Raw genomic sequence first — 64,870 nt, 5'->3', positions numbered from 1 at the left:
ATATTCATTTGTACTATGAGGATATTCCAACGACATTGGACGGTAACACTGCATAGTCTACAATGCAGTCACAGCTAACGACGTCGCCAGTTTCTAGGCTGTGTGAGATGTAGCTGAATTCATTCCTGTGTGGACCGTGACTGTGCATTTCATTTGAGCGATTGTAACCATTGTTTTCCATAAACATGGCTACCTTGTGGCAGGACGTGCAATATGAAAAATCTACTGAAGGGGTTTCACATGTCATTTTTAGTCATATCCGCCAAAAACCAAGCACACAAAATTCACTAAAGTTTCAGCTGTCACGTGTTGTGCTTTGACGAAGTTTCTCGTAGACATCTTTTCAGACATACGTCATGGACTCGAGCAAATGGCGACCATATGATAGCACATACGTATGAGACCGGGTAGTCAAGCTCACTGACTTGGTCCACACATCTCATCGCATCGATTATCATGCTGTTGATCACTGGATTGTTTGGTTCAGTAATTCATAGCCAAGGATGAATTATAGGTAACTGTTGTGCTAACATGTCGTCGGCAATGTTTGAGTGATGAATATGAAAGCCATATACAATGCACTAATATAAATCTTGCTTGGTGTACCACAATCGCTTCATAATAAGAACGAATGTTTAATTATAATGAAATCCATACTAGTAATTGTGAGTTAAAGTCAGTGCATTTTCGTAAGAAGCATACCAACACATGTGTCTTCTAGAAGACGTCATAAGGTTTCTATGTGTTTTTCAAAGAGGTCAAATGTACAATATCCGCTTTGTTCTTCACGGCAAGGGGGATTAGTTTAATACATAGACAATCACCAGTGTTGGATTGTTAATGTGTACACGGGACTAGCGTTGGAATCGAATAGCTGGGCCTTACGACGTGACAATGAAGCAGCATTCTCAAACTCATGACCCCAGTGTTCAATATGGATATAGAAGCTGATCACCTAAAGCCCGTCGGTTGCCGAATAATCACCACACTGCTCTTGGATGTACATCGGACGCGTTACATGTACAGATCTTGCAAAACACTTCAACCTTCCTCAGTGCAGGAAGATTCACGCCATGTTCTGCTTGAAGGTCTCCAAATTGTAAGTCATACTCGCGTGAAATTATTCAGTAATAAAGCCAAACAGACCTACATCGCTGTGTTATGGTAATGATATAGCATTCAAACAGCCCTTTGGGCACTCAAATGGAAGCAAGAGGATTAGGAATAGAATAAAGGATCAATCCACTAACAACACATAGTTGATGCAAGGTCAACGTGTTATGGTCAAAGTCACCTTCAGACTGATACGTCGACTGATTGATGAAATCTGAAGCGAGGAATCCAGGTGTGCTTCATGACTCAGCCAAAAAACCGAGGGAGTCACGGTGCTCACGTACCAAACACTGCCTGGACAAAGCAATAGTGTACGTATAGGGCTAAAGGCGTGTTTTCATAAACACAAGATGGGGTTGAAGTGATGAGTCAGCAGGCCTATACCAGTACACTGAACGACAATACGGGTGGCGTGAATATCGGGTTACAACATGAAGAGGGGAATTGTGCTGTACTGTCTACACACACATCAGACTTCTGGGTGAACTTGAAACCAGGGGGTCATACTCATACTGTTAGATTTCATTGTGCATTCTGCAGTTAGATCTCTATCACATGCACAGCACCTGGCACAAAAAGCCCCGTCGTCCTGTCCACGGCAATGCCCTCAACGCATTGTCAAATGATGATGGGGGAGTCAGATGATGAACTCACGGGAACTATCAAATGATAGATTCAAGGGGGATTCAGAGGGTGGATTTAATGGAAGGAGCGGTTCAAAGGGTGAACTCATGGGGGATTCAAATGATTGACTCACGGGAGATTCAAGTGATCTACTAAGGGTTCGGATGGTTTATTCAAGGGGGATTCATATGGTTGACTCACGAGGGATTCAGAGGATGGACTCACGGGCTCACGGATTAACTATGGTTCATATGATGGATTCATGGAGGATTCACATAACGGACTTACGACAGTACCACAAATTATAGTAACAAGAAGGCCAATGTTCACACGAAATAAAAGTACCAAAAACAAGCATCCTATTAAGTACATTGTAGTACTGGCTGATACAAGTTCCTGATGGACACACAGAGACCGGGAGACTGCAGTTTGGTGCCCTCGTTTCGATACACTGTTGTCGTTCAGATGTCCGGCAACATTCCGCATGCTCTTATCCCGTCCACTGGCATATGATTTTGGAATCGGATAAACTCCACACTTAATACCCATTTGCTGATACTTTCTGTCAGAATGATCGGGGGTGGAGCCAATCCTTGAAACGTGGCCTTTACGCCGCACCTTTACATCTTGTGTCAAAACATTGTCGTGAACACTGGCTTTATTGTCAAACGCTCAGTCAGCAATTCCATCTGTTACGCGGCTCCTACGTAATGTCTTGTTTCTTTAGGGTTTTATCTAAATTTCGCAACCGGCGATACCCCAGCAATCTCACAGTGCCATGTAAATAATCTGGAGCAGTTTTGCCAGGGACTTTTGAGCAGGTACATGAGCAACGAACACGCCATACATTCGGAGTACACACATTTATCTATTTAGTAATCTTGTCCGACAAGAATGGATGTGAGTCTCTACTGGTGATCAGTTGATCTGGTTTGAGAAAGAGAGAGTTAATATAGTAATGAACATATCTTCTCAAGGAAAGAGTGCCCACAAGTCTATATAAAGTATATGTCATATGTAGTATTTTAACCTCTAACTGTTGTGTTTCGCTCAGCGACAAAATCAAGTCTTCGGTTGAAACTTATTAGGCTGCTTGCCCATACATCAAAATTAGTATCGACCTGTCAGTTATAATATATAGGGCTAAAATATTAATAATTACGTTATAATGCGATAACAACTCCTAAGAAGCAACCCTTGTCAACATTGCAGGGTATCACTGGGACTTTAACGACTTCTCTGTGTTATCAAGCCATATTTGTTTTTACTCAGATATACCTATTTTTAAAATTCTGTCAGCTCAGCCTGCATGCGGTCCACTTTATGTAAATTACGGTTCCTTTTCTGAAGTCATGTCACAAAACACACGATGTTTGTGCTCATGGTTTCGTTTTTCTCAAATACCGAACTGCCACAAAGGCGGACGTCATGTAACAGTGCATTTCAAAGGAGTGACAGAAACGTGTAGCATTACTGTGTGTTGGAATTTGCGTGTTGTCGCATTGATGGTTATATTATGAGCGTCTACCCACTCCTGTCACCACCCAGTCTTCGAGCATCCACTGATGCGACGTATTATTTTCGTCTTCAGTTTTAGAGTCGGCTCTTGATACCTTGGGGATCGTGCATTGTGTAACAGGGGATCCACGCAGGTGATATTTTCCAAGAAAACGAGATGAGATGTTCTCAACACTGTTGGTACTCAAGATGACACTCAGTGTAAAACATCTCCACGCGATGAACGCGGACCACTCTTTCCGTGCACGATGGAAGGGAGATAACTCTTATTTTCTCTACATGATTCAAATTATCTGTCATGACTAATCTTATAAAAAAGAATCAGTGATCATACATGCATTTATACACCATAATGAACAAGCTTTTATTTCGAATTAACTGTACACATACATTACAAATGGCGCATCAAGATTGTCAGGGTGAAAGAAAGATGCTCTTGAAAATGTTTGTGCCACTGACACTTGTTGTAAACATGTTGGGCCTGCATTTGATTAACTGCTGGAAAAATGTGTAATATCATTACAATAAACACTGCACCTAGAAACTTATGATGGAAATGCGTAATGTATAGCACATTCGTTCTTGTGTCTTTCGATTTCATCACTATTTCATCACTTTCATGTCACTACAAACATGAATGTGGTTTTGAGTTTCACCATCAGACAAGTCAGCCTTCGAAATAACCGTCGGTCCTTCCGCTTGACGCCGACTGAAAAACACACGGACCCACAACGTTTGTTTTCAGTGACTCCTTACGCCGATACCACGTCCATTCCCAATAACTAGGTGTATCATATCCACATCGAAATACAGGGCCTACACATCCTAATCAAACACTAGACACTGTGATTTTAATAATTTACATTCAGTGATTTAACAGAGTATATTCTAGAGCCATGCAGTCGGCTGAATGGGACATTTCCAAACACTGTGTCCGGTCTGAGATGTTGGTGTTCAGGTGGCGTTTGTGGGATGGCGGCGACAAACACCTATATTTACCAGTCTGTCAATCCTGATCACGTACTTTGGCACCTGATCTAAGGCACACCAATGATCTTCACTACCATTTGTCAGACTACCATTCTGTACGGATGCCGCAGCACCTGAGTGAGTTTGTTTGATCACAACCTGCAGGTGTGCGCTAGAGATTTGCTGTCTCAATTACTGTCGGTTCGAATGGACTTAACTATAGAAAAGGTATCAGAATCTGAAATTGACTGTGTAATGACAAACATAACATATTTCAAGCTACCACATTCTTTATAGCACTGTATATTCAAAGCTTTCGGCCACGGGAACCGGAGGGGTACACAATAATTATTCATGTACATGATAGTGTCTGCCAGTTGTCAGACTTCCATTTTGTGGAAGCCTCTGGGGCTGAGTATGTTCGGTGATAACTGGGCGCCTAATTCTGAGAGTGTGAATTTAAATACCAGATGGAACTCAACTACAGATTAGTAGTAAAATTTGTTATCTCAAATACAATATATGATAGAAAATAAGTGGCCCCTGCGAAAATGTTTAGTGGTATATGAATTACTTGACTGCATTATTATCTCCCTTGGCGTGTAAAGCAAAAATTTGTCACATGTCTATTAGGCACTGTAGTATCTTTCTAATACAAATACTGGCAGTTTTAGACATTACCTTCAGTTTATGAGTAAATGGTTCAATATATTAATGTTACAATACGGTTTCAAATGTATTTCACAATAACTTCCAAGACGTAAGATGGACATTTCCTATTTACTTCGTTTCGCATTCTCACTCGTCCTTTAGTAAATATGTCTAACTGGTTCGCCGGTGATATGCCGCATCGCACTAAAAATGAGTTCTTCACATTTTGGTTTAGACAATATCCCAGTCTTAGACTCAGTCGCTCTTGCATCAGGCACATGTAGGTATGCTTAGCAGAAATCTGTTAGACGTTTAGTAGGTTTGTTTCTGGGCTGTTCCCCTGCTTCTTGTGTGTTTTATAATATTTACGAAGAATCGCATAAACTGGAATCGTTAAGATGTGCTCCTGAGTGAAAGCTTGTATCTTTGATCTCATTCCCGTATTGGACATTTTCAAGTAGTGTTGATCACAATATAGAACATCCAGAAGACCAGTCCTTTCAACGTATAATCATCTTCAAGTAATAAAATTAGTGATTACCATATAGAAATTGACATATGAAGCCCAGTTTCTCTCTCAAATCACCCTCATCTGTCTAGATGTCATAAAGATAACAATCGTCATTAAATGAACAATGACTGACATGCTGAATGTGTAGGTTTGTATTTCACTCAACGTAGGTTTATTTTGAGTGTTAGATCTATATCCATTCTTGCGTCAGAAATATTGAGATCAAACTGAAATGTCTAATCATGAGACATTGCACAAATCTAAACAGTCTGTCATCATGGCCATAAGCATACAAAGGTTTGCTTCCATGTAATGATTCTTCAGAATACTTTGAGGCGTGTTAGGTGTAGACTCGAGAAAAATCTGAATATATGCCTTCTTTTCACTATATTATGATTTGGTGTCTTCTTTCAGAGTTTGATAAACAGGCAAGATGGTACTGTCATGTCGATTTTACAAGAACAGATTCCCAGAAGTGGAGGATGTTGTCATGGTGAACGTCCGCTCCATTGCTGAGATGGGAGCCTATGTACATCTGCTAGAGTACAACAATATTGAGGGCATGATTCTGCTCAGTGAGCTGTCCAGGAGACGTATCCGATCTATCAACAAACTCATTCGAGTGGGGCGCAGTGAATGTGTTGTAGTTATAAGAGTCGACAAAGATAAAGGTTTGACATTACTACTTGTGTTAGTATTTTAGTATTTATTCTGTTGGGGAATTATCCAGTACAATCTCACCTTATTGTTACATTTTCTTGTAAACTGACACATTCAAGAATCAACTCGGACATTGGTAGAATATCTTTATGCTTCATGCGAATACATTATAGGATTTTTTGTGTTGGATACATAAAAATTATTTTCGATATGTGTTCAAGGGTTCCCTTGCTGTGGTGACACAAGAGTTTATGTGTTTTTAGTATGTGCCAAGATATTCATTACCTGCACCCTGTGCAGAAAAGTAAGTTCACCCAGAAAAATATATAGAAAAAAAGGGGTGTTAAGATGGTTAAGAATAATTATTATGTCCCCAAGTGAAAGCTGTAACCATAGTAATACAAATGGAACACAAAAATTTGAAACGTTTGTGGTCTTCCTCTGTTGACTGGAGCATGTTTGAACTCATGAACCAGTTGTCCAGGAGTATACCTTTGTGGTGTAGTGGTTAGAGTGTCCGCCCGGAGTGTGGAATGTCACATTTTCAATCCCCGGTTGCATCATACCAAAAAATGTTAAAGTATTGTTCTTGTTGATACCTGCCTTGAACTTGACATTAATGGGTAGATCAAGGACTGGTCGGCTCAGGGTTAGTATAATGTGTCTCTGAGTAGGGTACTCATGCTAAACTTTGGCATGGTATCTCACTTTAAAACCAACTTTTTGGACTAGTATGCATGGTATAGGCAGCCACACACACACATACATTTCCATGTTCATGTGAGTGAGATAATCTGAAGTGCGACCATTAACATGTTAAACCTGCTTGCACCTCACCTTCTACATGAACGGCTTGTTAATTGTTAACTATTCAAAATAGTAAATGTTAGATTTTTACCTTGGCTTACACTAATAGTTCTATTTTCGTCTGCACTCAATCACACATCAGCAGCTGTTTATTCATTTTATCTCATGAAATTTTGCCAGGCTTGTGACAATGCTTCACATATTAACACTGATTGATATGATTATTATTCTGAAGAAAGCTGTAATCATGATGACTGTGAAAATGTCATAAGTAGTCATTCTTAAGATGTGTTTTGTGTGACTATAGGCACTCTTCCTTTTCAAGATGTGTTTTGTGTGAATAAAGGCACTTCTACTTTCAACGATGTGCTTTGTGTGAATACAATCACTGGGACTCAAATGTTGTACTATATGCCTTTTTAACCAACAGGATATATCGACTTATCAAAGAGACGAGTTTCCCCAGAGGAGGTGGTGAAGTGTGAGGAGAAGTTTGCCAAAGCCAAGGCTGTAAGTCAATCCACCTTCCATCTGTATGCAACTCCTGTGTGAAGACATACCCAAGATATACTGGCTGATACGATTACTCCCCCATTGATGATATCATTGTAGTATAAATATTATACAGATATAGACTAGTGAAAAGGTCAATACCTGTTTTTATGGACCTGCGAAAAGCAGTATTGACCGAGGAAGAAGTATAGTGCTGGGTTGCTTTTGCTTCAGGTAAACAGCATACTGCGACATGTGGCCGAGATACTTGGCTACACATCTGATGAACAGTTTGAGGAGCTGTACACAAAAACTGCGTGGGCCTTTGATGACAAGTATAAGAAGCCTGGCACTTCATATGAAATCTTCAAACATGCCGTTACGTAAGTTGTTTTGTTTTATGTGGAATAAAGTCACCCAATGTCTGTTATCAAAGCTACTCATTTCAGCTGCAGTTACTAATAGTTAAGACTATTTTGCAACATCATTGTCTGCATGCTTCTGTGTGGTTAATTTAAGTTATGGGAAAATAACAATATCAGACTTGAAAAAATAGCCACTTACCAAACACAGTTTAGTGTGAATTTAGAGCTTTAATTGGAGGCTTTGAAATTACTGGACTATATTCATTGTTTCTGGTATATGCCATCTTTCATGACATGACACATTTTAACATCATATATGAGTCATTTTGATAGAATATGTGGAGGGATAAGTGTGTTGTTCACCAAAGCTCCACTTCCTTCATGTACAAGGGTCCTTCATGTACAAGGGGAAATAACTCTTTCCTTATTTACTGACAATGCATACACACTGTAACCACCAGCACATCACATTGTAATATGTAGATTAATCAACCAATGATTATCGTTATGAACGCCACAGACAGTGGGGTAGCCTAGTGGTTAAAGTGATCACTTATGCCACCGAAGACCTGGGTTTGAATTGCCATTTGGGTACAGTGTGTGCTCATTTCCAGTGTCCCCAGTTGCGATATTACTGGAATCTTGCTATGAGCAGCTAAAAAGTAAAATCACTGACTGGCTTATTCACTCATTTGATTTCTACTGATGACATTGTCACAGCAAGTACTGAGTATAAAGTGTGTTTGATGGGAATCACTCAACTGGATATCTTGCAATCTTTTGCCTGTTTTTTATTAGAATTATCTTTTGTTTTGTTTGTTGAAAGAATGAAATTATTGTGGTCTGCCTTTGACCACAGACATCTGACCATATGTTGTGAACAAATAGACTTCTGCTGCGAATAGCAACCAAACTTCCAGCTTGCTATAAAATATTTATGCTGTTCTTGACAGCTTTCATTGACATTGTGTTGATTTTATTTATCATGTTTATTGGTTTCACTGAGCACAGTGAACAAGACAGTGGTATGGTTAAATGTAAGGCCACATAGGGAATATGTGAACTCTGCATAACTTAAAGCAGTACTGTAGGTATGTGTAGTTGCATGAGGTGGGAGTCAAAACTGGCCAGTGCAGATCGTGAATGTTCTTATTGCACATGGGCACCTTTGTTGTTCATGTTGAGCCATTGTTTGTAATAATATGTGAAATAACGTCAGGTTATGTTATTCCAACTATAAATCTCCCATCTCCCAATTAGACATGCAGTTTTTTGCGGGAGCAATTGTTGATTACATTGACATAACATACACAGGTGTTTGCCATGTTGATAAAGTGTGTATGTGGTCCCAGGAACCCTGAGGTCCTTGATGAGTGTGACATTGATGATGAAACGAAGGAAGTGCTGCTCCAGAACATCAAACGTCGACTGACACCTCAGGCAGTGAAGATCAGAGCAGGTAACTAGTACACCTACATTGTCTTTAATACTCAACCCGTGAAGGTCCCGGGGTAGAATAGGCCTTCAGCAAGCCATGCTTGCCATAAAAGGTGACTATGCTTGTTATAAGAGGTGACTAACGGGATCGGGTGGTCAGACTATCTGACTTGGTTAACACATGTCATCGGTTCCCCATTACGCAGATCGATGCTCATGTTGTTGATCACTGGATTGTCTGGTCCAGACTCAATTATTTACAGACTGTCGCCACATAGCTGAAATATTGCTAAGTGCGACGTAAGCCTAATCTCACTCACTCACTCACCCCCCCCCACACCCACCCACCCCCACACACACACCCCACCCCACCCACCCCACCCCACTCACCCCACCCACCCCATGGTGACCCAGTGTGATGGGAAATGGGAGACACTGAAGACAGTGGTTACTTTCAATCTCTTGGATGATCAGTCAGGCACCAACCATTTGTGGCAACAAGCCAAGTTTCTGTTTTGACAAGTTGGATTATATATATGATGAGATCTCCATGGTTTTGTGGCTGTAGATAATCTTATGTACTTAACTTGCTCAACTTGGTTATGCTAGACCATTAATCCTGTTATCTGAAGGACGTATTAATTGCAACCATTCTGCACTGTACTGTTTTCAGATATTGAGGTTGCCTGTACAAATTATGAAGGTGTTGATGCAGTGAAACGAGCACTAAAGAAAGGATTAGAGTTGTCCACAGAAAACCTGCCAATCAAGGTACAGTATTCCATTCTCCTTGTGTATCCTAGTGTGTCAGACCTAATGCCCTGTCCTCTGTTATATCCTAGTGTGGCAGACCTAATGTCCTGTCCTCTGTTATATCTTAGTGTGGCAGACCTAATGTCCTGTCCTTTGCTATGTATTATTGTGTCAGACCTAATGCCCTGTCCTCTGTTATATCCTAGTGTGTCAGACCTAATGCCCTGTCCTCTGTTATATCCTAGTGTGGCAGACCTAATGTCCTGTCCTCTGTTATATCCAAGTGTGGCAGACCTAATGCCCTGTCCTCTGTTATATCCTAGTGTGGCAGACCTAATGTCCTGTCCTCTGCTATGTATTATTGTGTCAGACCCACTGCCCTGTCCTCTGTTATATCCTAGTGTGGCAGACCTAATGTCCTGTCCTCTGTTATATCCTAATGTGTCAGACCTAGTGCCCTGTCCTCTGTTATATCCTAGTGTGGCAGACCTAATGCCCTGTCCTCTGTTATATCCTAGTGTGGCAGACCTAAGGTCCTGTCCTCTGCTATGTCCTAGTGGATCAGATTTAATTTCCGGTAATGTCCTGTCCTCTGTTACATCCTAGTTGATGAGATTTAATGTCCTGTCCTCTGTTATATCCTAGTTGATGAGATTTAATGTCCTGTCCTCTGTTATATCCTAGTTGATGAGATTTAATGTCCTGCCCTCTGTTATATCCTAGTATATCAGGTCTAATTTCCTGTCCTGTTATATGCTAGCTTATCCAACCTAATGTCCTGTCCTCTGTTATATCTTAGCATATCAAACCAAGTGTTCTGTTCTCTGTTATATCCACGTTGATCTGACCCGATGCGATGTCAACTGTTATATCCTAGTATACCAGACCAAGTGTTCTGTCCTCTGTTACAGATCAACCTGATTGCCCCTCCACTGTATGTGATAACAACTCAGACCCTGGAGCGTACAGAGGGTCTAGCCAAGCTCAACCAGGCAGTGGCTATGATCAAGGAAAGCATAGAGGAGGCTGGAGGGGCCTTCAACATCCAGCAGCAGGTGTGTGGTGTATTCCATACAGTTAGACACATAGTAGTAGGGTGACCAGCTGGGCTGGCTGTGTAGGACATCCTCCTAAGGAGATAGTCTTTCATCATCTGGTAACTTTGCTGACCTTTCTCACAGATGAACACTGAAATATAGATCTTCTAATATTTGATTTATTTGTTATCAATGTTATCTTGTTGAGTAAAATCTCAAAGACCATGCCTCCTTTATATAATTTTTTATAAGGAAAGGGACGTAACTCCATGCACACGCTTTATCACTGTTCTGATGATTCCTGCCTCTTGTACTGTTTTGATAAAATGATATGAACCTTGTGCTTCAGGCCCGTGTGGTGTCTGACATCGATGAGATTGAACTCGCCAAACAGTTGGAGCGTTTGGAGGAAGAGAACCGCGAGGTTGATGGTGATGCTGATGATGATGACGAGGAAGAGTATGGGATGGTGATGCCTGATGACAAACTAGCCGATGTTGACATTGTTAAAGAAGATTAAGAGACGTATGGAGGGGAGTGCTTTATCTTCAGGTTTATGCTGGACTCATCAATCGTCTACTGATCATTGACTGGACTCCATTGTTGACATCACTACTGTCTGATGCAAACATATGTGTTTCCTTTACATTGAATCATTACTTGAATTGATTTTGGCAGATCTGATGCAGGATCTGTGACTGTTACCATCAACTCTGTATACTGAGATTGTTGGGATATCAGGAACTAGGCACACAATCCTGATGTGGAGCCATTCATCATCTGCATACAGCCACATGTATATTGTATTCTATGACAGGTCATTAAATTTCAAAGTGTATAAATCAAGTCTTTTGTTCATATGTGTTATTTTGTGTTCTTCTGGTCCAGTGGATAGACGTCCTATCCTGAAATCAGTTTTATGGTAGTATGAGCAATCACTTTCCAGCAAAGTCCTGTAATCTTGACAATGAAATTATGACTGATTTTACTTCACATCAGTAGTGTTAAATGTGGCAATCACTGGACAGGTTTCTGTGGCATACCTGAAGTGAATACAATGCTCACTGAGATCATGAAACCATTACATGATGGTGTGGTAAAGAAGAAGCTTCATGATCTGACTGAATGTGGTACTCACAACAGTTTGATGCTTGATGGCCATTTGGAAGGTAACATAACTACATGTGGTATGGATTTCATAATCATATTCTGTCGTTCCCTGATGAAGGGGCTAGAAGTAGCCCAGAAATGTTGTGTTGTAAGTAGTAATGAAGTTATAAATCCAAAAAGACATATTTTTTTTTCAGTAATGTAGGCCCTTAGCCCATAATACAACATAATCCAAATATGAGGAATACATACGTGTTGGGTGTGCATTATGATTGAAATACAGGGTCACTTAGTTCTTGTAGTCTGTTTGCTTCTTAGTTTTAATACAGTGGAGAAGAATTTAGTTAAAATTCTTCAGATAATTTATGTTGTAATAGGTAATTAAGTGCACGAAAGTTTCAATTGTTGGATGGTGGGTCTGCTGTGTTGGGAAGCACTTATTTCTAATTTCAGAATATTTTCCACAGATAAGTAGGACATCTTCAACATAGTTCAGACCAACAGAGTGACAGTGAAGGCAGATGTTGATCATATGGTGTATTTGTGTGGTGGCCATTTTCCACCACAAATCTAAAGTTGATACAGTGGAACATGGCTAGAACATTCCGTGGGTATGATAGCTCACCGGACAAGTAGTGTTCAACATTAAGTAAAAATTTATCTTGTGAATAGTATTTACATTTGGATGAAGAGTCAAGTGCAGAGTGCCAGTATTGAAGGAAGCAGTTATAAAATCGTTGTTTAAAGCTAGATATAATGATTTAATGCAGTCAGTTTCTTGTGAAATCCATACAAACCCAAAACCATACTGAAAAAGTATTTGTCTTATGTGTTTATCCAGATAGATTTATTGTTATCATCAAGAGATTTGAGAATTTGGTAGACTTTATAAGGAAGTCTATGGTGCTCTAGCTGCACTGGTCTGCCCCAGTACCTTATTAATTGATAGGTACAGTGGTATTGCACTGACACCTTGCCACACTCTCCAAACACAACTGCTATTGTTTGTATACTTGGTGACTTTGAGCAAAGTCTTACAAATTTAAAATGTAAAGTTTAGGTGCAATGGTGGAGTCAGATATCATAAATATGTCCTGATTAATACATCCAAAACGTTTTTGGTAATTTTTTATGGTAAATATAGCTTTACTTGCTTGAGGCGCTATACAGGATTGTGTTTTAGTCCATGACACTTTTGGAAAGAACACAATCCCAAGATATATGTATATATTCACAACTTCTATTAGTTCACCATTTAAAAACAATTTCTCATAAGAATGGAGAGTACCAGCAATAATTTTCAACAATAATTTTCATTTTGTCCAGATTGACTTTCATGCCTGTATCTGCACAGAAGTTTTCAACAATATTAGTTTTGTTTTGGAGCTGTAAAACAGCTGATACATCATCAGCAAATAATAGAGAAAATAATCAGGAATATGAGTTGATATCAAAACAGCTCTTCCACCTTCCTTCAGCATTTGAGCAAGTTTGTTTATGAATATATTGAAAAGCTGTGGACTCACAGTGCATCCATTGTAGGTACCAATATTACATTTGAAGCAAGGTAATAACCCTGAATCAGTTTTTACTCAAGCACACAGCGTAAGAATACATGTTGAAAATTAATTAAAGAAATTTTCCCTTTACTCCCATTTCTGTCAAACTCTCATAAAGTATTTTTTGATAAACACAGTCAAATGCCTTGGAAAAATCAATAAAAAGTTGTTAGAACCTTCCACTTTTCTTTGGCAGATATTTAGTGACCATGGCTTGAAGGGTGAACATATGGTCTGTTGTTGAATAATCATGTCTGTATCCAGCTTTTGCCTCTGTAATTGTATCATTATTATCATGCCATTGTTTCAGTCTGTTATCAGCTATTGAGATTAGAATCTTGCATAAGGGGTTAATCAGTTAAATTCCTCTGTAGTTATTTGGATCTGTTTTATCACCAGATTTATGCAAAGGGCATATGATGCTTTCCTCCCAACATTTTGGAAAAAAACTAAGTATCCTAGAAGTTGTTCAGCAGCATAGTGAGAATAGGTGACATATAGTTCTTAGTAGCTCTTAAGATTTCCCCAACTAATCCTTCTGGTCCTGGTGATTTAGTTTTTGAAATCTTTTTTAAGCTTAGAAGTACCTCCTCTTCTGAAAAGGATATAATTTAGTGCAGCTAAACTTTCATCCGCTATATCAGTGTCAGTATCCACTTTATTCCACACAACCTCAACATTGCCATCAATGGAAACACAGTTTAAAAGTTCATTATAATGCTTAAACCATTCATCTACAGATATGCCCTTAGATGCTGAAAGATTCACCTTACATGTTTTTATCACTTTCCAAAACTGTTTAGGATCATTACTTGATTCATTGAGTTTTTTCTTTGAGTTGGAAACTAATGTTCTTTCTTTAAGTGGAATGTGTGTTTAAATGCTTTTGTAATATATGAGATCTCATGGCTGAGTATTTTTTGTGTTTGATCTCATCTAAATCATAATCCCACCAAGGTGGCTGATGTATATTCACAGAAGTAGTACCCGGGTTTCTATACGTTGTCTTGAACTGATCTGCTGCACTTTGATAAAGATATGTTATAGATTCCACAGTCTGTCAAACATTTTCCTCTATCTGCTGAAAAATAGTATCTCAATTTTCTAGAAATAACTCATACAAATGAAGGATGAATACTTTACTTGTATTCTGAGGCCTGTAGTATTTGTTTCTCCCCTGGTCCACGTGCTTTGGATCTCAGTTGACTGATTATCTGATGGAACTGGTTGATCTGGCACCAGAGGAAAGACAATGGCACAATGTAAGGGGAAATGTCAGTGCTTGAAATGAAATGGCCAACCACACTGGCACCCTTATGGTGCAAACATATGCAAAATGTATGTAGCAATTCTATTTCCTTTGATAATTCAACTGTTAAATGATGATAAACATTCTAAAAAAGATCCTTTGCAGTTTTTACAATGAAATATTTATCCCTTGTGATGGCAAAATCAATACAGCATATATTGGAGAATTTTCAGGTGAGATATAAACAAACATCACATCACTGTGTCTTTATCATGTCTCAAACTATATGACTACACAATGCTCAAAATGAGGAAGTGTTCTAACATAGTCTTGTTTAATGAACAGCCGCCATGTAGCCTGAATATTGCTGGGTGCGGCGTAAAACTAAACTCATTTAATGAACACAGAGACACGACCACTGTATCGGCCCATTAACTTAGGCTACTTCTACAATCCATACCATACGATGTTATATCACAATAATTAACATATCAGTCCCAATATATCTGAGGTGATGTTACCATTTCGCTTAGGGTTTAGGTAATGCGTAAATTAGCACATATTGAAAATAGATAACGTCTTGAGTCAAGTTAGCAACAACACCGGTGAACATGTTTGAAAACCTTCTTTATGTGCTGGCACAGAAAATCTTATGTGTTTCCGAACGAAGCGCAACGACAGTTTACCAATTTCTGAACTGATTCTTGAATGGGTCCGTTCACAGGAATCCTTTTATGAGATAACATTTTGTGGAGTTTTGTAAACCTGAAAATCACCTCAAAGTACTTGTTATTTTGAGAGACCGTGTCATTGCCAAGACCTTAGTTTGTGATGATGCCATACATTCACATCGACTCTGCTTCCGACATGCTGTTTATCATCTGTGAAAGCTCATAGCCAAACGACGCCTTTCAGAGAACAAGATCGACATTCTGAACTGAAGAGCACCACTCAAAAATAATGGTTACGGCATGTCCTGTGATTTTACCATGAGACAACGTGAACACATTAAAGATGTGAAGGACGGGAGACTGAACCCATGCCGTTTGAATGGTGAGGTGTTGACAACCACAAAATGATGACGGACATCCTTATGACACAAGGAGATCTGAGAGAACCAACCGACGAGAAAGGAGTAACAGACAGCGTGACCGTAGGAAACAGCAATCCAGCAACGCCCAGGATCTTTACACAGGATGGAAATAACTCGCAAGCCAGTAACAACAGACTGCCTGTATTATCACTGACATTAATCGCTTGTGTAAAAAGTTTAGTGAGTTTGTTTTATTGCCATTTGCCAACAGTCATGACAGGAAGATGTTCTGGCGGTGTGTGTGTGTGACAAGATGCATCCACTTGGCACACTAAAAATCAATGTGATCTGTTTAAGACTTCCCCAAGTTGAATTTACTTTAACAAATGATTCCTTATGATCATACAGATATATCTAATATATATTAAAGCGGGAATACTGATGCATGTTCACTTCTTGATGAAATTTCGACTTTTTTGGACACACCAGAAATAGTATATTTTGAAGTATCTAAAGGTCATTACATACACAATATACACTGATGTACAATGTTTATATTCACTCCAACTCCGGCAAATGTCCAACAGCATTTGACAATGGGTCTTCAGCCTAATGTTCATCAGTGTTCATCTGTGCAGAGGACGAGTCTGCCCTGTCTGGTTGTAATCCACTGCCCCACAAGGTCAACACCAGGTCATGTCTGAGGTAGGACAGGGATTGGGGAAGGAAGGAAGATGGGGCACGATCAGCACTGAGGATAGGCTGCAGTGCAGGTTGGCCTGGGCAGGTACTGCGTCTATTCTGGCCTGTTTCCTCAAAGTACTGATAAACTTGACTGGATTCAAATCTGAAGATGGACGGCAGTGGTTCGAGACACCTCTCAGGAAGTCCTCAACAGTGAAACATGTCCCTCAGTAGGTGTTGATGATATACCCCCAGTGTGTGATCTGAAATGTGGTTTTATTCCTAGAGTAGATGAACCCATTTGTGGCGTTCCTCTTTGAGACTCTATGTACTCAAAGCTGCGTGCACGACCCATGGCGGTAACACCTTACCGGCTTAGACTTAATATCGTACATGTAAGATCACACTGGGGTTACGTGACAACGGATAAGTGTAATGAGTCCTTGTTCGACTTAACACAGTGTTTTCGGGAAATAATGAGAGAAAAAACGGCAATCGTTCGCTCGTCACGCCGAGGATGCGAGTTCGATTCCCCACATAGGTACAATGTGTGACGCCCATTTGTGGTGTCACCCGTCGTGATATTACTGGAGTAAAACGGTGGCGTAAAACTAAACTCATTCATCTATATTTTATACCTCAGGAAATACTACCGCGTAAATCTTGATTAAACGCATGCCACGAAACAGATGACTAGACGCAACTGATAAACACGATAATAACCTGGTTAATCTGCATCACTTAACGAGCTGGAGTGGCTCAATCCGTCTGTTTCACACAGTTGGGAGCACCTTGTTATCTAGTGAGTCAGACCAAGCAGTTACACTGGTCACACGTGATTGGTCTGTGCGATGACTGGATCGTTTGACAAATGGAGTGTTCGGCAGTGAACCGGCAATATAGATAGCTACGTTAGGTGTCGAAGGTATACAGTTCCAGCATTCTTGGTTACTTTCTTGCATCTTGATTGCTTTCCTGGTCTGTTTATGTTTTTAGCAATAGTAAATGTTAGTGCCAGGTTAGATTCTTTCCATGCCCCAGTGTACGTATCTTGTGGGTGATTTTCCCCTGTATCTGGACTATTCTTTCTGAAGATGATCGTGATCGTATCTCTGCCGCATGGCTCGTTACTTACAAATCAGTTTCTGATTTACCTGGTCACGTCTCGATCAGATAACAACCTAGCTGTTAGATAACAAAGAAAATCTTTAATAGTCGAATCACGATCACTTTTATCCCCTTCAGATGAAAAGGAACAAATGGAAGAATCAGAAATAAATGATGATGAGCATACTGTGTCAGCCCTAGTTGTATATTGAAATCTGATTATATTATAACAGTTGTAAAATGTGTATATTTTACCTAAATTATTCAGATATTTCTCAACGAAGTAAATGTTATATTTCGTACATTTAGTTAAAGTATTCACGCTGTAGCAGACTTGTTATTGGCAACTTGCGTAAATGACAGGTATCTATGCTCCTGGCATTGCCGATGTCTAAAAGCCTGATTGAGTATACACTCCAGTGTTTGTAGTGACGGCTCCAGCCACAACTTAAGTGTCAAATATTCACGCCTGTACACGCTGTAAAATTAGATGTAGATGTGGAGGCTTAAACACGTATATTACTGGTTATTACTCAACGTTTCCTACAATATAGGACCAAAGCAGTTATAATCTCTAAAGCTATCAGTCAAAATTGAGTAATGTGTCGATGGCACAAGTTTTCAAAAGACAGAGCGGCGTCTCCATTTTAGGGAAACTGGTTATGCCATACAAGCAGAGGGTTCAGCTATATAAACACCAGGGTCTGAAACGTACATCAGTCTGACCCTGGAACTCTTCTGTTCGTATTAAGGTAAGCCATAGTTACTTAATGTTTTGCTGTGTTCATATTTTTACTTAAAATGCGCCTTACTTGAACAATGAACCTAGTTCTGCGCGTTATCAAAGTCATGTTCTAATCTTGTACCTTGGCCGCGTGGTTATGATTAATGTAACTTGGTATCATTACTACGGTAGTGCTGTATGCCGTCACTTTGTAAGACTAACATAGTTATAACTGAAACACACAATTCGCTGGATGACAGGCATGGTTACAAGTTAGGCTTCTACTATTTCTAAACTATCGCAATATGTGTCCTGGACGTTTTCCGTTAACAATGTATATACGTGTATTCTGTCATTTAGAATATGTACAGGTGACACGCTGTGAGAATGTGTTTTAAGTCGCCACTGTGGCACTGACTGTAATATTCATATGTGTAGAATTCGTCTTTTCTAATATAATGGAAAATGAACATGAAGCAGTGACTCTACCCATACTTTCCGGTGTCCGTTTACTGTTCAGTTTCATGTACAATTCCTGCCTGACAGACAGAGTTACTAGTTCACTTCAATTCAGATGTTTTACCATCGCATATTGTCGAAACCCAAAACCAAGTCAGTGCAAGTATATGTTTTATATTGTGACTAGTTGCTTTCGTAAATGCCTACAGCATTAGCAACGCCTAAGTGAATATATATTTTCCATTTGATATAATCTACTATCGTTCACTATCGTGAGTTATTAATTCGGAAAATATCCGGTAAATAGCAATCATTTGGAAGCTACGAAATTTAGTGTATGTGTATTGTGGGTCAGTTCGGAAAGAACCGGGGTTTTTCAGATTTCCAAGCTTACAGACATAACTTTCTATATGGAGTCCCTTAACGGCTTAATTGTTATAAAACGTTTTAGTGAGTTTGTTTACATTGTCCGTTTTAAGCACTCCAGTGGGTTTAACGAATACGGTCACGGTTCATTAACGTGCCACCACACTGGTCTGCACAGCTAGTATGCTGATAGATTGCTTACTTGTGACATAACGGACCATAGTCAGTCTCAGTGCGTTCTAATGATGGTCACATAGTCCTTCATTTATATAACTTTGTCAGCCAATAGTTTGAACTGCTCCAAAGATATTTTTGTCAAATATATCACGGCTCAGCTGTACCTGTTAGGTTAAATTTACCGTACATCGGATAATATGTTCAAGAACACTGTACGGGCGTACCGTATTTGAGGTAAAGGACGATCCTATATTGAAACATAGTCGTTGTTCAAGAATGGTGCGATGTTTATGAGTAATGTACATGATAAATGAATGCAGATCATGTTAAGTCCGATATTGTTAGTACCCACATGCAGTTGTTAATTATAACTTCGAATGTGCTTGTATTACACTGTCGTAACGGTAAAGGCACTTTGCATTTGCCGAGTTTAGCTTAAATTGATAATGATTTATTATATAAAGTAAGGTTTATATGTTTATCCTACCATCCCTGAAGTGCATCGATGACATTTTATATCATTGTGGTTGGTTAAACCTAACCAGTTTTTGCTCGAGACTCAGAGGCCCAACTCCCCACCACTGACGATCCCTACAGCAACATCAAGAACTGCAGCTGCATCTCAGCCAAGTTCCACCCGAGTAGTTACCTCAACCGCCACATCATCAACTGCATCCAGCTGTAACTCATCTGCCTAACGGCAAGGTACCATGACAACGCCTTACGTTAAACTGCAGCCATATAACGGCTCAGAAGATGCTGATTCTTGATGGCAGGATTTTCAAAACTTTGTCATGTTATTCAAATTTGATGCACAGAAACAGGTTCGCCTGATTGGAGGGAGCTGCAAAACTATGGCTCCAAGATGGCTCCACCCACCATCATACCACCACCAGCAGTCCTCAAGACAGATGGTTCAGTCTCAGCAGTACCAGTCTCAAGTAAGTACTGCTCAACTCGTTCTTCATGCCCAAATTTGTGGATACATGTGCCTGTATCTCCTGTGTCAACATGACCTTTTTGCAGAAATTAGGCTACACACATGAACACATACAACCAACAGATTTATGAGAAATCATAGGTGTAGGCAGTGAACACCACTCTGTTTTAGGTACCAATTCTTTAGACCTTACCTTATGACACCTTACCCTATCACAATCTTACGATGTATTTGAAAAACTTCATCATTCCTTCATACTTGGTATAGGTTTTCTTGAAGTCAACAAAGCAATTGTGTTGTTACTTGATAGAACTTTGGTGACTCAAGGTGGTCTAATCTCAACCCCATTAACTAAAACCACTGCTGGGTATGCCAGATGCAAAAAAACAACAGTCATTCCTCCCCATTGCCAAGTTGATATCCCTGTACATATTTCCCACAGCAGAACAGCCTCCATTATCCTTTTAGAAGCAGTCCCAGCTCTTTCAAAAATTAAACTTCAAGGTGGTAGGTGTTTGGTAACAAATTCAAAAAGGCAGTTTACATGCGTCTTCCAAATGGCAGTTTACATGCGTCGTTTGAATTCCAAAAGAGTGCTAACAATTGCATCTGAGGTAGATTCTTCTGGCGTCTTTACCCTCCCAGACACTTCTGACACAGAACCCAATTCCCCTCCTGTCAGTACTCGTCAAGGCAGCCCTAACAGACCCCACTCTCTCAGGTCATCTCAAGTAAACTCTGTGTCACACAGCAGGACAGGCTCAGGTCATAATACACATTGGTCACATCAGGACACCAGTAGGTCAACTCCAAACACATAGGTCACATCAGGACACCAGTAGGTCAACCCCGACACATAGGTCATATCAGGACACAAGTAGGACACACCTAACATATAGGTGACATCAGCAGGTCAACCAAAACACATAGGTCAAATCAGGACACCAGTAGGTCAACCCCAACACATAGGTCATATCAGGACACAAGTAGGACACACCTAACACATAGGTCACATCAGGACAACCTACATTCACAACCACCATCACTTGAAAAATATCCAACCCAATCAGAACTTACATTCGATATTTCTGACTCAGACCTCACACTTGCCCCAAAACAGGAACTTCTATCTTTTCTTACCACCCAAAACTCTGTCTTTGCTCAAAACTGGTCTGAGTTAGGCAAAACACACCCTCACCAAGATGAAATAGAGACAGGTGACGCCCGGACTATAAGGCTTTCTCCCCTATAGACAAAATGTAGAAGTTAGAAAAGAGTGCTCACGTCAAATTAAGGAAATGTTAGAAGCCACAATCATTAGACCAGGTTCATCTGAGTGGCACTCACCTATTTTGATGGTCAAAAAGAAGGACAACACCTACCGCTTTGTTGTAGATTATCGCCGCCTCAATGCTGTCACAAAGCCAATATTTTTTTCCGTTCCCCCGTTTTGAAGATGTCATTGATGCCGCTGGAGACAGCCATGCTAAAATCTTTAGTGTTTTAGATTGTGCGAGTGGCTTTTGGCAAATTCAGCTACACCCAGAAACAAGACACAAATCAGCCTTTATTATGCCAGACGGTGTCTTTGAATGGAACCGCCTACCTTTTGGTCTTAAAAATACTCCAATGGCATTCCCAAATACCATTTCTGAGGCACTGAAAGAAATGAATTGGCGATACATTCTGATCTATGTGGACTATATTATCATCTTTTCCAAATCATTCCCTGAACATTTAAACCATCTAAAATGTGTCTTTTAAAAGATTATACAAGTGAGTCTGACCCTCAAGCCTAGTAAATGTAAGTTCACTGCCAAACAGATACAATACTTACGTCACAACTTCAGCAAAAATGGCATTGAGGTAGATAAATCCAAAACCGATGCCGTCACCAAAATTCAACAGCCCAAGAATGTTCATGATGTCCGCCATTTTACTGGTTTGGCACGTTATTATAGAAAGTTTGTTCCAAATTTCTCAGGAATAGCATCACCTCTCTATGACACGCTGAAGAAAGATAACAAATTTTCCTGGACTAACAAGTGCCAGCAAGCATTTACCAAATTAAAACAAGCATTTACATCATCACCGAAACTTGCTTACCCAGACCCAACCAAACCATTCATTTTGACAACCGATGCATCACAAACATCACTCAGCTACATTCTGGGACAAAAGGGCGCAGATGGTAAAGAGCATGTTATCTGTTATGGTGGGTTGTCATTGCATTCATCAGAGAAAAACTAGGGTGTAACACAATTAGAATGTTTGGCTGTACTTGAAGGCATCAGAACTTACTTTTTCCCCATTTGATATACGCTACTATCGTTTACTATCGTGAGTTATTGATTTGTAAAAAAAGTCCGGTAAATAGCAATCATTTGGAAGCTACGAAATTTAGTGTATGTGTATTGTAGGTCAATTCTTAAAGGTCACATACAACCAAAACATAAGACATAATTAAAACACATTTATCACTTATTCGTGACATATAATATACATTGCTGCTTGTAGAAAAACAAAATTATAAGCGTACAAAGTGCAATATTTCCCCTGAAACGAAGCGCTCGGGAGAACGAACCCAGTCATAGCGGGTGAATATGCGCTCAAGTGTAACGACAGCTTCCGATTGGCTGTTTCATTTGCTGATATGCTGAGGGTTCATTGTATGTACAGAAAGATCATCTGTTTGATGGGCATTTTAGAAGTATAGCCAGTCACCAGAAAGTAACATTCTTTATGGATAACAACTTCTTTTTGTGTACTTGATGCGTCGTTTTACGTATTCACTGCGCATGCGTTATGGACGCAGCGCAGCACAGCTGTTGAAACCAGTTTTCCCCCCAGCGCTAGGGGGGATTTAGTGAAACGGGTTTTTTTTCGTTGCGTTTTTTTCAACTTTATAGTTTGAATTGGCATTTTTTATGATTTGTTTCGGTAAGTGCATACCGAAAGGTACCAGAATCTGCAAAGTTGTGTTTTACGTTGCATGTGACCTTTAAAGAACCAGGGGTTTTCAGATTTCCAAGCTTACAGACATAACTTTCTATATGGAGTCCCTTAACGGCTTAATTGTTATAATACTTTTTAGTGAGTTTGTTTACATTGTCCGTTTAAAGCACTCCAGTGGGTTTAACGAATAAATGCTAACGCTGTAGAATCTGTGCAGCAACGCAACGGTCACGGTTCATTAACGTGCCACCACACTGGTCTGCACAGCTAGTATGCTGATAGATTGCTTACTTGTGGCATAACGGACCATAGTCAGTCTCAGTGCGTTCTAATGATGGTCACATAGTCCTTCATTTATATAACTTTGTCAGCCAATATTTTGAACTGCTCCAAAGATATATATTTGTCAAATATGTCACGGCTCAGCTGTACCTGTTATGTTAAATTTACCGTACATCGGATAATAACAGTATATGTTCAAGAACACTGTACGGGCGTACCGTATTTGAGGTAAAGGACGATCCTATATTGAAACATAGTCGTTGTTCAAGAATGGTGCAATATTTATGAGTAATGTACTTGATAAATGTGCCATAGACTAAATAATTTCAATTAGCTTTCTTTAAAACTTCATTTATTAACGCGATCTATTTGTTTCAATATATGTATAAAGTGCTCCGAAATTCTATCCCCTTTTTCTATGTAATGTATTCAGCAAACATTCGGAGTATCCCCTCTGATCATAAACCCCCCTCCGGGCAGGATTCTTAGTTCTCAAACGCTAGCAATACATGTCAATTAACACCTGTCTAAGTCGCCGAATATTACGCATGTACATGTGCATGGGACAGTGACCTTGCACAATGTGGCGTATTGACTCTGTGTATAAAAACCTGACTGATATGGTCAGTCGGGAGACCAACCAGCGAGACCATCCAGCAAGACCAAGGAGACCGGTAAGGGAAATGACAAGTGGACGGATTGTGCGGCTAGTCGGGGTGTCGGCCAAAGCCGTCGCCCAAGGCCGTAGCCCCACCTACGACTACGTCCACGATGAAGAATTGCCGTCGGACTTCTGAATGTGTGTAAGTGACAGAGCGGTTCTCCACATCGGGATCATTGGTCACTCAGTCCCGACGTGCGTTCTGTCACATGTTTACCACTGTGCATACCATTTCGACCATGAGTCAACCAAACAATAACAATCCATGGCTGTTGCTGTCTTGACCTCTACCGTCGACTCTTGTCTTCCATTACTCTTGTCCACCATCCTAAACTACTACCCGAGAGCGACCACAATGGACGCTCTTGGACAAATGAATGAAGATCATGTTAAGTCAGATATTGTTAGTACCGACATGCAGTTGTTAATTGTAAATTTGAATGTGTTTGTTATAACTTTGAATGTGTTTGTATTACACCGTCGTAACGGTAAAGGAACTTTGTATTGAGTTTAACCTAAACTTATAATGATTTATTATATAAAGTAAGGTTTATATGTTTATTCTACCATTCCTCAAGTGCATCGATGAGATTTTATATCATTGTGGTTGAATGATTTTGTATGATATCTAATCCATGTATTGAATACACAGTCGGACCCTGGAACGCTTCTGTTTGTATTAAGGTGTGGAGATCCCCACCCCACCATCAAAATGTGTAGCAAAGGTGTTGATAACATGATTTTGCACACGCAAAAAATCGATTTTATCGTGATTTCTTACAAGTATTAGAAAGGCATTGCCAAAACGCCAGAAATCACATTCCAGTTGAAATGTGTAGCAAAGAGCATTCAGTGTCTGGCAATAAAAATCCACAATAGAAATTGGCATTCGTTTTAAAGAAGTTTCAATGTCAGATCACTACGTCACGTCTTGACTCTGCGACACGGAACGTCGCCATTGAAAGAATGCATGCTGGAGATTACAAGTCTTCTGTTGCCAGGCGTCTGAATGTTAGTCTTAGCAAGTTATCATGGCTTGCAGTTCGTTGCAACCAAACAGATATAACAAATGACCGTCTCCGCAGAGGCAGATCTCGAGTTAACCACTGCAGATCAAGATCGGTACACCCGTTTACTACAGTTGCGTGATCGTACTGCCACGGGTGAGGGCTCAGCAGCCAGGATGTCCGGTCAAACTGTTGAAAGAGATTGGTCCGAGAGCCAGGAAACCCTAAGTCGGATCTTGCTACGTCGTTACCATCGCGCTCAACGTCTCCATTATCTAAACGTATCCACTTGGTTGTACAGACATTACCGTCTACTAAACTGGTGTAAAATTTGATGCGCTATTGTTTATTTGTGCACGAGTTATACATGTTTGAATATACATTTTCGCAACAGAGTTCTCGTCTATGCGTTTCTTGAGTTTTGGATAGTATATATCGTACGCACTCATTATGTTTATGTGAGAAACATCTGTCATCATAGATTCCACTCAGTCTGAATCGTCTAAGACACATCGTATTGTCTGGGATCATGTTTTAGTATGCAGCACCATGACTTCAGGTACAACGTGGTCTACCAAACCACGAGGAAGACATGGCTTGAATGTAGGACTGGCTTCATCTGTTACTGAGAGCAAGCTACTGCGTGACAAGCATTAGATGAGCCAGAGTAGTAAACCCGTTTAGGACAAACAATCAGGGCAAGTAGTCTGGACGAATACACTTGGTTTGTACGGGTAGATTGCTGATTAAGTTGATTAACGTTTAACGCGTGTCCCGTAGATCACAACACCATTCGCAAGAGGAAATTGAACTTTTCAATATTTACACGAAAACCTGTTTCCCTCTTGTTTCAAATAGAATGTTCGGGGTGGGGGTGAGGGGGGGGCGGAGGTCGTTCCCATATATGCAAATTGGGGGCATTTGCCAGGTCGTGTCTTATCTGATATTTCTCAAGCAGTAATGTCCCATTGTGCGAGCTGAATCGGTACAGGAATATTTTGTTTTGAAAACTGCATTAGTTAATTACTGTACACAACTGTACAATACTCGACAATGGTTCGTGTATCGATCATCGATTGCACTCAACTTGGAACACTGTGTGTGATGTCAACAAATTGTGTTGGTTCTAATTTAGAAGGGGTGTTTGTGATAATATGGAGAACATTAATGTTCTAATAATGTATTATTCAAGTTCATCTGTCTCATCAATACAGAAGATCTCAGAGGACAATACTCGTTGTTACCCCGCCTGTAAAACAAGGATATGCTCGACTCGGAGTGCACAGACTGCCAGTGTAACCCTGCGGCAAAATTCCGATTGAGTACAAACAGCTACACAACACGGGTTTACACGTCCGTATGTATGCGCAACGATGATGAAGAAGGGGCTAAAGCAGCTTCACTGTACATCATGGCTCAGTGGTGCAGACAACTGTTTCTGTCATATTACTTGTAACTCAGGGAAGATCCTAGTCTGTCGTACAGACACTGAAGTATATATATCCAAGAAAGCCCACGAAAGTCTAGAAAATGTGGCAAGTCTAGATTTCCTTAGCTTCTGAAAATGAAGAAAGTCTAAGGGCTCCATTTCATTATATTATTTTTTTCACTATGAACGTTTTTTCAGTAAAATATGTTCATTTCAGAGACTAGCTGTTAGTCTAGGAAGATCCGGAAGGTGATCTTCTGCAGATCATGCTTGTCGGAAGAGACGAGATGACATCATATTTGTTTCGACTCATGCATTTCTTCGTTTTCCAGTTGCATGGATCGATATTCAAATAGTTTGTTTCCGTGCGAGGATAAACGAAAACAACATACAAATTATGCCCGTGTGTAATACAATCACGTTTGTTTTGTAGGGATATACAAGATTCATCTTTGTGATTACAAGATTAATCTTTGTGATATGATGTTTGTCGACTATGCTGCCACTGCGGACAGTCAAGATATTTACCGCCATTTTGGTTTGGGATTTCGAAGGAGACATTTTCCAAGGACAGAGGCGTGTCATGTGCTGTCGTGACAGGGTAGTAAACGTATGACTAATGATCTAGGATCGCATGACAAATGTTCAGCTGTAGCACGAATCATGTCGTGGTGACATGTTTACATGGGTCACGAAATTGATGGGTTATTGATCTATTGCTGTGCAACATTAAAATCGTCATCCTGAACCGAGTAAGACCTGACAAAGAATATACCTAAGTATACGTATCGAGATCTGAATTTATAGTGTGCAAATTGCTGTTTCAAGTCAAATACATATTGCTATAGATATCATTTTAGTCCTTCAGGTCTAAATACACACTGACATTTATGCCATGGTGCTATTTAAAGTCAGACATACTGCCAGCTATAGATGTCCTTTTGCTCCATGGGCCGTGGAGTAGCCCTGTAGTTCAAGTCTTCGCTCTTCACATGGCACATTGTGTGAAGCCTATTTCTGGTGTCTGCCGCAGCTATATTGCTAAAAGTGGTGTAAAATCATGGCCATATTGCTCCCGCGGGTGCCCAGTACCCCAAACAAGTGTTTGCCACTAACATGGCAATGTCCCCTGCCGCTAAGGAAGAATGAAATATTTATAACATATTCACTACTCTTTACTTTTTGCTGACACACAAGATGCCTGAAATGACTGGTGTCTTGATAATCCCCCAATGTTGGCTGTCACCAAAGTTGAGGTCATTGATTGCAATGTTTTATGGATATGCAAATAAGGTTAACATCAACCAAATCGACTGGTGTCTGCGTAATCCCCCAATTTATGATGTCACCAAATTTGAAGGCATTGGGTACAACAGTACATGAAATATCGCGTTAACAAGAAACTGGACAACAGACGCTGCTGAATACCTATTCCTCAGTTCCGCGTTCAGCGGGGGACAAATACATGTGGCGGTTTCAAATCTGAGTAAACTACTATATATCATTAATTTTAAAAAACACGATGTCTTTTCTTTTGGAGCTTTGTAAGTACACATGTGTAAAGACATTTTTGAATAGGCAAGCCGAAATTTTCATCGCACTGGCTAGTAATGCTCGTTATACTTCCTTGAAGAAAACGTTTCATGCGTTATTTTACGCGAGAAACTGACATTTTATTGGGTTATATACTGTAATGATACTTCAGGCCAATCAGCGGCTTACCTGGTTCTCAGGGAACAAATAAAACAAGTGAATCAACAAATGAATAGGTTGCAATTCAGAATACTTTATTCAGGCATATTGTGTTTCAATTGGCGATCACATAAACGTGCAAAAGCATCATTGTTCACGTCCGATTATGAAAATAATACGTCATGGAAAGAAAGGCATTCACAGCTGTTTGATACATGACAGATAAAGGCGGAGGACAGAGGCGATGTAACAGACATCAGACATCCCAAAGCACGGACCGTATTTCCGCTGTACAACTAACATCAGTTAACATGGAATGTGAACATATCCAACACAAGATATGCAAAGACCGAGAGAGATGTAGTTTTGGAATATAACCAAGATTCTTTACTCTGGTTCTTGTTCCTCCTCATCCTCGTAATCGCCCTCTTCCTCGGCGGTGGCGTCCTGGTACTGCTGGTACTCAGACACCAGGTCGTTCATGTTGGACTCGGCCTCAGTGAACTCCATCTCGTCCATGCCCTCGCCAGTGTACCAATGGAGGAAAGCCTTACGACGGAACATAGCAGTGAACTGCTCGGAGATGCGCTTGAACAGCTCCTGGATGGCAGTGCTGTTGCCGATGAAGGTGGCAGACATCTTCAGACCACGTGGTGGGATGTCACAGACGGCGGTCTTGACGTTACTGGGTATCCATTCAACGAAGTAACTACTGTTCTTGTTCTGAACGTTGAGCATCTGTTCATCTACCTCCTTCATGGACATGCGGCCTCTGAAAATAGCGGCAACTGTCAGGTAGCGGCCATGACGGGGATCACAGGCAGCCATCATGTTCTTGGCATCGAACATCTGCTGGGTGAGCTCGGGTACGGTGAGTGCACGGTACTGCTGGCTTCCTCTGGAGGTGAGTGGGGCGAAGCCGGGCATGAAGAAGTGGAGACGGGGGAAGGGCACCATGTTGACAGCCAGTTTACGGAGATCAGCGTTCAGCTGACCGGGGAACCTGAGGCAGGTGGTCACACCGGACATGGTGGCTGAGACCAGATGGTTGAGGTCACCGTAGGTTGGTGTGGTCAGCTTCAGGGTTCTGAAGCAGATGTCGTAAAGAGCCTCGTTGTCTATACAGAAGGTCTCGTCTGTGTTCTCCACCAGCTGATGGACGGAGAGGGTGGCATTGTAGGGCTCTACCACAGTGTCAGACACCTGGAAGAGAGGAACATTCGTTTCAGCTATGGTCAGTTGCGACATTTGATCGTAAAGAGCTAAGACAGCTACATGGAGCGTATTAATTGCTTAGTTATCTGCTAAAGGTGATTAAAACATAGGGTGATTGAACTGGATCTGAATTCGTTTGTGTTTATATTTAACGCTAAACGTTCATACGGGATCAGCAACATATGTATCAAATAAAGGAATCTTTATCTTTCTGTGCAACTGTAACGCAAACGTTGTTTTGAATGATTTTCAAGAAGACCTCTCGGTCGTTTTGGTAAATGTCAAATGGTTGAGTGGGAATGAGAGAACTGTCACCTTGGGTGATGGTACAACGGAGAAGGTGTTCATGATCCTGTCGGGGTACTCCTCCCTGATCTTGCTGATGAGTAGGGTGCCCATACCGGACCCAGTGCCGCCACCCAGAGAGTGGGTCAGCTGGAAACCCTGAAGACAGTCACTACTCTCGGCTTCTTTTCGGACAACATCGAGCACTGAGTCTACGAGCTCGGCGCCCTCTGTGTAGTGACCCTTGGCCCAGTTGTTTCCGGCGCCGCTCTGACCGAAGACGAAGTTGTCTGGGCGGAAGATCTGACCAAAAGGTCCAGATCGGACCGAGTCCATTGTTCCGGGCTCCAGATCCACCAAGACGGCACGGGGAACATACTTTCCACCTGGAAAAATAGTCAACAATACACTGAAAGATAGTTGATGTAACACGAAAAACATTTTAGGATGACATACTTCTTTAAAAGAAAACTGAATTAAATTTCGTTTATATCAATTTACAGGAAAGCCCGACAATACCGCATAATGTTGAGAGGTGACATGCTGCCTGGGAGCTCTAATAAATAATGTTTACATATGCGAACAGAATTATACTGATGACGCGATTCGTTGGCCTGAATATCATTTGGAAGATTCTACCAAAAATGGCATCACAGATGCACAGGACTGCCATGTTAGGTAACCATTCTGCCCTGCGAAAACTCACATGTCTATAATGCCCTTTTTCAGATATGAAACTGTTTAATTTAACAAATTTGTGCTATGAACTGGTATCACACCACTAGGACCATAAACTGGAAAGATGTGTGTACACTATGTCTCGGATCTAGCTGGATTTTCATCGCATTGGCTTAATGGTCTAACTCGTAACAGACCCTTTGCAGTAGCATTTACATAAACATTGTTTTACCTGTGGCTTCGTTGTAGTAGACATTGATTCTCTCCAACTGGAGGTCGGAGTCTCCGTGGTAGGTGCCGGTGGGGTCGATGCCGTGCTCGTCAGAGATCACCTCCCAGAACTGTTTAAGAAAGATTATCGTTTAGCTCGAGAATGACGATTTCCTATGAACAGCTATGCCTGCAGCTGTGTCTGTCCAGGCTATTACATAATTGACAGGTCTGCGTTTATCTGATTCCCTTCACCGTGTGACTCAGAGATCAGCTGGAGTCAGTCCCAGCTGCATCATGCAACACAAGTACATGTAAGCCGGCAACGGTACCCCAGACACAACAGGAGCGAGACGCCTTGTACGCCTTGTACGCCCTGTACGCCCTGTGCCGAGTGAATGATTGACCGCACCTCCGACACAATATCAGACAATATCAGTGATTAGCTGAACCTCCCGTATAACGTGCATCATGAATGATTAACCGCACCTCTGATACAACAGTACAAGTCAGTAATCAGCAAGACCTCCTGTACAACTTGCACCGTCAGTGAATGATTAACCGCATCCCCGACATAACAGCATGACTCAGTGCTAGGCTAGACCTTCTGTACAACTTGCAGCGTAAATTAATGATTAACCGCATCCAAGACATAGCGGTAATTAGCCGTGTCCTCGACGCAACAGCATGAGGCAGTAATGAGCTGCATCCCCGACGCAACAGCATGAGTCAGTAATGAGCTGTATCCCCGACGCAACAGCATGAGTCAGTAATGAGCTGCATCCCCGACACAACAGCATGAGTCAGTAATGAGCTGCATCCCCGACGCAACAGCATGAGTCAGTAATGAGCTGCATCCCCGACACAACAGCATGAGTCAGTAATGAGCTGCATCCCCGACGCAACAGCATGAGTCAGTAATGAGCTGCATCCCCGACACAACAGCATGAGTCAGTAATGAGCTGCATCCCCGACGCAACAGCATGAGTCAGTAATGAGCTGCACCCCCGACATAACAGCATGAGTCAGTAATGAGCTGCATCCCCGACGCAACAGCATGTGTCAGTAATGAGCTGCATCCCCGACACAACAGCATGAGTCAGTAATGAGCTGCATCCCCGACGCAATAGCATGAGTCAGTAATGAGCTGCATCCCCGACGCAACAGCATGAGTCAGTAATGAGCTGCATCCCCGTTACATCGCATTAAGTGGGTACAAGCACGAGCAAAGCACTCGCTCCCTATATCACTGCAATTCACTGATCCGCTGGAACCCCTATCCAATATGTATTAGGAGTAAGTGAATTACGGCACCCCAATATTTTAGTCTGGAACCCCGCGCCCTTGTACATCGCGTGGATTGGGTCAGTGATATGGACAAATTGAGTGTATGCCAAGGCACAGCTTTGTCGGTCCCTTGCGTTGATGTGGACCCAATCCCAGGTAACTGTTCAATACTTTTGTCGGAGGTGAAATTGTACCACAAATACATGTGACCACATACCACATACAACTGGAAAATCAGTACAAGGCAGCCAAGCTGTGGAATACGTCTAACTTTAAATACGCAAATTACACACAGGCCAATCCCAGTGTCTCCACGATATTGATTAATACACGCCACATTCTCAACATAGCCAAACAAGGAAAATCACGCCTACAATCAGTCTGATGCTGTCTCCTCTAAACCTGCCGGGATCTCATCATTTATACAACATGTATAGTGGTTGAGCCAACATCACATGTTTTCACAAGTCAACTGTGTTTTTTGGACACACTAGACGCTATTGACGCTGAAACATCAGCGATAGATCGTGACGCAGTTACAACCCCTAAATATTCTACATCACTTGTCATGGATTATCTACAACCCTAGTATACCACGCACCATAGATACGCGATTGCCTGTAACCCCTATAGATCACATCACCTGTCAGAAACATCACCATATATCATACATCGCCTACAATGTTTCCTGCAATAATTGTGCCTTGATCCAATGTCACTGGCGACAACCCCGTAATGCACACTGTGTAGCCTAGCCCATCCCCATACCGGTAGCCTGTGGTGAGCAGTTAGGGTCAGCATCGCGTTTTTTCGACAGGCTGCACAAAGCCCTACTTTAAAGGGACACGTCCTAATGTTTTTGGATGGTATTCTTGACAGCTGTAGTTCACAATTCTGTGCTGAAGAGCAGTTAATGTAATGAGATATTTTTGCCCATGAGTTGTTTGTCACGACCACTATGCACAAGTCTCATCAAATGAAAGTACTTATCACATAGAAGCCAAGTCGTAGAGCTGGATGTAAAAACATTGGCAAGACGGAATATTTTCGCCCTCTGTGTCTGTTCATCGATATGAGGCAGGTTCAGCTCAGCAGTATTTATGGCGGGAGGTCCCAAAAGGCACTGCCACTTGCTTCCGTGGGCTTATGCATCACACGTTACTCATGCATGGTGTGTAATTTCATTAGGCTTTGGCTTAATACTCCTGTATACTACACATGGCAGCGGTGAACAGCTACAACCTAACTCATTTACTTGACTAATTAGTGACAACCCTCGTATACCACACACAACTTGACCCTCATCAGCTACAACCACCGTATACCACCCATCACTTGACAGCTGCAACCCCTGTATATCACACATCACTTGACAGCAGTGATCAGCTACAACCTCCACATACCACAAATCACTTGACTGTGATCAGTTACAACGCCCGTATACTACACAACTTCACCGTCATCAGCTACAACCACCGTATACCACACATCACAGGTCAGTGTTAAGTTACAACCTCTGTATACCACTCATCACTTGACATTGATCAGCTACAGCCAGGGTATGTCACGTATCACTTAACAGTGATACACCATAACCATATATCATCCGACTGATCAGATACAGCCGCCGTATATGGCATCTCACTTGACAGTGAAGACTGCAAACCTGTCTGTATCCTTTATCCCAGTGTCGGATGCGATCAGCCCCCATATTCATTATATTACCCTCATAAGATACTATCTTCCTGATCGCTTGCCCCTTCTTTGTAAAGGCACCACTTCCTCTTCCTGTCGGCCTTGTTTCCCATTCGTTATGCTATGCCCTTTCTTATCAAATGCCGTATTTCTTACTTTAAGTTCCCCTTCTCTGACTACCGCTCCACACCACATAATTATGTCTTCTCACTGTTAAGATACCCCATGTAGAGCGGGCGGGCGGGAGGGGTGAGGGAGGGATTGGTTGAATTGAATTGGGTTTTAAGTTTTAAGCCGCATCAGCATTATTTCAGATACATGTGTACATAGTGATGAGTGGGGAAAATGGCGACAGGAAGAGGAAGTGGTGTATCATTTACAAAGGAGAGACAAGGGGTCAGAAAGAACATTATCTTATCCAAGATGCAATATCTTGAATATGAGGATTTGCTGAATAGGCTAAAGGATAAGACAGGGTTGTAGTGAAATGGAGTGTTGGTGTGTTTGTACAATATTTGATGTCACCATTTTTTCACGAAGCAGAGAAGCATTTTCCACAAAAGACGTTTTTTCACCACTGCCAACGAACTACTCATTTTAGGGCACCGCAACCACTCCTGCCAAAACAAATAGATGAACCATATGGCGTTTCGCAATATGCACTCACTCACCCTCTCTCACATCGTTCACTGCATCAAATATGAACGTAAAACCTGACTGCCATACCTCCAACTATGGGATAAGTAGTATAAAACTAGCCATGAATTGCGCGTTCAATATCTTGCACTTTGGTATACATTAATATAGCAAGCAATATGTTAAACAATGCCGCTATTCAAATGCAGCCTCATACCAGTCCACACAAATGGCACTGTACCGTTTAGCACATACATGTACATGCTCACTGAAAAACAACGTGAATGTCCCTTGGAGTTATAGATTTGTCCCCAGGCGGCTGAGTCTTTATCATGCCTGTATGTGATTCATCATCAGCGTCCATGGCTCAACGACTCGCGGGAGGACAGTCACGCCACATGGAGCTCTAATCTAGGGCCGTTTGCAGAGGGATACAGCTGTGTATATCATCATGGCGGATCAGGCGGAGCACACAGAATTCGCCCCATCCCTCCCATCATGCCGCTTCGGAAACAGGGCGGAAATGCGACACGTAAGCTACTGGTCTATACCGCCATAGTCTACAGTCCAGCGACATCTCTAATCCAGCTTACAGGACATTAGCCCCATGTTGGCATCTTCACACACACACTGACCCATTCTATACTGTATCAGTGCATGTATGTAGATGTTTAAAATATTCATTCAATATGGAGGAAGTGGATGACACATCAGCATGCTACAGCAGCACCATTTCCCGTTTTATCCCTCATAATTATGAAAATGATTCCCACATAAATAGTTGGCACTTAAATACACTAATAAATAGCTATAATAATGAAATTTAAATACGTGTGTCGAAAATAAGGATTATCAATGTTAATTTGGTAGACAGTATACAATGGTAATAGTCGTCAGCGTGTACTGGTATCAGACGATGGGTAATTATGGACACATAATGGTGCTGTTTTAGTACTTACCTTAGCTCCGATCTGGTTTCCACACTGACCAGTTTGAAGATGGACAATTTCCCTCATGATTACAGAAGATGTTGAAAAGACAACTGGGTGGTAAGTAAACAACCTGACGGGGCACCTGCAGCAGTTGACGCGAGGCCGGTCTCACGAGCTAGAATGACGTCACGAATGGGAAACGAGGCAAGCTGTCTCCGCCTGACTCATAGTGAGTTGTCTGGGCCCGGGGCATCAGCGAAGCTGGCATGCTCCAGTGCAGGTCTTCCAGACTTGCAACAGTCTCCTCCATCAGTCTATTTATAGCTTGTTCGGGGTCAGCAGAACGCGTACTGCAGCTCACGAACAAATGTGGTTATAGTCCAAATTGATTTTGAAAAGTTGCCAGCTTGGTTTACGGTTTCCGGAGAGTGAACTCTACTTGACAGTTCGACGTTAACACGTACATGATGCTTCACGGGTACTGGAACAGATGGCTGTTAGACTTGATGAAGGTTTCGCAGAAAAAGACATGAGTACATGTTGTGTCACAACAAGTGCAGCTGCACTCAGAGAAGCATTCAAACTGTTACTGTGAACACGTAGGTGCGAAAAAGAGCTGCCAAAGTAAATGCGTGCAACCAGCATCTATCACACAAACTGAATATGAACATATGTAACGAATGAAAACAGGTACGTCTGCAGTAAATCCAATACTTTTGGTGTTGTCACATGTCATGGTGTGGGCCCGCCCGGCGCCAGACTAAGTTTGCACGTGCAACACGAAAATTTATCGCAATGCGCAGCTCTCTTTCAATAATGTTGAAGATGATGCAGTTTTAAAACAAATCTGGACTTCATTTCATTAATATTTTCAAAAGATGAAAACGTGTATGTTGTTTTATGTTCCTCATAGTAATGTATACATTTATAAATCCTGATATGAATGTGTTTTTTCAAACACTGCATATTGGTCTAGGGTTCCAGGTTGTGAGCACGGGCGTCCCGAAACCCCGGAATGGGGCTCAGAAGAGATAGCGCATGTCTGTCATATCAAGATAACGACCGCAGCGGTTTTTAAAACAACAGGCTTAGAGAATGTACGCACAGAGTGCTTATAGGTTTAATGTCTTTACCTCCATACATCAACACATTTATCTATCGTTTCTACACGCAAAACCTAATGGCTTCACAAACTGCTTATTTAGGACAAGATACACAAGAGAGAAATATGGCAAGGAATTACTCAAGTTTCGTTATTTGATCAACCAGTGTATTTTATCCCGATTGGCAGCTGACTAGAGAGTGAGTGAGTTTTGCTTTACGTCGCTTTGAAAAGACGTTTCTGTTATACAATGTAGTATTGGTTCATCGTGAAAGGGAAAAGGAAAGTTGCAGGCCATAAATGCGTTCCTCTTCGGTGGCACCAGAAACATGTTCAGGGTGAAGCGGGATTCGAACAGATTGTGTTGGATTTACCCAACCATCAGAAGTGATAACTCACTGACTTTGATTTTTGCATGAGAAGATGATATTATGAAGACCAGCGAATATGTTCTCATTCAACCAGTGTATCGGAAAACTGAAAGTCTCCGCTGTACGGTGCCAGGCGGATATACTCGCCAAGTGGCAGATATAGGTCGAGTGGCTGAACCCTTGTACAGCGTATGTGCGAGCGTCCTGTTAATGTCTGGTTCCGGGAAGTGGGACGTTCCAGCATCACGAGTGGTTTTAGGGGGTTTATGCGTAACGCGCGAGGTTACATACCGCGAGTCAGAACTGGCCCTTCAAACACTGTGCTCACATTAATAATAAATGATTGTTCAGTTTGCTAGGAAACCTTAAAACACGCTTATATTCGCACCCAACTGGACGCTGGGATAAATATTATATTATCAACTTGCTAATAGGCATCTATATATCTACAAACATCGATCCAAATTCTTCATGAGCATACAGCAATCAACGTACCAGCAGGCATCTAAACATATTCGTATCCATCGTTCTATCAACGACGGCATAAATACTCAATCATCAACTTGCTATCCGCTATTTAAAACATAGTCACAACTACATATGCACCATGTGATGACATAAATACTCAATCATCAACTTGCTAGCCGGTATTTAAAACATAGTCACAACTACATATGCACCATGTGATGACATAAGCAACTTGCTAGCCAGTATTAAAATCATAATCACATCTATGCGTCAGGCGGGGACATAAATACCCAATCACGAACTTGGTAGCAGGTATATAAAACACATTGTCAACTATGCATCAGAACAACGGCATATATGTAAACTCAACAGTCAGTTTTCTAGCTGCTATTTGAAAATACATGCATGTCTCTCAATCAAAATACTTGCACGCATATTCAATAGTCAACTTTCTAGCCGATGTCTAAATACACTGAGATCCGATACATTAACAGGCCTCAATCAAAATGCGTGCATGAAATATTCATTAGTCAAATGTCTAGTGAGCATCTGAATGCATATTCACATGCAGACACTAGAATGCAGGCATACCTATTTTATCGTCAGCTATCTGTACACAAAGGGCTTAATTAATCACACCCTGACATTTCTCACGATTGATTGAGCCCCGATCTTAACCCATATATGGAGCATATCTGGGACACGATTGGTCGTCGTGTGCAACAAAGGGATCCCTCCTGTACAGAACCTGGTCCAGTTGGAAGCTGCTTTACATGAGGAATGGCGTCAAGCGCCCCTTCAGAGGATCAGGAGGCTGATAGGGTTATGAGAAGGAAATTGCTGGCTGTCATACAGTCACACGGAAGTATAACTTGGTATTCACTTTGAATCGGTGTAAGATATGCCAAACGACATTTTGAGTGTTTACATTTACCAATGAATTCAACATCAAACGCCCCTGAGCCATACTTGTACAGACTTGGTTTTGTATGAAAATCAGTGTGTGTGTCTTCGAAATAAGCAACCATCATCATAAAGGCTGTCGTTTTTTATAAGTCAAAGGAACACACGGGTCAGAAAAACGCATGGTTTTTCCATCATGGTCACCACGAGAAGTTATATGTACGTGTTGGAAACCATTCTAAAAAGACAGGGAGTGCTTCATTAAATTCTTTGCGTATAGTTGCTATTTAACCACACTTACACCCATCCTTCCCTGATGACAGTTAAGATGCAGTTAATAAAAGGCTTAGTTGAATTACTGTCAGTTTGGAGTTGTCAATTAGTTATGTATCTGTACCGATACAGACGAAGAGGTATGTATTTGAACCGGTATCACTTCAGCATTTCCTCCCACATGGTAAGCCGTGGTGTCCCAGGCTCTCTGTTAGGGGCGACGTTACGCTCAACTCACTCTGACAGTGCTAAGCGCATATGAGGTATTTAATAGACGTACTCAAAGAAGAGTGTATTTGTGAGATAAAAGAACTGGTGACGTTCATAGTATATGAATCTCTCATCTATGGATGTTTCTGGCATACACAGACAGAGAGCGTACCTCTTTCATTTCCTGCTCGTAGTATTAATATACATGTACTTCAGTCATTGGAAACACAGAACGTTGTGAACTGCCATTAACTTTGCTTGTGCTGAGTGAAAGATTACAAGCGATTTTCAGCATCCCTTTATAAAGTTTGCTCACCCCGCTTCAGTTGCTATTACAAACATTTACAAAGACCCTTTGCGTCGTATAGGTGAGAATGTATGGATGCTTCAACTTCTTTATCTGACATCCATAAATCCTCACCTTTATGTGTACCACTTCTAAATGCCTTTTGCGTCGGAATATAGAGATCGACAGTGAACGCTTCTTATTGCGTCTTTAACAATTTCAAATGAGACCATGTACTAACGGAATTTGCACTAAAAATATTATATTTTATGTGTTTCTTTTATCATTTTGACGAATATTTGTTATTTGATTTCATGTTAATGTGAACTGATACCAAGTGGCACCAGGAACAAACCCATGTCAAGGCAAGAAAAGTCTTCCCGGGAAAGAGAATAGGCATATGTGTGTCACAATTGCGCCAAAGGTGGAAACGTCCTTCAGATGTACATGTTTTGTTGATAGCATACCCCCATTCGAAACGATATTCAAGTCTTATTTTGTTTCGTTGTCGATACAGACAATATTCAGCTTAGGGAATCATCAACTGTAAAAGTTTAATTTGGTTTGCAGGATAATGATGCTTGTATTGGACACAAGCGATTTTCTCATTTTGTACTCGTTCGTGTTTAACACCGCATTCAGTTATATTCCAGGTATATGCCTCATATAAGCGTGATTTTTGTGATGTATATAATGTATGTCAGCCACTCCTAACCCCTAGTGAATCATTTAGACGAACATAGAGACAGCAATGAAAAGAGATGTCATGTGTGCGTTGGAATATTATATATAAAGACAACACCAGACCTGCATCCATTCAGCTTTATTGACAAAATGTGGTTTTGAGGATGGCTCCAACGAAAGAGTCCATACCGTAACAAATATCATTTGGTAAATCGATAACAAAGGTAAATACTGACAGTTTCAAATATTGATAGTGATCAAAGATTCCTGTTCTGAAGTACTGTTGAAAACATGCAGAAAACTACCAGATGGAATTATTTGTCTGTGATATCACCATCCATTTAAGCCTGTTCATTTTCCTCTCCCTCTTCCTCCTCGAACTCGCCCTCTTCCTCGGCGGTGGCGTCCTGGTACTGCTGGTACTCAGACACCAAGTCGTTCATGTTGGACTCGGCCTCAGTGAACTCCATCTCATCCATGCCCTCGCCAGTGTACCAATGGAGGAAAGCCTTACGACGGAACATAGCAGTGAACTGCTCGGAGACTCTCTTGAACAGCTCCTGGATGGCAGTGCTGTTGCCGATGAAGGTAGCAGACATCTTCAGACCACGTGGTGGGATGTCACAGACGGCGGTCTTGACGTTGTTGGGGATCCATTCAACGAAGTAGCTGCTGTTCTTGTTCTGAACGTTGAGCATCTGTTCATCTACCTCCTTCATGGACATACGGCCTCGGAACATGGCGGCAACTGTCAGGTAGCGGCCGTGACGGGGATCACAGGCAGCCATCATGTTCTTGGCATCGAACATCTGCTGGGTGAGCTCGGGTACGGTGAGTGCACGGTACTGCTGGCTTCCTCTGGAGGTGAGTGGGGCGAAGCCGGGCATGAAGAAGTGGAGACGGGGGAAGGGCACCATGTTGACAGCCAGTTTACGGAGATCAGCGTTCAGCTGACCGGGGAACCTGAGGCAGGTGGTCACACCGGACATGGTGGCTGAGACCAGATGGTTGAGGTCACCGTAGGTTGGTGTGGTCAGCTTCAAGGTTCTGAAGCAGATGTCGTAAAGAGCCTCGTTGTCGATGCAGTAGGTCTCGTCTGTGTTCTCCACCAGCTGATGGACGGAGAGGGTGGCATTGTAGGGCTCCACCACAGTGTCAGACACCTGGAAGTATTTAAACATGGGTATAAGTAAATCGTCATATGGTAAATGATTAATCTGTGATGTATACCATATTATGTTTGAACTCGAAAAAGGTCAAATTTGATACTGGGTCTTTATATAATTATTCATATTTAGTTTCCATGGATGCACAGTTGTTTTATTCTTTTTCCACAAGTACGGGTCTAAATCTGATGTCCTGAGATTAGAACATCGTTTTGCATTAAGATGAATAACTATTATTGAGTTAAGTTGTGCATACGACGTATTAGGAACGTGGTACCTTTGGTGATGGTACAACGGAGAAGGTGTTCATGATCCTGTCGGGGTACTCCTCCCTGATCTTGCTGATGAGGAGGGTGCCCATGCCAGACCCGGTGCCACCACCCAGAGAGTGGGTCAGCTGGAAGCCCTGAAGACAGTCACAGCTCTCGGCTTCTTTTCGGACAACATCGAGCACTGAGTCCACGAGCTCGGCGCCCTCTGTGTAGTGACCCTTGGCCCAGTTGTTTCCGGCGCCGCTCTGGCCGAAGACGAAGTTGTCTGGGCGGAAGATCTGACCAAAAGGTCCAGATCGGACGGAGTCCATTGTTCCGGGCTCCAGGTCGACCAAGACGGCACGGGGAACATACTTTCCACCTGGAAAACGGCCAACATTATTATCATAATGCTTATGTTGTTATTATTATCACAGAAGATGGAATGACAGAAAGCATATTTTCCCGATACCGCTCATAGAAAGGGAGATAACCGAGTCAGCTTTAGGAGGACAACGAGAAGCAGTCATAAAATACTTTTCAATGTGAACGCCAGTGCTGCCTGTCAAGAACGAACAACGCATAGCAGAAGTGACGTTGTTTATCTACAGTGGTACCACTTATGAATTACAAACAATAACCATGATTCTAGGTTAATTAAAGAAATATTCTGTGGACATCATGTAGAATAGCTGTGATGCAATAGCACTTTAAGTAGCTCTGACTTGAAACCACTTGAATAGTCCTGACCTTAAACCACTTCAGATAGCCCTGACTGAAAACCACCTCAGATATATCTATGTCTCAATAGCTGTTACAATTGCTGACTCGAGAACACGTTACGTAGCTCTGACTAAATCACGACTACTAGCACGGACTCGAGACGCCTTACTCTATATTGAGTTGATGGCCACTTAGCCCAGACAAGTGCCGTTTCGTAACAGTCATAAAGCAAAGTATACCTGTGGCCTCGTTGTAGTAGACATTGATTCTCTCCAACTGGAGGTCGGAGTCACCGTGGTAGGTGCCGGTGGGGTCGATGCCGTGCTCGTCAGAGATCACCTCCCAGAACTGGATAAAGATTTATGATAGTTAATATGAATGGATACATGCGTACATGGAAGTCAATATCGATCACAACATCAAGTGTTGCACAAATAATTTCTTGACTTTGGATATGATATGGAAATTGGAAATTAACATGTTAATCCGATCATTGTGACAAAAAGCACGGACCGACCAGAAACCAATATCGGATAACAGCGGTCGATGTCCAGCAAGGTGGTAATTGATACCTGTAATCTTACAAGTACCTGTGTGCATAGGGGGTTGTTGTGTATCCCCACCGCTGATTGTAAGTCAGGACAATGTTCACAATAAAAGACCGGTATTATTTACGCGTTACCACAGGCAACCCCACACAGAGCGCCCCCAGTCAAGCCCACCAGATACCTGCGCGCATAAACTGATTCTCCAACCCAACAAATCCCCCTCTCGTCCAAACAAGTACTCCTCCCCTCCTACAAATCCCCTCCTCTCCTACAAATCCCCCTCCCCTTCTACAAGTAGCCACTCTAGTCTGTATCTGACTAATATAATCTAATATAATATAATCTATGTAAGTGTATAATCTGTCAAAAAATCATGATCACAGTGTTCGTCCAGGTAGAGCATTGCAATTACCGTCTTCGCTGTTACTAGGCAGTGGCGAATTCAGCCATTCTAAGTGTAAATACCCACCCTACAACGCCTGTACATTTGTGTTCTGCCTAACTTGACTTGAACACACACAGACACTATAAAGTACTACAAACTTAGAGATTAAATCAGTAAATCCTAAAGTATCTAAGAGTTAATGTTAACCCACGTACTCAGAAACTGAATGAAGGCATAACAGGTCTCCTCCACACCAGTGAGAGATGAGCTATTTCAATAAGCCTCCACTAAACTGTATCTATAACCAGTAAATCCACAGGTTTTAGTCCACCAACAAGAAAACCTAGATTTACGACGTTTGACACTGTGTAATATTATGTGATATATCAATGTCTCACCTTGGCACCGATCTGGTTGCCGCACTGGCCGGCCTGAAGATGGACGATTTCCCTCATGATGATTTGGTTGGTGGCTGGATGGTTCACGAGCTTAGAAAAATGACTGTGCCGCTCAGTTTCGTGCTTGGCCTTAAATATGCCTGGCGCGGTTGCTAGAACACAGACACGCCGTTACCAACAACAAACACTTTCTAGCTCTTCTCGAGGCTTTATTAGAGGAACGGAGCTAATAAATACGGTCCTTTTGTGCGAAGCGATCATTTGGCTACACGCTCCAGTAGAGCACAATACTAGGGTGTAATTTACATTGTATGTTTACTGTGTAGGACCGAGAGATGAATGCAAACTGCCTCATTTACCGCCCCCCACCTCCCGCAAGCCCCTCCCCTGTTTAATGCTGACACCGTATCACCAACACCACAACACAGTACTGACGATTGAGAATTTTAGCTTGCGTATGATTTACCCTATCTTTCTCTCCTTAATATGTCCTCTCATGTGTGTTCTTTCTCTCGTCAATATACTTTTAAAAGAAGGCATTGACTTACGTTTGTTTCTGTTAATACACCGCATACACTTACATGACATATGAAACTAATGAGCGAACGACCTTGATGTCGGAATAACACGTATCAGGGAAATAGAGTATGTTTCCAAGAGACGCTCATGCAAATGACGAGCTTGCCACAGTAATCTTACCTGAATCGTTGCTAGTGAAATAGCGAAACCATCTGAATTATCAAATGTATGAGGACTGAATCGCGCGGTAGTGTATAGTGACGTAGTTTCCAGGATGTCCATAGAGGAGTCGGGTTTCCTTGTTTATAGACATGTTGTTATTTCATTCTGTCTAATGTCATACCAATACATTCAGTCTAAGGCCATACAAATACATCCAGTCTAAGGCCACACGGATACAGTGACTTCAATATCATACAAATATATCAAGTTTTACTCTGACAAATACATGCTACGCTTTCATGTCATTCGCATAATTTAAGTTAAAGCTCCACAAATACAATCATTGAAATCTTATTTGAACACATGAAGTATTTTTGTAATACAAATACTTAAGACATACAGTTAATCCACATATACATTGCTTGAAGCCACACAAATCCATAACGTTTAATATCATATAAATTCATTCAGTGTATACCACACAGTTATAGTCAGGTTTAGGCTATATACATACAGTCTGTGGTATAGAAATAGATTCCGGCTTAATCACTTGTATTGTTCCTATGCACCACTTTGTTAGGAAAACCCTTTGTAAAACATAAACACACGATACTAGTTGTCATATCGTAGGCACCTACACCTTTCCAGATAAATCTACGTTGACATTTTGACTTTGTTGTTCAAGATCATTACATGTACATAAGACAGTATTACAATCAAGAAAGGCCATTCAGAGATTTCTAAAATTCATTTTGATTCCTGGAATGTGTTTTGAAACTACAGCATGGTCTTTTTTACTTCATCTCTTTATCTCACTGAATCAAAAGTTGTTGAATGTGTTTTTCAAGGTACCAGAAAAGTAAACACATTATTGTGCAGTCTGTGAATAATGATATTCATATCTTCTCTTCTGGTGCAAAGTGGTTACTAGTAAACGTTGTCTGTTTTCTCAGTCGCCAACCCCGAAGACGTGCAGTCCGGCCGGTTGTACTGGGTTTGTGAAGCCTCCACATTCTTCCAGCAAGGATATGTGGCGGTTACCAATAAACATAATGTGGGTAATGAAAGCATGGTGTAGTCATTGCAAGTTAAGGAAATGTGCTCAGTGAACACTAGTACGGATTGCCTGAAACTGTGAATAATAGTACGGGATAGGCAGGGTATAATATAGCAATTCATGGACACGCTTCTACACGATACAATTCTTCCATAAACACACGGTGTTGAAGGTATGGTGTCTGTCACTACTACAGGTAATATTCAGATCAATATATCCAACTGTCAAGTCAGGAATGCCACGGTCTACCTAAATACCACGCCACATGAAGCAATTATTTCGACAAACGTTGACTCACGATGAAACGATTTAGCGCCCTTTCTGAAGCAGGACGAGACAAGACAACTAGGAATAACCGCCGTTACGGCGCTTGGCTTGACCTCTGACACTATGTTGAGACTTGTAAGTCTTCAATCGGTATTGATCAAACACTAATAAACGTCATTCTGTGTCGATGTACAAACAGCTGTATGGCCCCGACGTGACCGGATCACGTGATTTAATCACATCTTATCTCTGTTCACACAGTCAAGAGCCCCCTCGAAACAATGTGAATACTTGTCTGAACCCACGTGATATCAACGTTCACTATTTCATATCGCTAACGCCAGGTTTACCGTTACCTGATAGACATACGCTTCATGCAAACATATAGAGTAGAGCATGTCATAAGACTATGTCTGTGAGAGTACACTGAGATGGCACATACAACACGTGCCCTAGAGGCACCAGTTACTCAATGTAGGCTAAGGCATACTTTATTAAAATGATGATCACTAGATCCTCTTGTACGCTGGGCGTTATTGAAGTTAAACGGTAACTGTTGCATGTCATGGAGTATATCCCGGATGACCAGCGTTACGAGAGTGTATTTTCTGTAATTAGCATTCTTATTCATTGAGTGATAGTTGTTGGGTCACAATGTTTAGAGTATTGAGTGATATATGATGATTATGAGTCACATTTCGGATCGTCGGTAATAGTGTTTTAGCGGCACGCCTTTGAGGTAGCGCTATAGAATTGTAATACTATCCATTTGGTGTGTTTTGACTATTGGTAAACGACGCCGTTACACTTTTTGTCACTGCACCGTAACATCAGTCGTCATCTATGATCAAGAGGGGTCACTTCGTTTGAATCTTGTATTTTTTCATTAACAGTAGTCTTGGATTAAATACATGTTCTAAATAAATAAGCGAACATATTGTTACAAGAAATATAACAAAAATGTTATGTTCCTAGCAGCATGTATAAGCACGCACTCCATTGTGTACTGCTGAAGTGAAAATATATCAATATCACATTAGTGTCTCGTATGTCAATATAACATATGGGTTGCAGTTACTGCGATGCTAAGACATTAGGTCGTTTGCAGCACTACTTAATTCGTAAGTCTATGCTAACGTACTAACGAGTTACAATGGGATGTGGATGTGGACCCAGGAGTCAACTCTAATATGAAGGTCCTGCCCATCAAAGAAGTCAGTTTGTGACTACATCACGCATATTCCGCACGTCAAACACAACATTGACCATGATTCCAGATTCATGATTGGTCTGGTTGTTTAATTAAACACACATGACGAAATAATAATGCAGATGTCCTGGACGTGAAACACAACAGTGCAGGCAACTAATGTCACATGTATGAATAGAACAGCACATAGCTATGCAGCAATATCACTTTGATCTCCAACAAAATCCATGTAGGATCACACATGGCTTCAGCCACAAATGTAAACAAACATGAATCCAGTTCATCTAATACAATATAGGGGTAACGCTATTACAATTGTGTTCAGTACGTCAAATACAACAAAGAGGAAACGTTATTTCTAATAACACAGAAAGACAGCAATATCACTCTGGTGTTCTGTTTGTTAACACCAACATGTACGTACAAAATACACAGGTATGTCAAATACAATTATATCTATTAGCAATATCGTTTTGATGTCTAGTAAGTCAAATAAAAGATACATGTAGCATGTGGAATACTGCTAGCTAACGAATCATTGATATCCTTCCTGTAAGAATATAAGACGAGATGAGATGACTCAAATTCATCAGATTCGTGTGAATGCCACACAGAAGGCTTATGTGTCACATACAATATATAGATAGGAACATCACGTCAACGTCAAATAGAACAAAAGACTACGAATGTGTCACTGATAGCGTGCACGTCAAATACAATGTATACACGGAGATAAAAGCCACTTTTATGACGTGCACATTAAATGTAATATATAAATATGAGTGGCAAAATGTTGGCGCATCCCGTCAAATTAAACATATGCATGTGTCACAAATAGCTAATATGTCAAACAACATATTGAAATGAATGTGTCACAAACAGCTTACAGATCGAATATAAATTTGAACATTGATATATCACAGATAGCTTAGACGTCGAATACAAGACATAGAAATTAATGTTTCACAAATATCTTGCACGTCGCATACAACATATGGAAATAAACGTGTCACAAATACGTGTCGAATACAAATTAATAAAACTTAATGTGTCAGACACACGTTACACGTCAAATGCAACAAGTAGCTTTCACGTCGAATATAACATATGGAAATAAACGAGTCACAAATAGTTTATACGACAAATATAACATATGAAAATGAATGTGTCACAAAGAGCTCACACGACAAGTGCAACATATGAACGCGTCTCAAATAACTTACAGGTGGAATAAAACATATGGAAATGAATGTGTAACACGTAGCTTACACAACGAATACACCATATGGACATACATGTACCACAAGTAGCTTATAGTCAAATACAACATATTAACATGTCACAAAGAGCTTACACAACGAATACAACATATGGACATACATGTACCACAAGTAGCTTATAGTCAAATACAACATATTAACATGTCACAAAGAGCTTACACAACGAATACAACATATGGACATACATGTACCACAAGTAGCTTATAGTCAAATACAACATATTAACATGTCACAAAGAGCTTACACACCGAATACACCATATGGACATACATGTGCCACAAGTAGCTTATAGTCAAATACAACATATTAACATGTCACAAAGAGCTTACACACCGAATACAACATATTAACATGTCACAAAGAGCTTACACACCGAATACAACATATTAACATGTCACAAAGAGCTTACACACCGAATACAACATATTGACATGTCACAAAGAGCTTACACACCGAATACAACACATGAACGTGAATGTGTCACAAATCGTTTACACGTCGAATACACCATATACAGGAAAGTGTCACAAAGAGCTTACTTGTCAACATACAACATATAAAAGTCACTGTGCCAAGAGAGAAGTAACACTCCAAATACAACATTTGGGCATACATGTGTCACGGGTAGATGACACGTCAAATACAACATATGGAAATGAATGTGTTATAAATATGAATACAACATATGGACATGGATGTGTCACAAACAGCCTACTTGTCGAATACATCGTATACGAATGGGTATCTGAGAGCTTACACGCCGAATACACCTTATATATAGCGAGTGAGTGAGTTAATGTTTAGCCTCACATCGGCAATATTGCAACCATATTGTGACAAGAACCATTAATAATATACATAATAGAGACTGATAAAAAAAAACTGTCAACGAAGGACAGTAAAACATCTAGACTATCGCAGACAGACATGTAAAACTAGTAATTAAATCTAAAACAATTTAACTCTAGAGTACGATACAATATAAAAACGGGCTATAGACCGCCAACAACTGAAGGTAGATCACCATACCAGCGTCCATGGAGACTTACAGTACCTTTGCTACCTGCATGAACACACCTTATATATAGATATGAATGAGCTTACACGCCGAATATACCTTATGGAGATGGGTGTGTCACATTAAAGATCTACACGCCAGATTAATACATTGATATGAACGTACCACATTAATGGGTTAGGCGTCGCGTACACACCATGAATGTCATAAACCAATTATTAGTAACAACCATAATTCTGTTGGCCTTCATGTCAAATGCAACTCAAATTGTAAGACCATCACCGTCATATACAACATATTGATGACAATGGGACATCAGTACCTACGATATGAAATAACCATCCGCTCGTCAAATATGGCGTATTGGAATCGGTCCAAATTGGGCGGTCCGCTGTCCATTACGTCAAAGGCAATATATAGGTACTGACGTCACGTAAAATACAACAGGTAAGTTGCAATTTCACTTGATGTTCTGCTCACCAAATATATGAACGGAATGGATATAAATGTCACTCTCTGATGGCTTACACGTAAAAAAAACAAGAGGTGTCCAGTTGTCAGTTTGTATCAACAAAATATGTATCAACATCTCATTTACGTCAAAAATATAAGTGAAGTTCTTCATCCCATTTTCTGTGAAATACCATATATACTGTAATACATGCCAAATGCAACGTTGAAGTAGCGATAGCAATTATCCGTCTCGTATCATATGCGGCATATGGGCGACAATATCGCTCTAATGCCCGTCAAATACATGTTTTGTAAGACCTTTCTGTCACTCTGATGACACTCCGATCAAAGACAACATGCAGGTACAATGGCACGTATTATGTTATTCCATGTGAAGGTTCTGTAAGTAGAATGTACCAACAGGTAGCACTCTCACACTGCCGGCAGGTACAAATATAGCCTATACATATCAATATCAGTCAATTACAACATATTGATTGCAACAACTTAATTATCTATCCGTCAATACCACATGCCGATGAAACTATGTCATAGCATTCTCTCTCCACGACGTAGCTCGCTGTATTTTTTTTTATTTGGGAAGGAGGACGGGTGGGCGGGTTTCAAACGGGTGGTAGTGCCACACCGTTGTCCCTCATGTCAGATGGTTCACATTTGTAGCCATGGCGTCATGTTCTCCCTGCCAAAGAAATACAAAACAATATCTGGTGCCAACAGTGTATTCTCATCTGCAAATATTGAGTGAGTGAGTTAATATGTAACGTCACATCGGCAATATTTCAGTCATATCGTGACGACAACAATTTGTAATAAAAAATGAAAACATTTTGAAGAGTAGAACTTGTCAATGATGGACAGTAAAAATACTAGAGTATAAAACTAGCACGGAAACCTAAAATATTTTTGATTAAAGCAGACAATACAATATAAAACACGGGCCAACAACAGAAAGCAGATCACCATACTAGGAAGCATTGGGACTCCATCTTTTGCTAACAAAATGGACCCTAGTTGGATTTACACCATCCCTTCAGCCGCTGGCGAATGTAGGTTGAATGTAGATTGAGCCGAAATTTAAAATAACAAAGATACTGCGATTATAAAGTATGGTCGATCATTGGACATTGAAAGTTTTGGGAACTAGCCAATCCTCTCAGAAGGACAGTAATTTTACGCAACTTTAACCCCCTTTGGGGATTCAGTCACAAACAATCAAAGTTGATATAATCTAAAATACCAATTATAAAAATAAAAAAAACCTCAAAAATTACAAAATATATTATAAATTATCCATATTCATTGAACTAATCATCCTCTTTAGAAAATGAAAGATAAAATGATAATTTACATTATTGAATTCAAGTCCAGCAGGGTTCTCTCATCACAAGGGATACAAAATGGAGGATCCTCACCTTTCAACAGGTATGCATGAGTATATCGTGTGTGACCATAACGACATCGTAGTATGATGACCTCTTCAAATCTGACCTGACAACCCAAGTAAGTGTAAGCATACAGGGTTTTATTTCATGTAATTTATTGGTACCTACTTGGGTGTCCTACTTCTGCAACAGATCACGGCTGTAAATATTCATGCAAAATCTAACACATGGAGTTTAAAAAGAACTGTGAGCTGACATATTTAGGCGTCAATATATATCCAGATGGATACAATATAGGTTTTCATTGGTCACTAGGGCACATGGGTTGTTGTTCCTTTGATGTTTGTCTATGTTCCCCGAGCCTGAAGCATGTAAGATTACGACCTGCTTATGCGATAAGCATGAATAGCCTATGAATCACTTTCAAATTGTGGATATAGCATGTGTTCGCCTTGTTAACACAGACAGTGAAGTCGCATTTGCACAAAAGCTGTCTCGTCAGACACATTAACATGGCTGATTGCTTGCAACCGTGAGTCATCCCGCTTTTGTAATCCAGGAGCTTAACTCACATTCTCTAACAATGCACTAAGATTACCTTTGTGACTTACGATCACCATAGTGGTTTGTGAAAGGAGGCCCTGGCCTCAATAGATGACGTCAACATGGTTTACCTGACCGGGCAGTGAAACGACATCCATTCTTGTTGAATACATCCCACTGACTTTCATTCATTCCAAATGACATTGCGAAGGCGGGGAGATTGTCGGGCGCTTCGTCTATGTAGCTTACAAGGTGACGAAAGTATAGACAGAAGCTGCTGAAAGGAAACACAAGACTTTGAGTAACTTTAAAACACACACGTTATCTTTAATACGAAAAAAGAAACAACGTTCAGTCTATTTCAACTAAGGAACCATATGTTCAGCAAAAGCAGATCCGTACATATATTGAGTAGAGTACATGAAATTACATGTAATTATCTTTATGGTCTAAACTAAAACCTATACACTTCCATTCACAACAAATGTTTCCTTCCTTATTCAGTTACAAAACGGCATATTGTAATGCAAAATATTGTTTGAAAAGAAACTAGAATGTGTGACGATGAAACCCAGTTTTGACGCTGCTGTTATCACAACCATAACACGTATTGTTTGGGGATTCATAACGCACAAAACATGAACGACAAGTACAATTAGTGTCACTTGTTTTGAAACACGTACGTTCCCAATACATCGTAAGATGGGTACCTGAATCGGAAATACTGCAATGCAGTTTATTTGTCAATATATGATCCTACTGTATATACCTTAGAGCTGTGTTTTCTGTAAACCCGCGCGTATTGTAATGTAGTCTTTATAATGATATTGTTTGTTTGTTGTTTAACGTAACACTCCCAGTATGCCATCCATGTGCCAATAAGTAACTACACAGTTATTGAAACAAAAACAGTGATTGATATTGTGAACACGAGTCCATGTCATCGGGTAAGGTGAAAAGCAACGTGACCGAATGTGACTTCAACATTCTATTGTTAATATTACAATACTGTTTCAAAATCAACGCTGTCGCATTATTATTATCATCATAGACCTTACGTCACATCACAACATGTACGTTTTATCTGCAGGGACAGCAAAACCACTGACACGTGGTATATAGCATTGACAAATCTTAAATTAATACAAAGCTGTATACAGGCATATAAGTGTATGAGTGTTGAATATAGGCCTCTGCTATGTTAAATCAGCATATCGCTCTTTGTGGAAGCAGCGCTGCCATTGTGATAATGAAAGTGACAAACACATCCACATCTCCTTTAACAATAAACAGTACGGTACAACACCGAGCCCGACACGACGATGTGTACATGAATTAAATAAATGGCAATTCTGCTTCCATTAAGTGCTGGTGCACATTTAAACAGGAACTCTCTTGATTTTATAACCATTGACAATTAAGGAATAAATGCAGAAAAATCGTTCAACAACATCAGTAACTTCATGTATGTGTCAAATGCTGAAACTGTGATAAGGTGAGTAGAGTTTTATTGACAGGTTTCCTTTAACTTCAACAGGCAGAATACGAATATGAATGAAGAACACATATATCGAATATGACTTCAAGTGATTGATATGGTTGATGAAGGCGATCATATAGGTCGGTTTAGATGTGACTGAATATTCATCCATGAAACTGACAGATGACTGGCTAATAATACGAGATTTAACTTCTTACTGTGTGACAACATCTGATTTCAGGGCCACCTCTTTAAACATTGGAATCATGTGTGTGCGATGACTGTGGGATATGTGAACATCGATGTCTCTTTATTTGTTTGGATATTCGGTTAGGACATTAATGACGTCGGGAGTCTTTGGTGATGTTCCAATTTCGTTCAGTTTCGTTTTTGTGTGGTCCCGTTTAAGCTACAACACCAGATGAAAAGGGATTATAAATTCTTGATTTGGAAATCACGAGTGAGTCTGTAACGCTGCCTAGCACAGTATTCCAGGTATATCATGCTGAGATAGTTGGATGAAGAAGGAAAGTGCAAAGTGTTGCCAACGTTCTGAATCCCTTGAGCAGCACATGATGTTCACAAATCTAGAAAAAACGGTCGGGTTGAAAGAGATTCGAACCGAGGTTCTGGCGTGGCGAAAGGGAGGCCACTCTGCTCAGCAAATTGCAGTGCCACAGACGTCAGTCCTAAAATCTCAAGATTTCAAATGTCAAAGCACACGCAATGAAGCATGTTGTATCTCGAACTTCACTGAACCTAGAACTACTAGGAAGTAAATAATGAAAATATGAAAAAGTAAGCACTCTTATCCTTCAGATATGCGGCAAGACTTTTGATTAGTTTATACCCTATGCATATAAAACTGCAGTGAAGTTGCAAGGGTGGTATAAATCCATCTTATTCTCTTCCAACGCGTAGTATTGACAACACTGACAGCATGTCTTCGACGGTGAATCACTCCTCACTAGGAGAATTCAAGTATTATTATCATGGAAATTATTTTATCAGTTTATTTGGGAAATATGCAAAATGTTACCTCCGAAATGGAAATAGACTGGCCCTAAAGATATTTCCTAAACGGTGACATTATTTGTAGTAGCAAGTCTAAATGAGTTGTGTCACTAAGAACATGAATTTTTATAAATGTTTTTATTCATTTCAGACAGGTATACACGCTGGTTACACAACTGGCAAGAGAGGGTAATCAATTTTGAAAGCATAAAACTATAGGCATACAAAGGCAAGTACTGCACCACTAGCAACAGACTCTGGGGGTTACATGCAACGCTTATACACGGTAGTTCCATTGGCATAAAGATGTCAAAATGGATCACTCCAGCAGATTCCGTTAAGACGAAAACACTGAATACATCGCCATCTGATCGTGTCATATGTTGTGTACATACAAGCCCGCATACACGCCTGCGCACACACGCTCAGCTCAGCTGACACTAAAGGAACATTCTTATGAAGATTTTCATATCGTTTACTTGTCTTTCAGCACCTAGACAGGCGCTTTCACTCAGATCTCTGCAAATCCCTGACACATGTACTGTGCTATCTAAGATATGTTAGCAGAATAACTATTGAATCTTGAACACATGTACTTAGTTACGTAACTTCTTGATTAGTGTCATTGTCTTTGTCATTATTGAGCAAAAATTATGAAACGCCTCCATTTATTTAAAGAGCTAAGATTACTCCTCTGTCAGGTCTAGTTTGTAACTGCCAATATTTCTGAAGCAGTTGTATTCTATTATTGTTGTTGCTATAGCCCCAGTAGGTGAGCGGTGGGGTAGCCTAGTGGTTAATCTGTTCGAGATGGTTAAAGCGCCACCCTAGTGATCCAGCGAGGTTGAGGTGTCGGGATCAAACCCACCTGTGACCGGGTGCAAAAACCTTAGGATCAACTTGCAGACTCTTTCCTTGCTGTCACAACCCCAAGCGTACAGTACACAACTCTGTGCACATAAAAGAACCTACGAACCCGTTGATATATGACTAGATGGTGGCCACATGATTACGAGCAAATATACCTAGTTGGGGGTACAGCAAAGTGCATGCAGAGCATTTGGACAAAACACTCAACTGTGAATGGGTACCTCGTCAGGATGGTAATTCCACAATAAACCTGTGCGCCCATGGATTTGAGATTAATAATACGATGTGCCGCTGAGAGATCGACATCCAATGATAAAGGGAAGAAATACAAGCGCCTTGAGCAAGCACTCGTTGCGTTGATATGTGTGCTATTATATTACATTATATATTATATTACATTATTATTCGATTCCTTACATAGGTACAGTGTGTGGAGCCAATTTCTGATGTTCACTGCTGTGGTATTGTTAAAATATTGCTATACGCGGCGTAACTCTAAACTCACTTGCCCAATCAGTGAGTGTGCTGCTATGTCGGATAGGAATCGCCCTCCAGGCAGGTATGTACATATTAAGAAACATGTATTAGGGCATATACATGTATTAGAGCAGCATCTATATTGTCTGTGTTTCTCATCGCCCGACCGACCAACCATACTCAATAAAAGAAAACAAACATTTTGTTTTCATTCCAACACCGTCGACTCGAATCTTGAACGTACCGAGTCGTCATGTAAAAAGTTACCACACAACAGAGTTATCAAAGTCTTTGAAGGGCATTTAGAAATTAAATACATAAGAATGAAGATTTTTATGGATATCAACTTCTTTATAATGAGAACACAACGTTTCACCTGATGAAGGAGTAAGCATTAACTCCGAAACGTTGTGTTCTCATAATAAAGAAGTTGATATCCATGAAAATCAGAGTTATGTCCCTGGACAATAGCCCGGTCATGATGTCTGCCGCTGGCATAATAGGCGATAACGAGAACAGACATGCGGTCTATTCTGAAGTGTCACATTCATAAAGTGGGAGCTGTGCCCTATCCAGTTGATAAACTTTTAAACTTTATGAGCTCTATAAACTCATTCCACCACGAAATTATGTCAGTGCAACTATGTTAGCTTCCCACGTATGTGATCCCTTTCTGTCGACCTCTTGTCTAACTTCAAACTTTCACTTCATACATGGTAATTAAAAGAAACTGAAAACAATAGATCTTGAATTGAACTGGAAAACTCTCTATTGACATCGATTGATCTATTGAATGTCAGTATTTGATATATTATTAATAGCAGGTATCTGAGATAATTAGGGTGACTGTTAATTAAAAACTATTATGTGATTACCTTGTTCTCAGTTGAAGACAAAGCTTGACATTCGGAGAATATTGTAGTAAGAAATACAATAAAAGAACACTATTCAGATAATTTTGTCTTGTCAATATTATCTTTTTCATTATTAAATTCCCGCCAATATACCTGGTGAATATGTGAGCGTATGGTGTTCATGTCGCAGTAAGGACCACAAGTTTTGCACAGTGCGGTGTAAACATACTGACGCACTCATTGTTTCAGCAATATCTGTACGTGGAAATGTAGAGGGTTTATCTTCACAAGATTCTTTCATGTATCGTTTTCGTTCATTATACATACACAAAGCGGAACAATTAAGCGCAGTCGGTTAGTGTATTTGCTTTTAATGTGAAAAAAGTAATGACAATATCGCAGTATGACAATCTAAACTTTACGAGATGTAGGGAAACATGAAAATTGATATAAATGGTGACTGCAAATAACAGAGCGAGTGAATGTACGGAAAACAACCATCCAGTACAAGGGCGCTTATGTATGTAAAACTAATAATAATGATATTGGACACAGGTGATGTTCCTCCATGGGTCTGCAGAGGTCGCGCGATACTCCTTCCGAAAAAAGGAGACTTGAGTGATCCCAAAAACTTCCGCCCTATCACATGTCTAAATACTCAATACAAATTATTCACAGGGTGTTTGACAAACCTCGTGTCATCTTACTGCTCTTCCAATGAGGTAATTTACAGAGAGCAGAAAGGGACGAGAAACGATGTTGGGAAAGGATCAACTTATTGTACAGAAAATGATTTTGGAAGAGGCTAAAACGTATCACCGCAACCTCTTCGTGTGCTGGATTGACTACAAAAAGCTGTCCCTCACGAATGGATTTTGAAGTCTCTTCAGTGTATTGACCTTCCTGAGCAACTATTTGATTTACTCAAGTCTTTAATGAGTTGCTGGTCGACTCAACTTGAGATGTATTCGCAAGGACAGGTGCAGACTTCAGAATCTATTCCAGTCAGAAGGGAAATATTTCAGGGGGACTCCTTCAGTCCTTTGCTTTTTTGTCCGTCTCTAAATCCTTTGAGTTTTTTGCTCAATAGGGAGGAGGGTTACCATCCCGGCTCTCCTCAGCACAGGGCCCCAATACCTCTTACTCATCTCCTCTACATGGATGACATCGAGCTCCTTGCCAAAGGAGAGACCAATTTGAAAGAACAGGTTCTCCTTGTTGAGTCCTTCTCTCTTGGACTCGACAAATGTAATACTCTTCATTTGAAACGTGGCAAGGTAACTAATGATGGATCGGTCACGTTACAACGGGGAGGAGTTATTGAGCATCTTGTGGAAGATCAGGCATACCTTGGAATGCAAGTTCGAGACAAGCTCCAGAATGCCCAGATTCAAGATAAACTTCGGGCCAAGTATAAATCTCGTTTAAAGACCAAACAAGACATCCAGAGTCTTGAGCGCCTGACCAGAAGGATCATGTCTGATAACAGAGCACACCACCCTCGGTCCTGTCTTAATCGTTCATACATGCCAATCAATTCTGGAGGTCGGGGTTTGATTATTGTGGAAACTCTTCATTACAGAATTTTATTGTGTACTTTTGCACGTCAAGACTCACGGTGAAAGCAAGGAATTCCACAGCTATTTTAAGCGTGCCAAGGTTGTTGGACACAATCTGAAATTTGAAGTTGATTTTGTTGATGGCGATGTACTGCGGGACGGTACAGAGATGGGAGCAAACCAGGTGAAGTCCTTTACCAAATCTGCTCAGAGTCGGTCCTTTGTGGAGAGGCTTTCTGAGAAGCCATTGCATCGTGTGTACGCGCAGTGTGTGGAACAGAACAGCAGTCCGACCGACTCCTTTGCCTGGATGAAGTTGGCTGGTTTCAAATGTGAAACTGAGGGCTACCTTTTTGCTACTCAGGACCAGTCACTTCCCACTCGCAAGCGTCAAAATGTGATTCTTCATCAAAATGTAAACATGAAATGTCATCCTGGCAATGAATTTACAGCGACTCTCCAACACCTTGTCAGTGGATGCCCTTCCTTGGCACAAACAGCATATCTTAAAGGACATGATGGCATGGTTCGCTGCTTTTACTATTGTCTCCGCCATGCACGTGGCTTTGACCCCGAGGTCCATCCATGGTATGACCCTGAACATGTCCAGGGCGTCCAGGAAAATGATGCTTTCAAACTTCTCTGGAATAGGCCAATATACAGCCTGAGACAAATTCCAGCCAACAAAGCTGATCTTGTCCTTTTTGATAAAGCCAATGAAATTATTTATATCATTGAATTTTCTGTCCCTTTTGACAGCAATGTGATTGGCAAGATTCAGGAAACGCATGATAAATATGAGGACCTGTCCTTTGAAATGTCTCTTTGCATCCCAAGTACACTGTCGTCAGGCTCCCCATTGTTCTCGGTGCCCTTGGTTTGGTGGCTCCTGATCTTTCGGCGCAGAACACGAGACTGCCCGGGTTCTCCAATGGGAGCATAGCTCTTCTGACATTCTGGGTAATGCAGAAGGCTGCAGTGTTGGGGAGCCTTCATATTCTCCGGAAAGTTCTTGGTGAGAAGTCCCATTCGCCGTCTCAGCTACATGTAGGGTGGGGGCCCTGAGCTGATGATGAGCCTTACCGGCCTGACTGTGCCAGGATCACCCAAACACTCTCTGCTGCATATCAATCTTAATCTGTAAAACATAATAGTAAATGCAGGTTCGAGGTTGTCGAGTCCATGTCCTATGATATTGGCATGACATTTGGCCTTGACAAATGTAATACTATTCATGTGTAGCATGACAAGGTAACTTATGATGGATCGGTCACGTTACAAGGGGGAGGAGTCAATGAGCATCTTGTGGAAGATCAGGCATACGCCTGTCTTGAAATGCAAGTTCGAGACAAGCTCCAGAATGTCCAGATTCAAGATAAACTTCGGACTCAGTATAAATCTCGTATTAAAAAATGGATAAATGCTCGAAACAAGGTCAAAGCCGAGATTCTATTATTCACGTATTATTCTTGAGTAATGAGTGAAAAAAAATAACCTTAAAATTCTCAATAATTTCTCATCATACTACATATTGTCAGTGTGTTACGAGTGTGTATTTTCTGTATATTTTGTTATAAAGTAATAATTATTATTGGGTCACAACGTTTAGTGTTTTGAATAATAATTATGATGGGTCACATTTCGTATAATTGATGGTCAGCATTTATAAGATCTTGGTAGCAGGCTCTCTGGAAAGTATCTGCCCTTGGTTTTCTATTTCTTACTTACGGGAGACTGCTAGAGATTTCTACAGTGTTGGCGATGGTCGTATGTGGCCGAACTTTCGGGAAATGACTGAATATATATATACACAGGCTAGTTGCCGTGGTGAGACTGGGACACATCACTGGAGTAGCATCATAAATCACTGCCAGTGTTTGATCTGCATTAGCTGCTGTCAGACCGATCGCTGTGTTGCATTCTGCATGACTGTTTATCACTCGCACTAAGACTTTGGTGAGTTTGCTACATTATATTTTGTGACCCATTGCCTTAGATTGTGTCTCACTTGTACTGTACTTGAAATCAGTATTGTGAAATTGATTTGTGACCTTGTATAACTTGCTCTCTTGCTTAGATCTAATAATACAGTGTTTGAATGTTTTAGACTGTTTTGCTGGTTCACAGGGGGTTTCTTATATCGTTTGTCACGGTAAATTCTTAACCGTAACAAGTGGAATAACTAAAATAAGGTGCATATACCGGAAGATGTTTTTAATTGTAATTGAATAATGCCATCAAATGTGGCATATGCTCATCATATTTTTGGTTGAGGAACTCTGCAAATTAACTTGTCTGCACCTGCAGATTTCTTACTTTAAAACCATTTACTGCATCCTTAATTGCCTCTTCAGTGATCGGAGAATCGATGATAGACTGGGTCATGTAATCAAAAGCCTCTATCAGTATCGTCTAAATCCATACCTTCATCAACTAGATCCTCTGTGTTAATTAAATTCATAAAACGATTATGCCATTGTGCTGTGAATATATTGGGTCGACGTGAAAACAGCGAAGATTACTTATGTCTTACTTCTGTGTATTTAGGCCACTGGATATTAATGAAACTTGTAGATGGACTTCTTTCTTTCACATACTCACCTCCCTTATTACACCAAGTTTGCGAAGTTCTCTCAGATATTTTACACAACAGACAAACTGTAGCGCAAATGGGTTGCGCAGCAAAGAGAAAATTACCAGTCTTCTTACATGCGAGCGAAGCGAGCAAAGGTTGGCACCATACTATCCTCGCTTCGGTTCGAAAAAATATTTTTCATGTCAAAAGAAAATATCGCCACCACCAAAAGAATACACCCATTTCTTCACTGGGTTGTACTTTTCACTTGGGTTGTACTTTCACATTTCAAGCCCCATTTGCGCTACAGCTTGCCTGTGGTTACACGCCCCAGTACAGTTTCCAGCCTTACAAATAGCACAAGTAAACACGTTTTATGCTTCAATAACAGTAAAATTAACAATTTTAAAAAGGATGTCCAAACACTCAGCAGAAAGTAAATTGTCTCTGATTCCACCATGACTACGTGGAATACTCTTAGTTGACTTAACAATCAATACAATTAGATACTATCAACTTGAATTGAACAATGTGTCTGAATATATGACTGTGTCACTGCGTACATGGTCAAAAGCAAGAATGTCATTGTTGGTGATCCACTTTTATATCCAAGTCTTGGCAACAATCCTCTGCCCCAATGAAGAAACCAAATTCCAAGGAATGCCAAGGTAATCGCATTAACAGAAAATTTAATCATTGCCTTTAGGGCTACCACTGTTAGTTCCTTTCGTCGTCGTGACAGGGTAGATGCACAAGAGATCGTTGGTCATAAAGGTCAACACTCCGTGGTGAGAAACTATTCTTCAATTTTGCAGGTTTCAAATTCGACAATGAGTCCACTATCTACCTCCAATGTCGATTTCGACTTTCGACGCGAATTTTAAAACAATTCGCTTCTTTCCAAATTTTACATTATTGCGTAAGTGTCAACAACTACTTCCCCCAAACAATAAAGTAGGTCAAACACACGCTACAAAGTAACAGGGGTTACAGCACACTGAATAATAGTTTTGTTAGTTTTGGTCGACTTTAAAAAACGAGCTGTTGGGTTTGGAATTATTGAAGGGAATAAACAGTTATTCATTTTTTTATATCAAAGGTACAATGGATGGAATCCCAATAAGAAATGCACATACCACAACTTTCACAGACGAGTTCATTCAGTTCGCCCTATAAGAAAGGTAATATAACTTTCAGGAATAAAACAATATTTACACTAAAAACCACAGCTTTCCACATGCATGATATTCCCATGCAGGATTGGAATGTAGACACGTCTTTTAGAACTGAAAAGACAAAACTTTATGGGTGATCAACTTTTATTATTTTCACAAGAACGACGTTTCAGGTAATTCATATACTGTTTACAAGTATATGGCTGTGTAGGAATCTCTACCGAAAATCTGTACCGAAAATCCCCTATTGCGAAAATAGAGGAGTTGATAAGCCATATTTTTGTCATCTCTATACCACCAACTTCTAGAATGCCCTTCAAACAAATCTGTTTTGAATTATTACGTCATACACCTAAGACGACACTCATGAATCCAATACCATTCCCATCTGCTGCATGGTCATTCGGCTGATTCTGCTTTGTCGTTTCATTCTGACAGGCATGCGTTGAGACTGGCAATCCCGGAACGTTACCATCGTTCCCTGCAGGTGCACATGACTATGCCGTGATTGAAAACCATAGATACTGGGAGATAGATGAATCCCAGTTAGCGTCTGAACACAGAATGTCGGGTGCCGAGACGCGAAGAGATGAATCTGCTGCTACACCTGACTATGCGAGACGACGCCATCAATCCGTTATGCAGAACCACTTGATGGATGGTAATTCTGCCCACACGCTTCACAAGGGTATTCCTCTTCAAAGTGCACACGAATACAAAACTGTTGCGCTATTGGACAATGTCGTAAGCGACTCCAATGGCATATTATATCTGACATCAGTGTTACATATATTTCAGCAGAGACGACAGTTTAGAATTTCAGCTTGAATTTAGGATGACATTATGCTTAGTCTTTGGCAATATTTTAGCTTCCTAGTTAGCCTTGTGTTGTTATTTTACCCTTTAATACCTCTACGCCATTGCTATTAGGGGAAAATTGTATTCGTATACAAGAAACGAATTACACATCCATTAGTGAGATTTGCGGTTAGTTCGTCATAGCACCAATGCTATTACTACTGGGTAATATATTAAGGGATGGAAAATGGGAATAACCGTCAAGCAACTGAACAGAATAGATTCGTCAAGTAGCAATTAAAGCCGATTCACTGATTAGAGTTAATGGAAATTTCCAATCACGCGGTCCAGGGAATCATGTAACTTCTAACGAATCAGAGAGATTGTAGAGGGTCATGTGACAAGGGTGGCGCAAGCTCGAACATCTTAAAAAGATACCGTCAGCACTAAAACGTGTGCGAGGTGCGGTGCGGGTTGAAGAGTCAGCAGAACGTTCGCATCCCGAAAGAGCTTGCCCTACCCTGTCCAGGCCAAGTCGGATTGTTATGAAGACAAGGATCGAGTAAACCGATGTGAGTATAGAACCTTGTGTTGAGATATTCATTGTATGCTAGAGTGCCAGTACATGGATGCTATTTGTTAGTTAGGAATCCTGGGCCCGCTTGCACAGAGCTTTCTTAGTTACAATCAATCTTAGGCCCCTACAATCAACTTTACAGTCACCATACAATTGCTCTAATCCACTTGCACAAACACGATCTTAAGACAGCATGGATTTAAGATCGCAATCTTAACTAAGATTGAACTCTTCAACGTTGGAGGTAGAAATTTCTTAAAGTCGACTCCTGTCTACAGTTGTGTTCACGTGCGCATAGCATGCAGCGCAAATAAAACGTGGAACTTGTTCCCGCACGCAAACAGATTACAGATTTTTCATGAAAAAACAAACAAACAAACAAAAAAAAAAACCACAAAAAACCCACAAATCTTTGAAGGAAATGATAACGTTGAAGAAGGAAGCGATAACGTGGATGGTATTATGTATAATCACTCGTACCTCAGGGGTTATTCTCTAATTTTTCTACATTCTAATTTTTTATGAACTAAACATGTGATACTGCAACCACAGACCTATCATGTTTTATGCAAGTACTGAAATACAAACAAATACGTTAACCAATTGGGTCTTGAGTTATTGATCTAATAATCATGAAATTAAAAGATAGCACATAAATAAAATTTCCTTATGATATAACACCTATGTACCATGATTTGTCAGTGGCTGTCAGTTGAACATAGTTTGGCATCTCGTAGGTGTTATCTGGAGTAAAATCCCAAATATATCCCACAAGCATTAGATTTGTAAAGATATGAAAGTGTGACATGACTGTGGGAGTGTTGTGGAAAATTCATGACAGGGAAATATGAAAACGATTTTATTTCGTGTGTGTTTTATGTGTTGTTGAATGCTCATCCACAGTATATTAATTACGTTATGCTATTTTGTTGATAATTATTTTTTCGTTTTGTTAAAAAAACGTTTTATGCAAATTTCACATACCCCAGCAAGTGTATTTTTCCCGTTTGAAGAATACTTGTATTATATTTAAAATGCATAGATTACAACTCTTGTCTCTCGTCAGATTCAATTTTTACAAGTAGAAAAAACAATTTTGTACGTTATCCAACTGTAGATTATTTCAATGATAAACTAAGACAAAATCATTAACCGAAAAGAAACATGTGGAGATCTGTTCTGTCACAACAGAACTTGCATTGTATTTGGGCATGGCAGATTTTACGGCAACGGCATAATATGCAAAGGGAAACCACTCCCATCTTGCGTAAAAACTAAGATTAGCTGCCCTTGAGTTATTGAAAAGGTCATGGCCACTGCTAATCGCATGCAGACACCTTTCGTTACTATCCTTTCCTTGTTTATCAAAAAGGTATGGTGTTCATACAATTTTCAAACACTGAATCGGATGAGAATTGTACTCTATGATATCGACTCGATAATGATGGTGTTCACAACCGCAAATAACGATATTTCTGACGTTAAATCGATGTTGCATTCTCTGTGTCGCTGAAGTGTCGAGGCGAATCATACAGTTTTATGCAATATGAAAGCAATCCCCAAACGTAAAGCTAAGTATTTGCGTGAAATTGACACCAACTTGGACGCCATTTTGCTACTGGCTACAATGATCTTAGCTCCTTACAATTGGTTCCTTACAATTGGTTCCGACCAATTGTAAGTTTTGATTGTAACTTACAATGATCTTAGCCTACAATCGCTTTGTGCAAGTGGATGGCGATTGTAGCCGGAGCCTAAGATCGCGATCTTAAGGATTTACAATAATTGTAGCTCTAAGATCGTTTTGTGCAAGGCCCAGGGCCCACTTGCACAAAACGATCTTAGAGCTACAATTATTGTAAATCCTTAAGATCGCGATCTTAGGCTCCGGCTACAATCGCCATCCACTTGCACAAAGCGATTGTAGGCTAAGATCATTGTAAGTTACAATCAAAACTTACAATTGGTCGGAACCAATTGTAAGGAGCTAAGATCATTGTAGTCAGTAGCAAAATGGCGTCCAAGTTGGTGTCAATTTCACGCAAATAATTAGCTTTGCGTTTGGGGATTGCTTTCATATTGCATAAAACTGTATGATTCGCCTTGACACTTCAGCGACACAGAGAATGCAACATCGATTTAACGTCAGAAATATCGTTATTTGCGGTAGTGAACAACATCATTATCGAGTCGATATCATAGAGTACAATTCTCACCCGGTTCAGTGTTGGGAAAAGTATGAACACCATACCTTTTTGATAAACAAAGAAAGGATAGTATATCTAACGAAAGGGGTCTGCATGCGATTAGCAGTGGCCATGACCTTTTCAATAACTCAAGGGCAGCTAATTTTAGTTTTTACGCAAGATGGGAGTAGTTTCCCTTTGTAGATTATGCCGTTGCCGTAAAATCTGCCATGCCCAAATACAATGCATGTTCTGTAGTGACAGAACAGATATCCACATATTTCTTTTCGGTTAATGATTTTGTCTTAGTTTATCA

General features: G+C 40.7%; 3 protein-coding genes across 4 annotated transcripts; 1 reads left to right on the top strand and 2 right to left on the bottom strand.

The window, feature by feature from the left end:
* The first annotated feature begins 5,057 nt into the window (after positions 1–5,057).
* LOC137290612 (eukaryotic translation initiation factor 2 subunit 1-like) lies at positions 5,058–11,783 on the top strand. Of its 2 annotated transcripts, none has more exons than XM_067821669.1 (8): positions 5,058–5,155; positions 5,801–6,057; positions 7,284–7,363; positions 7,580–7,728; positions 9,063–9,169; positions 9,821–9,918; positions 10,812–10,955; positions 11,287–11,783. In XM_067821669.1, the coding sequence occupies exons 2-8, from the start codon at positions 5,820–5,822 to the stop codon at positions 11,455–11,457; spliced, it is 987 nt and encodes a 328-aa protein (XP_067677770.1). In that variant the 5' UTR covers positions 5,058–5,155; positions 5,801–5,819; the 3' UTR covers positions 11,458–11,783. The 2 variants fall into 2 exon arrangements, with proteins under 2 accessions (XP_067677770.1, XP_067677771.1); XM_067821670.1 differs by having other exon boundaries at positions 5,109–5,159.
* Positions 11,784–28,445: 16,662 nt separating this feature from the next.
* LOC137291237 (tubulin beta-4B chain-like) lies at positions 28,446–36,085 on the bottom strand. The gene is made up of 4 exons (XM_067822534.1): positions 35,337–36,085; positions 30,782–30,890; positions 29,902–30,257; positions 28,446–29,574 (listed from the first exon to the last, which is right to left on the bottom strand). The coding sequence occupies exons 1-4, from the start codon at positions 35,391–35,393 to the stop codon at positions 28,759–28,761; spliced, it is 1,338 nt and encodes a 445-aa protein (XP_067678635.1). The 5' UTR covers positions 35,394–36,085; the 3' UTR covers positions 28,446–28,758.
* A 3,644-nt stretch (positions 36,086–39,729) lies between these two features.
* LOC137291688 (tubulin beta-4B chain-like) lies at positions 39,730–43,925 on the bottom strand. The gene is made up of 5 exons (XM_067823119.1): positions 43,777–43,925; positions 43,078–43,229; positions 41,986–42,094; positions 41,050–41,405; positions 39,730–40,769 (listed from the first exon to the last, which is right to left on the bottom strand). The coding sequence occupies exons 2-5, from the start codon at positions 43,132–43,134 to the stop codon at positions 39,948–39,950; spliced, it is 1,344 nt and encodes a 447-aa protein (XP_067679220.1). The 5' UTR covers positions 43,135–43,229; positions 43,777–43,925; the 3' UTR covers positions 39,730–39,947.
* Positions 43,926–64,870: the final 20,945 nt, after the last annotated feature.

This window comes from Haliotis asinina, chromosome 7 (genome assembly GCF_037392515.1).
Source record: "Haliotis asinina isolate JCU_RB_2024 chromosome 7, JCU_Hal_asi_v2, whole genome shotgun sequence".
In the NCBI taxonomy this organism is placed as follows: Eukaryota; Metazoa; Mollusca; class Gastropoda; order Lepetellida; family Haliotidae; genus Haliotis; species Haliotis asinina.
Note: the sequence above shows the minus strand (reverse complement) of the source record. Positions and strands in the feature narration are given on the sequence as shown.

What these genes read in the sequence shown, in the direction of transcription:
- LOC137290612 (XM_067821669.1), top strand. Translation starts at nt 5,820, where the DNA reads ATGGTACTGTCATGTCGATTTTACAAGAACAGATTCCCAGAAGTGGAG. An exon ending in GGCAGTGAAGATCAGAGCAG is followed by an intron (nt 9,170 to 9,820) that starts GTAACTAGTACA and finishes TACTGTTTTCAG; the next exon opens with ATATTGAGGTTGCCTGTACA. An exon ending in CAGAAAACCTGCCAATCAAG is followed by an intron (nt 9,919 to 10,811) that starts GTACAGTATTCC and finishes CCTCTGTTACAG; the next exon opens with ATCAACCTGATTGCCCCTCC.
- LOC137291237 (XM_067822534.1), bottom strand. Translation starts at nt 35,393, where the DNA reads ATGAGGGAAATTGTCCATCTTCAAACTGGTCAGTGTGGAAACCAGATC. An exon ending in GAAACCAGATCGGAGCTAAG is followed by an intron (nt 30,891 to 35,336) that starts GTAAGTACTAAA and finishes TTTCTTAAACAG; the next exon opens with TTCTGGGAGGTGATCTCTGA. An exon ending in CTACTACAACGAAGCCACAG is followed by an intron (nt 30,258 to 30,781) that starts GTAAAACAATGT and finishes CTATTTTTCCAG; the next exon opens with GTGGAAAGTATGTTCCCCGT.
- LOC137291688 (XM_067823119.1), bottom strand. Translation starts at nt 43,134, where the DNA reads ATGAGGGAAATCGTCCATCTTCAGGCCGGCCAGTGCGGCAACCAGATC. An exon ending in GCAACCAGATCGGTGCCAAG is followed by an intron (nt 42,095 to 43,077) that starts GTGAGACATTGA and finishes ATCTTTATCCAG; the next exon opens with TTCTGGGAGGTGATCTCTGA. An exon ending in CCGTTGTACCATCACCAAAG is followed by an intron (nt 40,770 to 41,049) that starts GTACCACGTTCC and finishes AAATACTTCCAG; the next exon opens with GTGTCTGACACTGTGGTGGA.